The sequence below is a fragment of the Chaetodon trifascialis genome, chromosome 4, assembly GCF_039877785.1.
Source record: "Chaetodon trifascialis isolate fChaTrf1 chromosome 4, fChaTrf1.hap1, whole genome shotgun sequence".
In the NCBI taxonomy this organism is placed as follows: Eukaryota; Metazoa; Chordata; class Actinopteri; order Chaetodontiformes; family Chaetodontidae; genus Chaetodon; species Chaetodon trifascialis.
Genome location: NC_092059.1, coordinates 30,540,694 through 30,612,782, shown reverse-complemented (window position 1 = coordinate 30,612,782; position 72,089 = coordinate 30,540,694). Strand labels below are relative to the sequence as shown.

Genomic DNA, 72,089 nt, shown 5'->3' with positions numbered 1-72,089 from the left:
ATAAGAGTGTTGTGCCCAGTATTCTCATGAATCTGACTGATTATGAGCTGGGTAACATGATGATTCTTAGGAAATATAGCAGGGTGTTTGACTTGTGCTGGCATAGCTGACCTGCTTAATCTGCCACCTACTCTCAACACACCATCCTGGAGAACTGGAGACAGTTTATGAAGGTGGCTGCTCCTCTTTACCATGGAACCCATTCTCAGTGCTACAGTCTCTTCTGGAAAGGATCTTCGTTGGCAAAACCTAATGATTTCCACCTCTGCTTGCATAAGGTCCTTTAAGGAGAGTGATCCTTTAGCCATCTCCCTTTTTTGGGTATTCATTTGGTCTTTCCAGACCTTCTCATTTTCCACGACCTTTCTGGCTTGCAGAGCCACACGTGCTTGTTTTAGTGCATCCTTGACCTTGAGAATGTGGCGAGAGTTTGATCCGGCATGTCTGGCACTGATGTGCTGTCCATCCATGACAGGCAACAAAAAACCAAGAGGGTCATAAACAGAACTCACCATCATAAGGATACCTCTTCTAGTGAGTGGTCTGTCTTGGATGACAATTTTGAACTGCAGTGAGTCTGATTCGATGCACCATTGGACTCCTAGGGCCCTTTCAACTGATAACATGTCCTGGTCGAAGTCAAGATCCTTTTTCTCCTTATCTCTCTTTTCTTCAGGAATTGAGGCAATAACGACTCGACTGTTGCTGATCCACTTGTTCAATATGAAGCGCCCTTTAGCACACAAGGCCGTGAGGTCTTGCACAAGTGTTAGGGCTTGATCCTCAGTAGCGACAGACTTTAAACAGTCATCCACGTAAAAAATTCTCAGCACTGTGTTTACGACGTCTGGGGTAAAACCCTGCTCATGATCGTTTGCTCATTACTAAAGAGGATAATTGGCACAGCTTGGGGAGGACGTGGCTCCGAAGATGTGTACCACCATTTTGAACTCTTCAAGCTCTCCATCCAGATTTCCATTCGGCCACCAATGCAACCTCATTAGATCAGAATCCTTGTCAGTGACTTTAACCTGGTAGAACATGGCCTCAATATCAGCTAAAAAGGCCACAGGTTCCTGATGAAATCTGGATAGAACACCAATGAGGCTTTTTGCCAAATCTGGGCCTCGTAAGAGTTGAGTGTTCAGTGAGGTCCCTTGGTATGAAGCACCACAATCAAATACCACCCTATGTTTGTGTTTTTTATGGTGGTAGACGCCATGGTGTGGAATATACCAAGTCCTTTTGCTGCTATTTGGTGAGCCCTTTTTAACCTTTACGGCGATCCTTTTTCCAAAATGTCAGCCATGAACTTGACATAATCCCTCCGGATTTGAGGAGACTTGCTGGGTTTCCTCTTCAGGCTGAGGCCCGCTGCTCTTCCACACAGCGATTATTGGGAAACTCTGCGTCCTCCTTCCTAAGAGGTAGTCCTATGGAGTAGTGCTCAGTTGACCAGTTTGGCCAGTGGCTGACTGTGTGACATAACCTATGAAGACGTGGTCCTCCCTGGACATTTCAAGCCACTCCTCATGCTGCCGTTCAGGGGAGTCATGCCTGATTTGTTGCTGCAGAAGCTCATCCAGCTGCACAACAGAGATCCTGTGGGCCATTACAGTAGACGGTCCACCTGGGGAGAGAGAACCTTTTTTTAAAGGTCCATTAATGGTCCAGCCCAAAGTTGTTTTAACAGCGTACAGACCGTCTCTCTGGCTGTTAATAACCATGCATGACTCCATGGCCTTAGGAACATTCGTACCGATAAACAAGACAGTGTTGGCATAAATGTGACGTAGGCATATTTGTTGTAAATATGGCCATTGGTCCACATATTACTGGGTACAGATATTCTCCTTAGTCACAGGGATCATTTTCTGAGTGAAGACAGCAGGAAGACCCACCACCAAGCCATCATCCACGCCACAAACCTCCATACCAAAGACCACACAGGTAGTAACAACATCTTCTTTGTTCATGGTTTTAAGAAGGATTTCTGTTCTTTTTCCTGAAACAGTGAGCAGTGCTTCTGTACAGAATGTGCCAGTACTTCCTGCATCTAGAAAGGCATACGTCTGTATCATGCGATTGCTTTTTTTGATTTTCACACTGATTGGTACTATAGACAGAATGCAGTCAGGGTCCCCTGCCCCTGTAGGGGTCTCAACCAAGGCACTGGTAACAGTCCGTATGTCACTTTCATTTTCTTTACAGGTACCAGGTTTTTATGAATGTGGAGAATGGTAGGATGTTTTAGTGAACACACTCGACATGTAATTTTCTGTGTGCATCACTTACTCATGTGTCCAGGTGACAGACAGCCAAAGCAAACTCCTTTGCTCTTCAATAAAATCCATCTTCTCTGAATGTAGTTTCTTGTTCAGTTCATTACAGGAGTATAATTATTTCTCTCCTTGACAGAACAGACACTTGCAGGCTGAACCTTAGGGTTTTTCAGTCACGTTTTGAACAGGTGAGACACTGGTAGTGAAGTCACTCTTCCTGTCCCTCAGGATATTTGGAGGGCAGAGAACTGGTCCTGGTGTTCTCCTACCTGAAGGTGTGGAGGAGGTCGCCTTTAAATTCCCAAACAAAGGATGTGAGATAATTCTAGCTTGGTGATCAATGAAATCAACTAAATCTGTAAATCTAGCTCTCCATCCATTTTTCTCCTGTAGATCATATGCCAAGCCTCTCAGTTTCTCCTTGAGTTTGTATGGCAGTTTAGAGAGGATGGCCCTCATTGTAGTTGGATTATCCATCTCCTCCATGTACTCAATGCTGTCCATTGTTTTACAGTATCCAGTTAGAAACACAGAATAAGCTTGCAGAGCTTCAACATCCTCAGGTTTGACTGACTTTGGACTTGGACTTTATCAATATGAGCTGTGGCAATCTTGTAGTCATCACCATAGTCTTTCTTTAGGAGCCTTTTGGCCTCCTTGTACCCTCTAGACGGTGCCATGTGTTGGCAGCTCCGTACCAATTCTTGGGGTTGCCCCATGGTAAAGTGCTCCAATCTCCATCTGTCTTTGCAGTTTTCTGTCTTATCCTCAATACCATGTTCAAATGCACATACAAAGAACTTGTACTCCAATGGATCACCTTTGAACATTGGTATGCTGAGAGGTGGTAATGACAATAATCGTTGCTGCTTTACCAATACTTCAGTTCTGATGTTTTGATGTCGCATGATATCAACGATACCTCCCATGTCATCTGTTGCACCATAACTTTGCCTCATGACAGCACCATTCTGTCTGATGGCTCCATCTTTATCCTGGCTGGCAGCAATTTGAATCTGTTGTGATGACTCCTTCCTTCTGACAACAGGCCCCTCCTTTATGCTGCTTGGCCTTGGAGTGATGGGGTGGTATACGGTTTGACCACTTTGCATTAACAGGCTGCTTTGTTCTTGAGACTGTGTGATCTGAGCTGGAGGAGTAAGCAGCTGGTCTTCCAAAATGTGCACAATTGGTTTTGTGACAGGTAATGTAATAATATCAGTGGAGGTGGGCACCATTTCCACAGCCCCCTCTGAAGCTTCCTGAAAACCTCCCATTTCATTGAAATACTCATTCATTCCATCGCTTGGTCTGGTATCCATCCCACTATTGTTCTCAAACTCTGTGAAAACATCCAGTTTAGCACTAGTGGCTTATATTTCAGTTAGCATTTCCAATTGCTCCTTTTTGGCCTTAGGTTTGGCCTTCTCCTCTTCCAGTGCTTCTCTCTTTTTTAGGGCTTCCGTTTTGACCATTAAAGCAGCCTTTTCAGCTTGCGGTTTAAGCCTTGTTGAAGATGCAGAGGAACGTCCTGTGTGGGTTGAGGATCTGCCTGAATGCCTGGTGGTCTTTGATGACCTGTGGGTATGCCTTGACGTTAAAGACACTGTCTTTTGGGTGAATCTCATCCTCATCCACATGAGATTCAGGCTGTTGCTGTGTTGTTTCCTTTGAGTGGCTCTTGTCTTCATCTACTTGAGATTTAAGCTGTTGCTGTGCTGCTTTGGCCTACTTTTCTATCTGGGCTTCAAATTCCTCCAGTGATGGAGCTTTAAGTTTATGCCACTAGGTTTGATCCTGCTCCACTTCCGTTTCAGATACTGTATTGATATTGTATTAATATTGTATTAGGTGGCACGGTGGAACAGGTGGTAACACTGTCGCCTCACAGCTAGAGGGTCCCGGTTTGAATCCTGCTGTGGACGCTGGTGGCGTGTCCTCCACCATGCCTTCAGTGCCTGCTGCTCATGGAAAGGGGCCTTTCTGTGTGGAGTGTTAATGTTCTCCCCGTGTTCACCTGGGGTATCCTCCATAAAAATACCCCCACTAAAAACATGCAAGAAGATCACCACCTGACCAATAGTGACAACAAAGGAACTGGTCCCCAGGCACCGGTCAGCTGGCAGCCCACCGCTCCTGGTCTGCCATGGAGGAAGGACGACCAGGATGGGTTAAAAGCTGAGAAAGAATTTCACAAATGCATGGCGTGTGCATGTTGTGTATGTAATTGTGACTAATAAAGGGATTTCTTCTTCTTCGTATTGAGCATTCCTTTCACATCTTCATTGAGTTCATTTAATTCACCACACAACTTTGAGAAATCATTAACCATTTTTGCTTGAACCAATTTCCAGCTTCCATAATTTCCCATAAGTTGTGCAATTTCATTTCATTTCTTAGTAAGTGCACCCAATTTAGCACTTCTGGATCCCTTCAGTTTCTGCAAAAGATCCTTACAGAAACCACTTTCCTCTATTATGTGGACAGATATTCAGAACATCTCAAATCAACAGCATCGCATGAACACAGCAGAACAGCGCATTTTGTGAATGAAGCTTGTGACGTCATCCCCTTTCATACACACACAGCGCTAAGGCTGTCACTCCTTCCACATCACCCCAACCGGGCTAAACTCAAATAATAAAGCCTCCTGGGCCTTAACTGTCCATCCGATCCAAAAATCAACTTCACTGCTCAACCAACAGCCAATCCAGGGTGAATCGATAGAAACAAAGGAAGATCCAGCAGAAACATTCACTCCTTCACTTACCTCTGCTCCACGGCTCTGTACGCGATCTCCATATCAGTTTTCGGTCAGAGATTTTGACAATATAAAGGTTATAAAGGTTATCCCAATCTCACTGCCTTCTGGCTTCAGGTATGCCGCTTGCAGACAGACACACTTTACTTTAACCAAAAAATATAAAATAAGAAAGAGGGAAGGATCCGACGAGAAATTAAAAATAAATGTATTTATTTTGAACAAACAGAAGATAACACTACAACAGCCCCAGTTGACTATGAACGAAAAACTAAACAAAAAGTGACTGATTAATATGTTTGCAGAACTAAAGAGGGCGTGTATATTCAAGCAGGCAGGTTACCAATTATCATATTAACGATGACAGAATAAACCTAGGGAAAAATAATTAATGGGGCAAAAGAGACACAATTTTAAGTCAGACAAAATAGATTCATTTGGCTCCTACACACTATAACAGTGCTGTCATTTTTTACTCCCAAGTATGCCCTGTTATCATAACAATATACTTTTGTTACAGCTGCCCAGGCTACAGTGTCCTGCAAGGACTAATGTTGTAATGCACTGCACTACAACAAGAATGCTGACAGGACAAACCACCGGCCACCACATGATCAGGGGATCCTCTTTTCAAAGTGAGTTTTCCAAAATCCAGGAGGGAAGAATGCAGAGCCAAACCAGTGAAGACTGAGGCCACGTTCCCTAAGTGTTAACTTTTTTTTCGCTCAAAAAACAAACATTTATATTGTACATGACACAAAGTACTGCAACTTGGTACCTTCAACATAATAAATAAACCCCCCCAAAAAATACACACTTACTTGAGAAAATACGAAATTCAAAGTGCAAAATGTCACTATATTAACTACAGTAGTACACATGATGGGATGACTACACAAATCTTCTGCCCAAGGAAGCAGAAAAAAATATGATCTGAATTTGTGGCATTGGCTGACTACATTTAGTTTATTATGGCGTATGAACAGTGAAGTTAAGTAGGTTATTATAGATGAAACTCACTGCTCTGCTTGTAAATATTGTATGCGTTCTGTAGCAAGAACACATTCAGGCAAACAGGTTCTAAACCTGGATGGTCGATCATGCATGGAGGCCTTTCATCTAGCTACTGCAGCCGTCTTGTAATCCATTATGCATAACATAAGGTGAGTATCTGCAGTGGCATGTTATCTGCAATTAGGGCTGGGCGATATGGCTGAAAACTCTATTGCGATATAAATGTTTTATATTGGGGCTGCATGGTGGCACAGCAGGTAGTGCGCGTGCCTCACAGCAAGTAGGTTGCTGGTTCAATCCCCGGGTCAGGCAGGGCCTCTCTGTGTGAAGTATGCATGTTCTTCCCGTGCATGCGTGGGTTCTCTCCGGGTACTCAGGCTTCCTCCCACAGACCAAAAACATGCTCATTAGGTTAATTGATGACTCTAAAATTGTCCGTAGGTGTGAGTGTGAGTCTGAATGTTTGTTTGTCCTTGCATGTGGCCCTGCAATCGGCTGGCGACCGGTTCAGGGTGTACCCCGCCTCTTGCCCATTGTAGCTGGGATAGGCTCCAGCCCTCCGCAACCCCGAAAGGGATAGGCGGTATAGATAATGGATGGATGGATGTTTTATATTGGTCGATATCGATAATTATTGATATTTTTTATGAGCCATTTAAAATAAGGACCAGGAGAAAAATACATTCAATTTAAACATTTTTATTTTAAATTTAACCTTCCTCTGATTATAATCCCCTCAGCTATCAAGGCAGAAAGGAAAGGAAATGTCAACACAACCATGGAAAACACTCAAATAATAAATGTAAAAAAAAATGTAAACAGAGAGAAACCTGAGAACTTTTTTTCTGCAGATTTAGTGCAGGAAGTTCACAAGCTGATTCACCTTCTGCTGAATAAAATGTTTTCAAATATGTGCAGTGTTTTGGAAACATAGCAGAAACTGAGGTAGACTTGACATCTGTAACATACAAACAAACAAACATGATAGACAGTACAGTAACACTGACTGAACTATAAAACCAGCCTAGACATATGAACAACTTTAGTCACTCTTCTTACTCTAAACATACATGAACTATTCAATTATATTTTTATTGCAAGTGTGTTAAAAAAAAAAAAGGATGTGTAAGAGATGTTTGTAACCTGGCCTCTACACAGTGCTCAGTGAAGCATGTCTTTAGCTATATGATATGCCGCTGCCTCCGTTATGTCTTCGTGCCTTTTAGATGATTTGTCATCAGGCACTGAAGCAGATACCTCTGCATGGTGGTCTGCTGCTTGTGCGGTGGTGCTGCGGTTGGCGGACGTTGGCGAATACGGCTGCGCTCCAAAGAGTGAGTGCGGCTAAGGTGGTTAAACAAGTTTGTGGTGTTACCGGTCTTGGTGGGGACGAAAGTCTTGCATAAGTTACAGACCACATTGGTCTGACTACGGTCCGACTTATAAAATCCAAAAAACTCGCGTAACCAAACTGATAATGTTACATGATTGGCGTGTTAGCGTGTCTCTCTCACTGATTAGCGATTACTCCCTACGTTGCTCAGTTACCTGAGAGCGAGCGCCTTTGTTCATGCAACCAACCTTGCTTCGCAACTTCAGGTTTCTTTCGACGAAGAAAAAAAACATTATCGAATGCTTTATTGAACGCATTTTATATTGATATTGATGATGAGTCCATCGCGAGACATATCGCTATCGTTCTATTGGCCCAGCCCTATCTGCAATCATACACTGCAATCATAAGTGGAGGTAAAGATAATGTGACCTGTGGCACCTCCTGGCAGCATATGTTCTCAGTGATTGCTAGAAAACCCCTAATCTTTATGCAAACAACCAGGACCTTCGGACTCTGCTTTCATATGATATCAGGTTTGTGTGGTTTGCGTGACATGGTGAAATCAGCAGACGCACTAAAATGGACATACACTATTTCCGTGTTTTCGTTACATGTGCATATAATTTCTTGGGGTATGAATTATGTTTCGTTTGGGTGGCAATGCTTGGTAGAGGCGTTTAGCTGAGTTTCTCTCCATCATTCTGGTATGCTATAAGTTAGGATTGGTGCATGCTAGCGTGAGCATTGACCGTCTGAACTGCAGCCATCTCACGCTGCCCCCTCTACAGGCGGTGCTCCTATTGAAGAGAAAAAAAATAGAAAGACGTTTTGACTAACCTTTCAGAAGCGTCCTGCTGAATTCTCTGAGCCTGCCTTCCTTCAGGATCTGATTGAGGTTCGAACATGTACGGTTGAACTACTGAAGAATTCAGTCTGTTCACTGCCGCCATGTCCGCTACTTTCACACAGGTAGTGCTATGTGAGTCTATGCTCTCACCGTTACCACGGTAACATGGGTGGGACAGCAGCAGCTCATTTGCATTTAAAGCTACAGACACCACAAACAGCACATTCTGAAAGGGACTGAAACAGAGGGAGATGGGGGCGAGAAACTTTTCCTAGAAACTATTTCCAGCTTACAGATGTTTTATGGAAATCATAGACCTATGACCTATAATTTATTGAAAAAGTTTCATAATATGTCACCTTAAAAACTGTTATCTTATGCAGATGATTTGGTCGTTGTGGTGGACAGTTAGCACGATGTTGATGTCAACCAGTTTGGCTCAATATCATTTGCCAAAGTTAACTGGGGTAAAAGTGAAGCACTCAGTGTTGGAGGTGTTGTGAAAAAGAAGCTCAGTTTGCCTGGGGGTTGATCTGGAAAATTGGAGGGCTAAAATATTGTGTATTGAATTTTTTAAGGTGATCAAACTTTTGTCCTTAAAACTGGGAAAACATCCTCGAAAAGGTCAAATGTTGTTTGGCAAGGTGGAGGTGGATTTTCACCAGTATGTCCTACAGAGACGTACTGGTGTCATACCGGCGCAACTACTCCTCCCTCTCATCTCAGTCCCACCCAGCGGCGCAACTCTGAAAAAGGGAGGGGAGAAGGCGTGGAGTGGGTTTGACACAGCCAAGTCAAATTTTCACCAATCACAGCAGCTCCTCGCCTCACCTTTAAGAACGCCGCTGGCCAGGCGCGTGGCAAGTTTCGAGGATGACTGAGACCCCACAGGAAAGAGTCCAATGCCCAAACTTCTTCCTGACATCACTCATGTCTCATGACATCTGTTTGTATTACTTTGCACACCCATTTGTATATACTGTTTATTTTTTCTCAATATGTGTGTGTGTGTGTGTGTGTGTGTGTGTGTGTGTGTGTGTGTGTGTGTGTGTGTGTGTTGTTTTATATTCTGTTCTATATTTTTTTGTGGTATATTTTGTTTATATATATATATATATTCTCAATATAAATATTTTGTTTTTATATTTGCTTTTTATATATATAGTTCTCTCTCTTTTCTTTCTTTTCAAATTTTATTCTAATTCTATTCTTGAAAGGAACACTGCAACAAAAAAAATTTCCTCTCGGGGCTAAATAAAGGATTTGTGATTCTGATTCTGATTCTGATGTCTAAATATGAGGTCCTTAGATGGTAAATCCTCGGCCTCCTCCTCATCCTCCTCAAATCAATGATGTACTCCATCTTTGCAGATAGCGTTAAGCATTACTATGATTACATTTGTATTTGTAATGAAATGACGTGGGTAATAGCGGACAACGATCATCACTTACATTTTTTCCATGTGTCTGTCTCTCTCTGTCTATTTAGTGCTCTGAGATAGATGCAAGTATATATGCTCTGTAGGATGCCACGGCTGTTTCTGGTTGGCATAGCGACGTTAATCGATTAGTTTGCATCCCTGTTTCACCTGTTGTCAGATGAGATGCTGATCAAAATATAGATCTGACTGTAAGCGCTGATTCAGATAGTTGCATTGAATCGTGGCTCTTGCTAAATATTGATTGCAGTGTGCGTTCGATGACTGACCGAGCACTGCTGAAAACACCGTTAAAACCACGCTGCCGTCTTGTTGACGGTGTGATATATGGCGCCATCAACCACATTTTCAGTGGATAGCTGTTATCACCTAGCAGCCACCCATCCAGAGGGGTGTCCCCCTGAAAGACGGTAGGGACGCTAGAAGTACCGACCCGGGGAAAGTGGCATTTTGAGTCACAGATCACCAGACACTCCTGTTTCACCTGTGTACATTCGGTCAGGTTGAGTGACCATTACGTGTGCCGAACACGCTTTCGATGTGGTCAGATGAAATACGGATCAAAATATGTAAATTTAGGTCTAACTGTATGTGCTGACTCAGAAAGTTGCATTGAATTGCGGCTGTTGCTAATAATTGATCGCAGTGAAATGCCAGACACTGTGGAAACTTGACTGTGAGGTGTAGGTGACGTGAGCGCATGACTCCGCCGGTTTACGAATATCCACTTGCGCCGCTGGCACACAGAGTTGACCAGGTCTGAGGTGGCGAGCTTTCAGCGCACTTTTATGCCGCCGGCGCAGACCGAAATGGTCGAAAATTCCAATGCGGCTCATTATGCCGACACCTCCCCCCTACTGTGCCGCAACGCCCATCCTGGCGCACCTCTGTACACCTCGGTTTACCAAAATACCAAGTGCGCCGTGCGCCTGCCTGTGCCGGTTGAAAATACTACTGCAACGGTGGCACAGCCTGCGCCGTGCCAGTGGCAGAGTCGAAAATATAGCCCGTCGTGTTGAACCCACAACAGACCTGCTGTTGAAGATCCAGACTCTTCTTGTGGACTTCTTCTGAGCCAGACTGCATTGGGTGCCTCAGAGTGAGCTGTATCTGCCAAGGGATGATGGAGGACGGGGCATTACCCACCTGGGCACCAGAGAGACCACCTTCTGCTTCCAGTTCCTGCAATGGTTTCTGTGTGGTCCTCCTGATTTAATGTGGAGGCTGCTGGCTTGCACCATCTTGAGTCAGCGAGGAGGACTGGAACTGGGCAGCTCAGAGGCACAATGTCAGCGAGAAAGCCTGCCAGGTCCCCTAGAAAGGAGACCCCTAGGACTCAGGGGTGGACTCAGGCAGGAAGCAGCCACCTCAGGAACAGGACAAGGCCAGAGGCAAGGAGGCCATTGGCTGGCCAACTCAGGGGCTTGAGTTGGCAGAAGGCTAGCAAGCTAAAGGTGAGCTGACTCAACTGGCCAGAATGCCAGCTGGGAGTAAAGTTGCAGAGGGCTAGTAGACTGAAGACTAGTTGTTTGGATTTTAGCAGGTTGCTGGGAGCTTGCAGGCTTGAGCTGGTAACTGAGAACCTGGGTTGAGGAAAGGGCTGGTAGTTGGAAACCTGGGGCTGACAAGAGGCTAACAGGCTTCATGCTTAACCCAGCATGGGAGCCACTGGAGGAATCAAGTTTAGCTGACATGGTCCTCTTAAAATTACCAATGCCATTGAACAATTTACCCACGCCTCTAGCTTCCAAAAACCTGGACTTTGATAGCATGCATGATAGCAGACTGAGGGAAAAATAGTCTTAAATACACAGGGGAGGGAAGACCAATGAGGGAACAGGTAAGTCTTGATACCAAGATGGCGGTGCATGCATAATGCCAGGCTCACCATCTCACTGGACTTTGCGATATAGTTATTATTTTCCTACTGATTTTGAGTCTGTTCACTCAGTACAGCTTTGCAAACACTTTCTATAACAGAAAACAACTTTCGGATTTAAGATGCACAAGCGGTGTATTCAACGAACTTCAGCTCCCCCAAGAGATCACCAGGACAACGAAGCCGACCAACCCAGCTACACCGACCAGAGGCAACCGTCAGCGGCGCCGAGATTGTAAACAAAGGAGCAGGAAGCATGGAGGTCTATGTACTAAGCTCCAGCTAATCCCGCAACAGTTATCAGCAACAGTTATCGCTACCTAGTATCTTTCTCGCCAATGTTCGGTCCTTGGCAAACAAAATGGATGAGCTATGACCTCCCAGAGAATGCTTATGGACTGCAATGTCATTATTTTCACTGAACCATGGCTTAACAGCAGCATCCAAGACAATTTGATCTGCAGGGATGCCACATTTTTCACGAGCACACAGAACAGCAGAGCACTCCAGTAAGACCAGGGGTGTGTATCTACATCAGCAAAACTTGGTGTACAGACTTATCACCGGGAGTGACTGTTTGGCTAATCTGCAAAATCTGATGACCAAGTGCAGGCCTTTTTATCTGCCTAGAGATTTTACATCCTCTGTGACAACTGCAGTTTATATCCCCCATATGCTAATGCTGAACTACCAATGCAAGAACTGTATTCTGCTATCCAGAAACCTGTATTATTGCTGGAGACTCCAACCACCCCAACCTGAGGACTATTCTCCCCAAATTTCACCAGAATGTCTCCTGCCCCACTAGAGGAGACAAAACCCTGGACCATGTTTATACAAACATTCCCAAGGCTTACAAAGCCACCCCACTTCCCCTCCTGGGACAGTCTTATCACTTCTCACTGTTTCTCAGACATGTGAAGCCGTCTGTGAGGACTGCTAAAGTATGGCCAGAGGGAGCAGACTCTGCACTCCAACTCCAGACTAGAGTATGTTTGCCACCCAGGCCATGCTGGACTCAGGATCCATAGACATTGACTCATATGCCTCCTCCATTCTGGATTACATCAACACATGTGTTGACCATGTCACCACCCACAAACAGATTAGAGCTTTCCCCAACCAGCAATGCCTCCCTCTCTGATGAGCTCAGCCACTTCCGTGCTTGCTTTGACCGGGACAACAAACAACCAGCCATCAAAACTGCTCCCCACCCAGATGAACAGCTCCTCACACTTTCCTTGTCCGTAAGGCCCAAGCCCTCTTCTCTACTCCTTTTTCACCCAAGACTGCGTGCCTGTGCATGGCTCCAACTCCATCATCAAGTTTGCAGATGACACCAGGGGGTAGGCCTGATTAACAATGACGAGTCAGCCTACAGGGGTGAGGTTCAGCAGCTGGCGATGTAGTGTGCCAACAGCAACCTGACCCTTAACACCAAGAAGTCCAAGGAGCTCATCGTGAAATACAGGAAAACTAAAAGCTGCAGTCACACCCCCAATCACATTGATGGGCTGAGATTGAACGTGTCTCCAGCTTCAAATTCCTGGGCGTCTACATCTCCAAGGACCTTCCCTGGACCCTCAACTCCTCCGCCCTGATAAAGAAGGCTCAACAGTGCAACATGAGGAGACTGAAGAAAGTTGACCTGGTTCTCCAAACCCTAGTTAACTTCTACTGCTGCACCATCGAGAGCATCCTGACCAACTGCACCTCAGTATGGTGCGGCAGTTGCACAGCCTTTGAGCGAAAAGCCCTGCAATGGATGGTGAAATCTGCCCAATACATTACCGCCGACCAACTACATGCCCCCCCGCCTCCGCATGGATGAGTTGTTGTTGTACCCCAATTCTTTAGCAGCTTGGACTAAAAGAAAAGACAGTGAAAAATATAGTACATTGCACAACAAACATGAAACACGTAATAATGTCACTGAAGGTGTACTTATTTTATTGGGAGAGATCAGATCAAAATGTTTCTACTTGGGGAAAACTTTCCCTTTCTCACACTCCATCAAAATAAGCAGCAGTATAACAAAATGCACCTCTATGTCACACACAAACCCAACAAATCCCCAACACTAACCCGTGAAGTGTGAGCGGGTCCAATGCAATATATGCTCATAAACTGCACCGATAGTTGAACCAATTCCTGAACCAGTGAGGTTTCGAACGTCATCAGTGACGTCATTCACCCTAAATGACACAAGCGTCGATATTCTCTAAACACTTCTCAGGATTTCTCGACACATGCTCCGAAGCGTCAGTAAGGTATGACCCATCACTATGTTTCTGCATTATCAAACGTCTGAAATGCAGAGAAGGGTACAATTCAACACATTTTGAAGTCAAGGTTGTTTTTGTACACCGGCAAGTTCTTCACATACATAAAACATTGTCAAAAACTAGCCAATAAATAAATAATAATAAATAAGAATCTAGATAGGGCTGCACGGTGGACCAGCAGGTAGTGCGCGTGCCTCACAGCAAGTAGGTTGCCGGTTCAATCCCCGGGTCAGGCGGGGCCTCTCTGTGTGAAGTTTGCATGTTCTTCCCGTGCATGCGTGGGTTCTCTCCGGGTACTCCGGCTTCCTCCCACAGACCAAAAACATGCTCATTAGGTTAATTGATGACTAAAATTGTCCTTAGGTGTGAGTGTGAGCGTGAATGGTTGTTTGTCCTTGCATGTGGCCCTGCAATCGGCTGGCAACCGGTTCAGGGTGTACCCCGCCTCTCGCCCATTGTAGCTGGGATAGGCTCCAGCCCCCCGCAACCCCGAAAGGGATAGGCGGTATAGATAATGGATGGATGGAAGAATCTAGATAAATCTTGGTGGTGGTAACGAGCATTTGGCTCCAATCTGCTAATGAAATACAAAAGAAGAAGACCAGCAAAGTCAGTCAGTCATAATTATTTTTGGAAGAATCAGGAGACCAGCATTTTGTGAAAGTGTATTAAAGTAGTCAAGCCTAGATGAGAGTTGTATTTCAGCATCAGCCATGGAAAGAATGGGGTGAATCTTGGCAATGTTTTACATGTGATAGCATGAAGTCTTGTATACTGCAGTAATGTTGTTGATATGTTCTGCAAAGGAGAGATTAGGAACAAACAGGATGCTGACATTTCTAATAGAAGGGCTCTGTGAAACTGTGGAACCATCTATGTTCAGAGTGAGATCACAGAATTTATTCGTAATCTGATTTGGATCAAGAATTAGCTTTTCAGTTTTCTCAGCATTTAAAGGAAGGAAATTAGGTGACATGCATCATTTGATTTTGTACATGTATTCTTCCAGTTTCACCTGGGGCCCGTTGCACAAAAGTAGGATTAAGACATCCAGGATAAGTGACTGAGCTGAGTTCAACCAATCCAAAACATGTGTGTCCAGGCTTAATCGGTTGCATAAAGACCAAGCCAGGATGAGCAGACATGGATTCATCAAACCAGGTGAAACCTATCCTGGATAAGTATGTGTACCTGGCTTCCTCAAATAGACCCCGCCATCGATCACAGATTCACCGATTCACTATGGCAACTAGAGTGCCGTACTTTTCCCCGTCTGAGGCAGAAATCCTCATGGAGGCTTACGAGGAGGTGAAGGACTACCTGAATGCGCAAGTAGCGCATACCTATACCCACTCACTGCTCCGCTGAAACCATCACAATTCAATTACAATCCAAATAGTTAATTAACATCTCCGAAAACGGAGTTGTACTCTGATTATGAATCAGTTAAAATTGTAAGTGAAATTGTGTAAATGTAACTCCATCAGACTGTATAACTTCTTGAGAGAGAGAGAGAGAGAGAGAGAGAGAGAGAGAGAGAGAGAGAGAGAGAGAGAGAATCACACATGGACTGGGACAATCCTGCCATCTTCCCTGATGACGACAGTGGTCGGCTGGTCAGGGACCAATGTGTTTTAAATTATTTTTGCTAACATGCATGCTTTACATTGGAGTTAAATATGTCCTGCATTGGCAGAGACGCATGCTGTGAATTTCAGTTAAATATGGCCTGCATTGGCAGAGGAATTTGTTTTTGTTTTTTTTCCAATTCAGATTGATTTGGCCTCTTATGTTTGTGCTGTATACTGTGTGTATACAAGCTTGCAGGGAGGCTCCTGCACCCATTCATTTGTCTGTTCATTTGTTGTGTACGGATTTGTCCTGCATTTATTTCAGTGTGCGGACATGTGGGGTGTATTATAGACAGACCTTTGAATGTGTATTTATTCTTGTGTTGTATAATATGCTTTGATTCTGTGCTTTCTATCTTGTAGAGTCACTGGGTGACTTCAGTTTTGAAAGGAACTGATGCTTTGATTTATCCTTAGTCAGTAAAGGAACATCATGTTACTCTTTGATGCATATTTTCTATTTATATTGGATGTGTATTTTACATATAGTCTATGGGAAACTGTCTATCTAATGATTGCAACATCATCTAAAATCATTTATCTACAATGATTGAAATTAATGATATTAATTAAAATTGAAATCAATGATGCCTATGTTTTGTGTTAATGTTTAAATAATGACAGTGGATCTGGTTGAATGTGATAACAATGTGTAGTGGGCAGTGGAAGATCTATTGGTTTCCGTTTGTGATGACTGCTGACTGAGATAAGGGATGAGATTAAATAGATCCTGGAACTTAGCCTGGTCTGGAGCAGGCTAGCTCCACAGAATAAATCTCCATGGTAACTTATCCCATAACATATCCCACTTTCAACTATCCTGCTATTGTGCAACCGGATCACGGATAAATTGAGCCAGGATAACCAACATATCCCGGCTTAATCCCTTGTCCTAGTTTTGTGCAGCAGGCCCCAGTTGATGACAGGCCTCAGGCTTAATGGAAAGTAGAGTTTCCTCTGCATACAAATGTAAACCAAGTTTGTAACTATTGATTTATGTACTAAGGTGCAACATGTAAAGTGATAAAAGAATAAGCTCTAGCACAGATTCCTGTGGCACACCATATTGCCACTGCCTCATCTTTACACTACTGCCTTATACAGATATTGAATTATATTTATCTGAATTTGCAATAACAAACCATGTTGCTGAGTAAACTGATTTATTTGTCCATTGACTTACAAATGAACACTTTAAAATGTGTGTTTTCTCAATCATCATCTTCCTCCTCTTCGTCTGTGTCTTCCTCCTCCTCTCTCTCCTCTTGGGCAGCTTGCTGCTCCTCTTTTAGCGCCTGCTCCTCCTCCACTGATGGGTCCAGAGCCTCAGTGATTTCAGGTCCACTGGGATATTCTTTCTGCGGTGGTGGAGGGACCGGTGGGCTGTAGCCTTTGCCTTCATACTTAAGACCCCATCCAACATATATGTTCTCAAACTTCCTAAATTAATTGACAGCACATGGTTGTTTGCAAATTCCAACATTGCCTTAATAAGAGAAATCAAACAGTCAGAATATTGTGATATTGTGATCTTTTCACTTACTTTCCACAAGCATATGCATATGCCCCAGGCCAAAGGTTAGAACGCAGCACAGCCACTGCATGCTGAGAGGTGAGAGTCGAGGATATCTTTGAGGTCCATGGAGGGGTGTTGCAAATTTCTGAGAGACACATATATGAAGTCATGGGATCATCAACCAAAAACAAAAAAACTTTATTCATATATATTTACAGTATAACAATAGAGTACACCGATCAGGCATAACATTATTACATTAACATTATCACTGACAGGTGAAATGAATAACACTGATTATCTCTTCATCATGGCACCTGTTAGTGGGTGGGATATATTAGGCATCAAGTGAACAGTTTGTCCTCAGAGTTGATGTGTTAGAAGCAGGAAAATGGGCAAGAGTAAGGATTTGAGCAAGTTTGACAAGGGCCAAATTGTGATGGCTAGACGACTGGGTCAGAGCATCTTCAAAAATGCAGCTCTTGTGGGGTGTTCTCGGTCTGAGGTGGTCAACATCTATTGAATATGGTCCAAGTAAGGAACCGTGGTGGACTGGCAACAGGGTCATGGGTGGCCAAGGCTCATTAATGCACATGGGGAGTGAAGGCTGGCCCGTGTAGTCCGATCCAACAGATGAGCTACTGTTGCTCGAATTGCCAAAAAAAAAAGTTAATACTGGTTCTGATAGAAAGGTGTCAGACTACACAGTGCGTTGCAGTTTGTTGCGTATGGGCTGCATAGCTGCAGACCAGTCAGGGTGCCCATGCTGACCGCTGCCCACTGCCGAAAATGCCAACAATGGGCATGTGAACATCAGAACTGGACCACGGAGCAATGGAAGAAGGTGGTCTGATGAATCACGTTTTCTTTTACATCACATGGTTGGCGGGGTGCATTGGTGTCGCTTAGCTGGGAAACACATGGCACCAGGATGCACTATAGGAAGAAGGCAAGTCGGCGGAGGCAGTGTAATGCTTTGGGCAATGTTCTGCTGGGAAACCTTGGGTCCTGCCATCCATATGGATGTTACTTTGACACATACCACCTACCTAAGCACTGTTGCAGACCATGTACACCCTTTCATGGAAACACTACAGTTATAAGTAAACTATATTTTGCTTCTTGTTCACAAAACGTGAATAAATCTCTTGCAAGGGGCGACTGTAGCACGGGAGGTAGAGCAGTCATCTGCGAAAGAGGTGGTTGGTGGTTCAATCCCTGGCCAAGATAATGAACCCCAAAACTGCCCCCGATCGGTGTGTGAATTCATATGTACATTGCTTTGGATAAAAGTGTCTGCCAAATGACTAATCGTAATTGTAATTGCAAGTTTCTAGGTACCAAATTGTCAATCAGATGTGTTTCACGTTGTAAACTTGAGAAAGCATAGCAGTACTGGCCATTCACCTCAGCCTGAGAAAAAGTAGCTAACTAGAGCATACACATTCAAATCTAAAACGTGGGTGCTATTATTGGTTGCAAATACTGGTTGCAAATAAGGTTTCTTATTTCTTTAGCTTTATACATGCATGAATCGTCAATTTTTTTTATTTGTTTGTATAGGTACACATGTGGAAATTGTGCAACAATGCATACACTTTTGAGGAGGTGGTGGAGAGGACGACAATGGACAAACTGTTATCCATCATGGATAACCCTGAACATCCTCTTCACCACCTCGTGGACAAACAGCGTAGCTCCTTCTCCAGTAGACTGCTCCAGCTCCGCTGTCACAAGGACCGCTTAGGGAAATCATTCCTGGCATGAGCCATCACACTGTACAAGAGTAACTTAAACAGTTAATCCACCAACCTCACAAACTCTTGTGTTTTACATAATACTTTTACATATTATCTGCACTACTGCAATATTGCACATACGGTCTACGGTTTACACTTATCTATCATCTGAAACCGCACAAATTTTTTGCTGTTGCTGTAAATACTATTTATATCGTTAGTTGGTTTAGTTATAATGTATTTTTTATTATATTATTATATAATATGTATTATACATTATAATAATATTATATAACTATATATTTAGTTTTAAATAGCTATATTTTTTATTTTTATTCCTGTTTATATTTTTGTTACTTTTTTAATTCTAATTGTGTATACAGTCTATGTTTGCCTGTATGTATAATTGCTACTGCAACAAAATAATTTCCCAAACTGGGATCAATAAAGAAGCAGTTTAAAGTCTAAAAGTCTAAAGTCAGAGCCTGAGAACATATGCTACCAGGAGGTGACACAGGTAACATTATCTTTACTTACACTTATGATCACAGTGTATGATTGAAGATAACATGCCACTGCAGATAGTCACTATGTTATGCATAATCGGTTACAAGATGGCTGCAGCAGCTGGATGAAAGGCCTTCATACATGATCGACCATCTAGGTTTAGAACCTGGCCTAAATGCCTAAATGTGTTCTCACTGCACAATGCAGGCAACATTTACAGGGCTGACTACAGTCCTTTACAGCTACGGTGGATAGAGCAGTGAGATTTATCTATAATAACCTACTTAACTTCATTGTTCATACACCATAATAAACTAAATATTGTCAGCCAATGCCACAAATTCAGATCATATATTTTCTTGAACATATTGCCAAGTTTTTCCAAAGCAAATACTGTATATTACACACGAAACATTTTACAGACATACAATAAAAATGTATTGACCACAGTCATGAATATTCCATCCATCCATCCATTTTCTCCCGCTGGGACACCCAGACTTCCCTCCCCCTAGACACTTCCCCCAGCTCTTCCGGGGGGATCCCGAGGCGTTCCCAGGCCAGCCGGTCACGACCCAAAGTTCATGACCATAGTTGAGGGTAGGAACGTAGATTGACCGGTAAATCAAGACTTTCGCCTTTCAGCTCAGCTCCTTCTTCACCACGACAGACTGGTACAGCGACCGCATTACTGCAGCCGCTGCGCCAATCCGCCTGTCAATCTCACGCTCCATCTTTCCCTCACTCGTGAACAGGATCCCAAGATACTTAAACTCCTCCACTTGAGGCAGGAACTCTCCCCCAATCTGAAGGGAGCAAACCACCTTTTTCCGGTTGAGAACCATGGCTTCGGACTTGGAGGTGCTGACTCTCATCCCAGCTGCTTCACACTCGGCTGCGAAACGCCCCAGTGCATGTTGAAGGTCCTTTTATCGTTTTTTTTTATCCTTTTATCGGACCATCATTTAATAACTTTTGAATTCATATTACCAGACTACTTGCCAGTAGGCAAATATTCCTACACGAAACTCCTGTCTGATAGTGCTGTAGCTAAAATTAAGGATATGATCCCATCAGCATTTAATTTAATGCCATGTCTCAATACGACAGAGGACCAGAGTCCCTCCCAAATTGACTAGCCGGTTGATAGTGCTACAGGTTCATTGTGTATGACACTTGACTCTGCTGAGGTTAGCTCCATGGTATACCCCTCAAACCCGCAAATTAAAGCAAACTTCATGGAAAATAGAAAGGAAACGGCATTCTACCAAATTGGAAGAATTGCTGTTCACCTGGCAAGACAATATTAAAATATACAGGAAAGCCCTCCACAGTGCTAAAGCAGACTATTACTCTGCACTAATAGAGGAAAATAAGAACAATCCCAGGTTTCTCTTCAGCACTGTAGCCAGGCTGACAGAGAGCCATAATTCTGTTGAACCATGTATTCCTGTGACTTGACTTCATGTGCTTCTTTAATGACTTGTCGCAGTTTTAGACAGTTAGACGCAGTTTTTCACCTGTCGAACTGTGCATGGACCAATTCTATTCACCTTGTATATGCTTCATTTAGGGAAGATTATCAGGAAGCACTCAATAAATTTTCATTGCTATGCAGATGATACCCAGCTATATTTATCAATGAAGCCAGAAGAAACCAATCAGTTAACTAGACTACAAGCGCGTCTTCAGGATTTAAAGACCTGGATGACCTGCAATTTTCTGATGCTAAAGTCAGACAAAACTGAAATTATAGTACTGGGCCCTAAACATCTTAGAAACTCACTTTCTGATGACATAGCAGTTATGGATGGCATTGCGCTGGCCTCCAGCACCATTGTAAAGACTTTGGTAGTTCTTTGATCAGGACACTCCTTTCACTCCCATGTAAAACAAATTTTAAGGACTGCCTTTTTTCACCTAGGTAACATTGCAAAAATCAGGCACATCCTGTCTCAAAATGAAGCAGAAAAACTAGTCCATGGATTCGTAACTTGGCCTTGTCTGACATCCAGTGCTACTACTATTATTACATCCACTGTCACTGCTACTGTGATTGCATTTCTGTCTGTCTGTCTGTCTGTCTCTATCTGTCTCGCTCTCTCTCTCTTGCTCTCTTTCTCTCTCTGTCTGTCTTACTCCCTCTCTCTCTTGCTCTCTCTCTCACCCAACTGGTTGAGGCAGATGGCAGCCCACCCAGAGCCTGGTTCTGCCTGAGGTTTCTGCCTGTTAAAAGGAAGTTTTTCCTCGCCACTGTCCCCAAGTGCTTACTCATAAGGGAATTGTCAGGTCTCTGTAGATAAAAGAGCTTGGTCTGTACCAGCTCTATATGGAAAGTGTCCTAAGTGGCGCTATACAAATAAAATTAAATTGATTTGAATTTTGAGAGGGCAGCAGCAAGTCACACCGTTGATGTCAATGGACAGAAGATAGAGCAGTGATTGCATGCTGCCTGAAAGTACCATACTTTATAATTATCTTTGATTGCTGCTCAATTTTTAAAATCTTGACATGTCATCCTTTTTATCTGATGATTATCTCCTGATTTATCTGGATTTTGGCCGCTGCACAGTCAAAGGACATATTAGTAAATCAAAATAAAACTATAAATATGTGGAATTTTGGATAATAAAGGATTTTTTAAAGGTTGAGGGCAACAATTACCCCTATACCCAGTGGAGATTACATCCTTGGTTACCTTCTGAAGCCAATATTGGTTCGGCAGAAAAAGTCAAAGACTGACCTGCATCTTGGGAGAGGGGAGTCAGCAGAGAGGGTCCAACTTCTGGCTCAGGCTCATCAGGGTCCTCTTCCTTCTCCTCAGCATCTCCTTCCTCATTAGGGTCTTCTCCTGGTTTCACAGCCAGGTTCATCCAAGTACAGCGGCCCTACAACAGTCCATATATGCACATTAAGTAAGCACATGTAAGCATCAGCTGAGAAAATGGCTAAAGCACATATTTCGACTGGACCTGTACCTGCTGGAGGATGTGCTGAACATGATGCACCCAGGTCGACAAAGATTCAGCCATCTCAGCAACTGGAACACCCTTAAAGTCAGGATTCACTTCATAGCTGTCCCTGGGGGCCTCGTCTTCCTCATCACCTTCCTCCTCCCCAGCCTGCCAGAAGCCCTGGGGGCTGACTTGTGTGCCAGCAGAGATGCGAGCAATCTGTGCTCTCAAATAGTTGGCTTCATTCCCGCAGAAAGGTGGATGGCTCAGAACTGGGGCATCCAGCCTCCCTGTGAAGAATTTACGGATTTGGCGAGCAAGAGTGATTTGTGCAGGACTGACTGAAGGGAGCTTTACCCACGGAAGACCAGGCTCCTTGCACACATAGTAAACAAACTTGTTAGCACCTGTTCCTATGGCCTCCTTTGGCACTATTGGTAGGGGTTTATAGGTCGACTGAGGAAGTGGATCCATCTATAAACAAAGGCACCACAAGACCAGAATAACTATTCATAGACAATTAATTTAATTTACTGAACTTGAAAAGACTAAAGGACAATCAGTAAGAAGATTTGTTTTTACATTTCCAGAAGACTTAATTCATCAAAACAAATTTCCCCTTCAAAACAATTGCAAAGAGTTAGACATTGAAAAATGGAAGGTGCAAACAAAAAATAAATAAATAATATTGAGTAAATAAATAATAAAATATAGTTACTTTAAGTTCCAAGTCTATAATTATCATGATTTCGTTAACAGAAAGTCTAACTGTCAGGTTTGGCAGTATCCTCCTGCCTGTTTCCTTGTGTTTCTTGTGTGTTCTCTCTCTCCCTGTCAGTGTGTCTCTGTCTGTGTCTGAGCTGAACTGGGTGTGCTTCACCTGCTGTCCTCCTGCTGCCAGGCACCTGTTCACCTGAAGTTCATAAAATAATCAACGCTTACAGTATATAAATCCCACTGCTCCCAATGAACATTTATTTCACAATAATGTATTATTCACTTGCACACAAAATATATTTGAAAATAAAAAATGTGCTTCGCTCTGATGTGTCTGTAGACATTTTATTAAAATTTGATCGGGGGTTCTCTCTGTAGTTGAAACAATTAAGACCCCTGCCAAAATTTTAAATTTTATGATGATTATTTGGTAAATTTTTTCCACTTCTCACCTTATTCTCATTCTCCTGAGTCTCTGTCTCTTTTTCCTCAGCTGCCTTCTCAGTGGTCTGCTCTTCCTCTTCCTCCCCCTCTCTGTATTCAGCTTCAGCAACAATATAGCTGCCCCCTGTTCCAAGAATCTTCCCCCACAGTCGGCAATGCAGCAGCGCCTCTGACTCAACAAGCTGTTTGAGTGCAAGGAAGACCCTCTGCATCTCCTCTCTGCCAAGACCCACTCCAGCCTGCTCCAGGTAGAAGCCAATCTCACTCACGTTAGGAAGAGCTGCTTCCACCTGATTAACACCAAAAAAGTGTTACAATATGTAAATTCTGTTCCATATGGTTCTGCATATGAGTAATACTTAAGCTTTGTTGTCATATTTTCAGGGGAGAAGGCTTGTAAGCAATATTTTAAGAGTTAGCAGGTTTTATTAGTTCTGCTGAACACTACATCAGTGTACCAGGAAGAACCCTGTGAAATCATCTTTCTATGAATACCAGACGAAAACCTATCACAGCACTGACTGGGATGAAGTCAAAGGTCATCCACCAGGAGCCAGCGGATAACTGGGGAAAGATCAAGGAGGACATTCCCATGTGGACAAGTGGGTCCCAAAAGCAGTTTTTTCTTCAATTAAAGGAACCCAGTGGGACCCACTGCTTAGTGGAATGTCTATACTGTGTCTATACTCATAGAATCTGGAGTCAAAATATGTACTGTAACTAACATTCTATTTCATATAGGTTTAGCAAAGGAGAATGTGGTCCATGTGTAACTGGGTCCGTCTGGTACCCACAAGCATAACCACACACCCTCTGCATGAGAATGCAATAATCAATAATCAGCACATACTCAATGTGTCACAGTGCAATGGTGCACCACAGTATATTAAATGCGCACAGTTGGCACAGATACACTACAATACCTGACATTCACCATGAGGGAATTAAACTGTAAAAGAATATAAAGCCTACTGCTGGGAGAATCAGAAATGCATGTTATGCAGTGTAACAGTCCAGTCCAAGAGTAGGAGAAAAACAGAGCCCCACATAGCAAAAGACTTGAGGGTGAGCGCACAGTTATAAGTAATCCAAATAATAATCACTCTGACAAAACACTCAGTACAGACTGAGTCATAGAAAAATGAGAGACATCCTGCAGACAGATAAAAGATAATTATAATTATCATTAGAATAAGCTGTCTTTCAAATCAAATATCTGAAGATATGAGTGCAAATCATTGTTCCTGTAACTGCACTGATACTGCACTATATAACTGCATTTTCTTACTCAATGGTATCTTAATTGTACTGTATAAGGATACTTCAGAACAGATATTACTGGGGCCATTATAGAACATTTTACATGAACATTTAACACCCAGGAATACACATTACAGACACTACAATTGACCATTCATTTAACAACGTGGCCACAATATAGCACATAGTCTTTTTTTTTCCCCCACATAATACAACTGGAAGGTGCACATTTAGGCAACAGTATACCTCCATTAAAATTAGTCAAGTAATCTCAATATTTTTGACAGCTGAGTAGTTCCACTTTAAGAAAACATGCTCTGGTGGTATTATGTGCTGTATATAGGCTGAATAAAAATATGAACACAACACTTCTGTTTTTGGTCCCATTTTTCATGAGCTGAACTCAAAGATCTAAAACATTTTCTATATACACAAAAGATCCATTTCTCTCAAATATTGTTCACAAATCTGTCGAAATCTGTGTTAGTGAGCACTTCTCCTCTGCTGAGATAATCCACCCCACCTCACAGGTGTGGCATATCAAGATGCTGATTAGACAGCATGAATATTGCACAGGTGTGCCTTGGGCTGGCAAAAAAAAAAAAACCAAACAAACAAACAATGGGAGCAAAAACAAAAGTGTAGCATTTATATTTTTGTTCAGTGGAGAGCTGTGGATGTCTGTTATTACACATGAAGTGGGCATTGTATGTGTATGTTTCCAAGAAGCCTTGTGTGATGATCTGTCCTTACAGGCTGGCTGCCTTTTTGGCAAGAACTTGCCCCAAAAAATTACAGTCTGAAAATGTAAATTTTGATTTTGAACCTGTTTCCAAAATAGTTGAGGCACTGTGTAAAACATAAACAAAAATAGAATGTGATCATTTGCAAAACACTGAAACCCCATATTTGATTGAAAATAGCACAAAGACAGCTTATCAAAATGCTGAAACTGAGAAATTTCATTGCTTTTGAAAATTGTAAAATTTGGATCCACATTTGATGGCATCAACACATTTCAAATAAGTTGAGACAATGGCAACAAAATACTGGAAAAGTTGTGAAATGCTAAGAGAAACAAGAACATTTCACAATTAATTAGGTTAACTGGCAACAGGTTAGCTACATGATTGGCTATAAAAAGAGCATCCCAGAGAGGCTGAGTCTTTCTGAAGTAAAGATGGGGAGGGGTTCACCACACTGTGACGGACTGCGCTAGCAAACAGTTCAGCAATTTAAGAATAATGTTTTGCAACATAAAATTGAAGAAAATTTGGGGATTTCATTGTCTGCAGTATAAAATGTTATTAAAGAATCAGAGAAGGGACAGAGAAGATTCCCTTCTCTGAATCTTTTAATGACATTAAGTCACATCCAATATTTCCATTTGAGCATATGTTGTTGGATCTTAAGCTGGTAAGAGACATTTATATTATTATAGCTTACTGACATACATTCTTCTCACTCCCCTCTAGAAAGAATTTCATTGAATGTCCTTTACATTAAAAATAACCTTTTTTAAGCTTTTAAATTCTTTGAAATTCTTTTTGGAAATCATGGACGCCGCGTCCTCGGAACTATAGAGGAGAGGGACCATTATGCTTGTTATCAGTGCACGTTTCAAAAGCCAACATTCTGGGTGCATTAGTGCACACAGCATGGGTAACCTGCACATTTCTGAAGGCACCATTAATGCAGAATGATAAATGCAGGTTTTAGAGCAACATATGCTGCCAAGTAGACAACATCTTTTTCAAGGAAGGCCTTGCTTATTTCTGCAAGACGATGTCAAACCACATTCTGCACGTATTACAAAGGTATGGTTCTGTAGTAAAAGAGTGCAGGTGCTGAACTGGCCCACCCACTGTCCTAACTTGTCACCCATTGAAAATGTTTGGCACATTGCAAAAAAGTAAAATACGGCAAAGACAACCTGAACTGTTGAGCAGCTGAAATTGTACAGCTTTCAAAATTATAGCAACTGGTCTCTTCAGTTCCCAAAAGCTTACAGAGTGTTGTTATTATTATTATGAATATCATCATCTCTATTAACATCTATTATAGTTCTTGACACATTTTTCATAGGGGGCGACACACATGGGGGGAAGAAATCCATAGACAACTATGAATACCTCCTCAATACTGAGGAAGAATTGTAATTAATTGTCAACTCGCACATATTCATGTAAATACTTGTTCACATTTATACAACCCCTATAAGGAAAGAAGTAAAGTATTTGGAACAACAAATGTACCCCATTGAAAGGAAGGTTGAATATCATGGAAACAATTTGATTCTGCTCGCAAAATATTATATAGGCTACCCAAATCTACTTTTTTAAAATCTCCTCCTGTTTTTGAACCATTTTAAAATGAATCATCTGGCTTGTAAAAGGCTTTTTCATGGACCATGACTCCCCACAAACTCACTTAGGCACATTGACTTGCCTTTTACTTCAGCTAAACAATTATCTTTTGGCCCTGCGATCAGCTGGCGACCGGTCCAGGGTGTACCCCGCCTCTCGCTCGTTGACAGCCGAGATAGGCTCCGGCCCCCCCGTGACCCCGAAAGGGATAAGCGGCATAGAAAATGGATGGATGAATTATCTTTTGTTCATTTTTCTTGGAAAGTGTGACACTCTGCATCAACTTACATTTTGTTGGCAGGCGCCATAATGCATTGATGTGATATCAACTGCTCTGTGTGTGGTGCGTTCAGGGACAACTTGGCAGGAATGGTCTCCCCTCCGGTTTATGGAATTTCATAAACCGGCGGTAAAGTCATGCGCCCACGTCACCAATACCTCACAGGCAGGTTTCCATATTGTCTGGCATTTCACTGCGATCAATAATTAGCAACAACCACGATTCAATGCAACTGTCTGAGTCAGCACACAGTCAGACCTAAATTTATATATTTTGATCAGTATCTCATCTGACCACATCGCAAGCGCGTTCAGCACGCGAAATGGTCACTCAACCTGACCGAATGTACACAGGTGAAACAGGGAGCATTCTTCGTGGCATGTTGCGTTTTACACAACATGGCTGTATGACATGGATGTCACTATGAACTCACGTAGGACACATTAAGGGACTTAAGATGGAGAGAGGCCGAACTGCATGTGCCATGTCAACTGGGAGAGCAGCAGAGCGCACGGGAGAGGAGGCAGTGCCTCACCGCCCAGCTTTGTCATTAAGTGAGTATTTGCCTTTACATTAGTTCAAAAAACATCTGACGATCAATAACTTTCCACACTAAACAGATAGACAGTATTGAAATAAATTTCGTGAGGCCGTAGTTACAGCCACTGCGAGCCTGGACCTCCTGGGAGAAGTTTGGGCATCAGACAGTTTCTTGCATGGGCTCAGTCATCCTCGAAACTTGCCATACGCCTCGCCAGCGGTGTTTTAACGGTGAGGCAAGGAGCTGGTGTGATTGGTGAAGATTGGACTCAGCTGTGTCAAACCCACTCCACGCCTTCTCCCCTCTCTCCTTCTGAGTTGTGCCGCTGGGTGGGACTGAGATGAGAAGGGGAAGTAGTTGCGCCGGCAGTGCAGTGCACGAAAATACCAAAGTCTGCGCCGCCACGCCCCATTGGCGAAGGAGACCTGACTTTGCACCGCGCTGGTGGCGGAATCGAAAATAGAGCCCCTAGTCTTGGTTCTTGTCATTTAACCACACACAGTACCCACATCATTTGTTGTGGCAAGATGTCAGAGTGATCGGGCTGCCACACAGCGCCCCAAGCAGTTCAGGGTTTGGTGGTTTGCTCAAGGGCTCTCTGGCAGTGTCTAGGAGGTACAGTGATACCTTCTGAGCTACCAGTCCACACTATGTACCAAATGGTCCATGTTGGACTTGAATCGGCAACCCACTGGTTCCCAAGCCAAGTTCCCAAGGCCACCCAAAACAATAAACAATAAAATGCTGTTCAGATAACACTGGCATATAAACTGGCCTCATTAGACATCTAAAAAAAAACCATTCACTTTTGAACAAATATAGGCAAGTCAAAATGCTTACACACCCTTTCCCCTACAAATCAAAACAAATGTGCAGTGTAGGTGTATGTAGTCAATACCAGTTCTTCCTCCTGGTCAACCTCTTCTGGCCGAGAAAACAGCAGGCACTGCAGCTCAGCCAGCAGCTCAGCAGCTGTCATCTGAGGAAGGTCTCGCAGGTTGTTCTGCTTGTCTTCAAATAAACCCCTCTTCACATCACGGCTCATATCCTCAATTAGATCCACCACTTCCCGTGGCTGTTCATCCCTGACCTTTATCAGCAACCAAGTGAGGTGGTCATAGCTGGAACATTAACGAACATCAGTGAATGTCGACCCGGAAATGGCTATTCACACATATAATGGCTTATGTATAAATTTACGATGGTACACAGACCATTTTCTGTAGAGAGTGGCGACATGGCTTCGCCTGGTTTTGTATTATCATTATTATTATTGCAGATTTTTGTATTATGATTGCATATTGATTTCTGTTAATATTGCTGAAAAACCGAATAAACAAAGGTGTGGAAAAAAAAAAAGAAAGTTGTTGCAGGGGTTGCCAACCTGTATAGGACATGTTTTTCTTCACACCTGTAGCCCCTCTATAATGAAATTATTTAGAAGTAATAGCCTATACAATAACTGATTGTCAGAGTGGAAATGCATAGTTTGTCACCAAAAAACAACATAATTTCTGTTTCCAGGTTAGTGAAACGGATGTCATTGTCAAAAATCATTGGATCAGCTGAATTACTACAGACTCATGGAAAATTTTGTTCAACCATATAACTTAACTTTTACAAAGAAGTTAAAGTTATCCCATTTTTGTGTATATCTCAGCAGCAGGTGTTTTGATTTATCAGGAGTTTGCTTGGGAAAATGCTGGGACAGGTATTAAGTGTAATGATAGTGTTGAAATGATTAGTCAATTAATTGATCAGACAATCAACAGACACACACAGAATCAGAAAAAATAGTAAGATAAATGTTTGTCATTTAACCAAACAATGTCCAACATTTGCTGTTGTTTCTCAAACGTGATCATTGCTGTTTTCAATGTTAACTTCAGCTTCATGTTTGAGGTGGCTCAGGTTTTAAGCTAATCAAGTCAGCTAAATTATTTGGATACCTCTTCTTAGAACAGGCTGTTTGCTGTATTTATATTACTGATAACGTTAAACTAAACATCTGTACTATTAACAGCTTCTAACCTCTGTTTTGCTATAAACACATGGGCCACGACGCAGTTGGAGCAGCCCAGTAAGCCTGCGTACACCAACCTGCAACCATGAACTAACATAATAGCTCTCCACGCAGTTACTTACAGGTTTACGTTGTTTCCCGTGTTGTTTTTCATCAAGAACGCTTTGAATGAGGCAGCTGCCTGAAGTATCTGGTGACTTCTGTCTTGGTTTCTAATTGTACTGCCCATCGTTCTTCACCTCCGTATTAACTGTGTATTTCTACTGCTACCTTTTAGATAAAGACGGACTATGGGTAACTACAAGACACAGGCGGACAAAACGTCCATCTATCTAGCATTCAAAATGTATTTACGGTGTCGTCGGGAAACAGCGGCAGTGTGTACAAAACTTCTCCTGTTGCTGTGGTTACTGTAACAGGTCGGTTGCTAGGCCCTATGCAGTAAACAACTGCAGGAAAAAAATACAATGGAGGTTGATATCTAGGTACATTATAATAATACGAATAATGACAACAACAATAATAATAATGATAACAGTGATGATGACCATAATCATTATAGTAATAATCATCATCATCATCATAATGATGAGAAGAAGAAGAAAGTTGGGCAGGTTTAGAGGGAAAGTGGCCTGTGCCATGCAGTGCGAAAGGGTAATGTTTAAAAAAAAAAAAAAAAAAAAAAAAAAAAAGAAGTGTGGTGGACTTGGATTCACACAGCTACCAGATTCCAAGGCTTTCACGGAGATAGAAAGACATGAAGGCACAACAGCAGCATAATCCACCTCTCTACTTTGCATCATTCTGCAGTTCTGTATTTCGTAAATCAATGGTGGTAGAATTTTACTTCAGTAACAGTATGACAGTCTGTTACAAGTAAGTCATTCATTCAAAATCTTACTCAAGTACAAATATACCATCAACAAAATGCAGAATGGCCTGTTTCAGAATAATGTATATTATTGAATTATGATTATTTATGCCTTACCACATTTGTCTAAGTCCATAATACAGACTCGGGCTTCCATGTTCCTATTCTTCCAAAAGATATTTCATCTGGTGTTTTGATGATAATGATGATGATGATGGTGATGACGATGGTGGTGGTGGCGGAGCACTCTCACCTGTGGCTCCAAAATCTGAGTGTTGAATTTCGTTGAGATGGTGACTGTGAAGGCCATAGTCTCTAGCTAGACTCTTTTCTTCTGTGGTTCCCCGGTGGTGGAACAAATGACCAAACTCCATTTGTTCTGCAGAGTCCCTCTCGATCTTTAGAAAAAGACTAAAGACCAAGCTCTTTATTGAACACCTTGTTTCATTGAAAAAAAAAAAAATAAATAAATAAAATCCTCTTTGCTGACTCCATGCCCTTTTTGCATTACTTCGTAGCACTGTCTTGTAGAAACTATGTCCAGTTAGACCAGAAAGTTGCACTAGGGCACTTTCTCTTGTTGTTCTCTCCCATCTAGAACGTTGCTTGTGATGTATGAAAATCTCATATGTATGTCGCTTTGGATAAAAGCGTCTGCTAAAAGACAAATTGTAATTGCAATATCATTTCCATAATATTCATTCTCATCAGACAATTCAGTGAGCCCTCATGTCCTGTGTAGTGTCTGTATTGTGTTGTTTCTCGACCCTCTATACAGGATTGTCTTTTAATGTGTCACCTGTCTCTCAGTATATGTATAAAACATTAACTGTGACAGTTGTCCCCAGTATAAAAAGTATGATTTACAAATGTGCAAATAAAAATCTATAGCACTTTGCTTCTCAGAGGACTTGCGCTGTAGGACTGAGGGGATAACAAGGCTTATGAGATCAGACGACACAAATGTATACAGGAATTTAATTTTACATACAGTACACACCTGACTGTATATTTTTTAAGATAGATGAAAATTACAATGTGTGTTTTACATGAATCTAGTAACAAAGCAACCAGAGGAGCACTGTTACTACAATTTTACAATGCTAATCTCTGCAGCAGATTGTGGTGTGGAAAGAACTTTCCTGCCAATGAGGGCTGTGTACTTCCCAAAATACTGTAAATGCACAAAAGAGAAGTCACAAGATATTTGGCTTGTCTTAAGTTATAGCAGCCTGGATCCAATGCTTAAATTTAGAAACAGCCCATATAATGAACAAAGAGATAGACCTGCAGAGCAAAAATCCTTAGAATGAAATCATCACATAAGTCCATCAAGCCTTCAACTTTCAATCCAAAGCTGGCCATAGAATGTGGGCCAATTGAAGAAGCTGAACTCCAAAGCAGAATAGTTTAAAAAAAAAAAAAAAAAGGTTATGAGAGTTATGAAATCAGTCCTGAACTGTTACAGTACACACTCCGCAAATACAGATACATTATGCTATGTGTAGGGCAGTGGCTCTGCCTCCTGCCCCCCTATACAGTAACCCACACAGCCAAAAGTTAAGAGCTCACTCCTGCAGTTCACAAACTTTGTTTGGGCTTTTAAAGTTTCAGTTTTGAATTTATGTGCTGAGTATATACTGTAAAGTTTCACGCCACAGTGTTATTAGCACTGATTTGCCCTGCTTTGTCTGCTGTAAAACATAATATACAGAACCAAGTAAATATGGTAAAAAAGAGATTTGGGTGAAACGCCCTTCGGATGTCACATTGACCTTTAACCCTGTAACCTGACCAGTCCATCTGCATACTGGAACTGGTCATTGTTTTCATACGCCAACATATCCAGAGCAACCTCACAGCTCTCCTTGACGACTCGTTCTCTGTCTCCACGGTAATGCTGCAGCACAGCCAGGCACTCCTCTTTGCCAATGGACCCAAGAGCCTCTGCCGCCTCGTGTCTTACCATGGGGTTCTCCCCAGAATGCTCCAGAGCTGCACGCAAGGCTGGGACTGCTGCCGGGTGCTGTATCTGACCCAGGACATAGCCAATTTCATGACGGAAGAGAGCACTGGAGCACTGCAGGCCTGGAGACATATATGGTAAATGAAAGGTTTATGCAGGGACAAAAACTGCTCTTACCATTATAGGGCTGCTTCACTGAGAAGTGTGCTGCGTGTATTACATGTAGGATTTCTAACTACTATCATCATTCTAGTGCACTCAAAGCTCAGCTGCCTAAGACATTTCAGAGTTCTCTCTGGTCAGTTCTGAAGCATAGGCAAACCCAGCAATTACCAGGTTATTTGTTGGAATACAAACGTCATTTCCCATAAATGATAGACTATGATAAGACTCATAACTTGGACAGCCTACTAATATGCATGTAAACAGATTCACTAATAGAGCACATGCTGCTGATGACACACCACAGACTACAAGCTGTGCGATGCTAAAAGACACTATAATTAAGTAACATTATTTAACTGTAGAAAGATCAAACACACCATTCACAGCATGTTTTTGATCTGTGGGAGGAAGCCGAAGTGCCCGGAGAGAACCCACGCATGCACGGGAAGAACATGCAAACTTCACACAGAAAGGCCCGACCCGGGAATCGAACCTGCGACCTTCTTGCTGTGAGACATGCGCACTACCTGCTGCGCCACCGTGCAGCCTGTGCCTAAAACTCAATCACAGCCAAACCCATAACTTGATATGAATTCTGTTAGAATTTAGTTTTTCTTTAGATTTTTTTCAAACTCGTGACAACGACAAATATTGAGAAAAATTTTTTTAGTTTAGAAATCATTTTGTGATTGCTCTCCAGTGGACAAACTATGTGATGGTGGTAGTGCTTCTAGCTACCAATATATCTGCAATAACCTAATATCGAGTGGTATATTGGTCTGGCTGATTTATCTGTCTAACTTGAAAGCCAATTCATTATTTAGTGGTCTAGTTCCTGCTAAATTGTAGAGACACACCCATAAATTTGTTTTAATGTCAATCTAACATTATCCAAAACCACCAAGTCATCACTTATCAAATCAAACTTAATTTATATAGCACTTTTCATACATAATAAAATGCAACACAAAGTGCTTCAGTTAAAAAAACAATACCTGTCGACAATACCTCCCGCCCTCCATATGTACAAACACCCACCCTCAACTACATGTGCGCACACACACACGCACGCACGCACGCACGCACGCACGCACGCACGCACGCACGCACTCTTACTGCAGACAATAGCAGGGCTAACGAGACATGGCAGGGCACTAATGGGGTCATGACATCAAGGACATTAATACAACTGCTCTGGTACATTGTAAAAACTGCCTCCTCAACACTGACTCTTCATCCATGCCCAATGATCTTGTCCTTCATTATAATACTGGTCTTCACAATATCCTAGATACCCTTGCTCCTCTAAAAAAACCCGGTCAGTCTCCTTCTCCCATTGTGCCCCTTGGTTCACTCCTGCTTTACTTACCAACTCAAAGCCAAAGGTGGCCACCTTGAATGCCTTCAAAATAAATCTGGACTTGTTGTGCACAAAGAAATGTATAGAAATCATATTCTTCAATATAAGGACACTTCTCTACAGCTAAATCTTCATACTACTCTACTTTAATAACCTCAAGTGAAGGAAACACAAGGTCACGTTTCTCACTAGTTAAACTCCTACGTCCACCCAATCATCTGGCCCCTTACATGTACTCCACTACCTTCTGTAACTCCTTAATAACCTTCATTACTGCCAAGGTTGACAAGATCCATCAGCAACTGTCTCCAAACATTTTCAACAGCCCTTGCTCCCTGCTTCTTCTTACCCCTCTTTCTCATGTTCTATCAAGTTTTGCTCTCCCCTCTGTATCAGAAATATCAGACCTCATTCGCAAAACAAAGCCATCTACCTGCCAACTAGACCAGGCATGGGCAAACTACGGCCCGGGGGCCACATGTTAAACGTTTTAATCCAGCCCGCCGAACTCTGTCACAAGACCCCGAAACAGCTCCAGAGGAGCTGCAGCTCGAAATGATCGACCTTCAGTCCGACCCTGTCTTAAAAGAGAAGTTCAACTCTCTGAAACTAAATGACTTCTATGCTTCACTCAATGAAGCCGCGTTTCCAAATCTCCGGCGGACAGCGCAGAAGATGCTGGCATTGTTCGGCTTGACCTACGTGTGTGAACAGACCTTCAGCGTCATGAGCATCAACAAAGCCAGCCACACCTCAGATCCATTCTGAGAATCGCCACAACAAAACTAACTCCAGACTTTGATGCGCTGGCTAAAAAAGGAGACCAACAACATTGTTCCCATTAAAATTAAAATTGTCTCTGTGATGCGCAAGTGAGTGCAAATTCTCCAAATAAATAGTGCGCGCAGATCAAATATAACGCGCTCCACAGACTGACTTGCTGCCGCTGTTTCGACAGTCAGGAGGAGAGTGATGGTGATATCCTGAAGGATAACAGAACTTTCAGTGCTTTAAAATAGAAATGGTTAGTAATAAAAAAAAGTTGCATTTTATTCATTTGATTTTCAGTGTTTTAAGACTCATTTTAAAGTCAGATATTTTGTTGTAATACTTCTTCATTTTCATTTGAAATTAAAGCACGTTTTCTCCATATACCAAGATGTGTATTTTTTTCTCCAATGAGGTGGGGTTACCAAAGCACTCCATCCATCTGCTCCTAGTCCGGCCCCTTTGTCAAATGTTAGAACCCATTGTGGCCCACGAATCAAAAAGTTTGCCCACCCCTGATCTAGACCCTCTCCCCACCATCCTTGTTAAAGCCTGCCTTCCCTCTGTAGCTCCTCTGATCACTTCCATCATCCATTCCTCACTTTCAACTGGTGTTGTTCCCTCATCTTTCAAATCAGCTTCCATAACCCCTATTCTCAAGAAACCTGGTTCAGATCCCAATGATTTCAATAACCTTTGTCCGATCTATAACCTTCCTTTTCTTTCCAAAATCCTTGAAAAAACAGTTGCATCTCAGCTTCATGCCAACCTTTCTGACAATAACCTGTATGAACAACACCAGTCTGGTTTCCACCCTCTACATAGTACTGAAACAGCATTAGTAAAAATCACCAATGATCTCCTCATGGCAGCAGATTCTGAACTTCAAACCATTCTCATCCTTCTTGATCTGAGTGCGCCTTTTGACAGCATCTCCCACAATATTCTCATCGACAGGTTGACCTGTATTGGAATCTCTAATATACCCTTTCAATGGATTAAATCATATCTAACTGCCCGCACTCAGTTCATTCAGCTCCAATCTTTCAAATCCCACCCCCTTCCAGTCACTTCCGGTGTTCCCCAGGGTTCTGTCTTAGGGCCCCTTCTTTTCATTATCTACCGACTTCCTCTTGGCCATATCTTCCATAAATTTAACATAAATTTTCATTGTTATGCGGATGACACCCAGCTCTACCTCTCGACTACACCTAACTCCACCCTTCCACCCACCTCCCTCTGCAATTGCCTACAGGAAATTAAATCTTGGTTCTCCAACAACTTTCTTAAACTTATCAGTGATAAAACTGAAATTTTACTTATTGACACTAAATCCGCCCTGTCCAAATCTCGCTATTTTAACTGTTGATCATGCCTCTGTTTCCCTCTCCCCTCAGGTTAAGAGTCTGAGTGCCATCCTCAACTCCAATTTGTCCTTCCAAGCTCACATCAATAATGTCACCCAGTCTGCTTACTACCATCTCCGCAACATTAATCGCCTCCGTCCATCCCTCACACCACACACCACCGTTATTCTTATTCACTCCCTGATTACCTCCCATCTTGCCTATTGTAACTCCCTCCTCTTTGGTCTCCCTCACAAAACACTCCATAAACTTCAACTAGTCCAGAATTCTGCTGCTTGCATCATCTCCAGAACCCCGTCCACTAACCACATCACTCCTGTTCTTCCACTGGCTTCCACTCCACTATCGCATCAATTTTAAGATTCTGTTTCTCACATTTAAAGCCATCCACAACCCTGCTCCTACATATCAACACACTTTCTCACACACTCAGATCTTCTACCTCTATTCACCTCACTGTTCCCTCTGACCATCTGTCTACCTTTGGACTCAGAGCCTTCAGCTGCTCTGGCCCCTGCCTTTGGAACTCCCTCCCATCAGACATCTGTAATACAGACTGCCTTCTGACTTTTAAATCTTGTCTTAAAACCCATCTTTTGGCATATTCTGTTTAACTGTTTTACTGTTTAGTTTAATTTATTTCTATTTTTTTCTTTGGTATCTTGATGTTCCATTTGTTGCTTTTAATTCTTTGCTATACAGTGACCTTGAGTGCTTTCAAAAGCCAGAATAAAATGTATTAGTTTTATTATTATTAATTTTCAGAAGTGAAAACTTCAATATAAAATTAATAATGACATTTTTTTCCTAAATGTTCACTCCACTTTTGAATCTTAGGATGAACACATGCTTGTTTACAAAGCAGCAGGCATGATGGATGGAAAACCAATGTCAGGCATATGCAAAGTTCAAAGTACCATCATTTTGAAAAGAAAATTCCCTTCCAATGCCAGAAGGCCTATAAGGCCAACTACTGTTATATTACTTAATACTGCTGAAATATAACACTCCAGTCATTGAACAACAAAGAACTCTTGCATCATATTCATTTTTACATGGTTTGAAATATTGAAATATTATTTGTTAGTATGCATCTGCTTGGCATATTTTTTTTTCCAAATTCACAAGGCTTCAAGAAGTTTGCCTACTATGCGATGAGTTCTTATCCTCCATTCTTTTCATAACGAATTTTATGAGCAGCTCAGTAACTGAAATGTTTGAGTTCTTTTGGGTGGTGGCCCAGGACTGTTATGCATAGTATGATGGGATTAATTGTCTCTGTTGAGTGAAAAACCCCAAATCTCTCCAAAATGCAGAACAAAATTCTTAACAAAAACAACCAGCTGTGTTTTTTTCAATTTCACACTGAAATCATTTCACAGGCTGATGACTGTACAAATGTTTTGATTTACAAAGAACAAAGATTATAACAGAGGTCAAAATATGAAAAAGACTAAAATTTATCTGATCATATGTAACAGTTGTGTGGTTTCAATTGTGCAGTGATACAAGGATAAAATAGTAAGCTATAGTGCTGTATCCTACCGTCTCCGAGTGCCAGTACAGCCTCCTCATTGCCAAGGTTACGGAGGGCAAACATGGCACGATAGCGTTCAAAGAGTGGCAGACTCTCATTCAACAGGATAGAGCGTAGTTCTGATACACTCTTCGTCACTGCTGGAGGGGCAGGGTCTACAGAGCAGTAGGGGTTATCTGTACTTCCATCATCTAACAGTTTCTCTCCTCCACTCTGCAGCCACTCCAACCGATGAACAGCCAACTGACACGTCTCTGCAACCTGTAGGGAAGCAGGGGAGCATGACAGAGGTGGAAGAGATAGAAACAATGTGTGTGATGACATGCATCTGACGATATCATTGGTACAGCAATATCTGTTTTTATATCAATATCATTGTGATTTAAGATGTCAGTTTCACAGGGCTTGAAACCCTAATTAGAATCACAGCTTGCATTGTGAAAACTACCTCTCAAAATACACAGTCTGGATAATAATAAACTTTATTTGTATTGCACCTTTCATACAGGAGTTGCAGCTCAAAGTGCTTTACAAGAAAGAAACATGCACCAAGTGGATGCTTTACATAAACAAGAAAGGATGGACATAAAAACAGATAAAAATGAATGTAAATTAAGACTGAAATAGCATGAAATAAAAAAAGAATGCAAAAAACCACAATAAAATATCAAAATATAGGTAGAAATAGAGTAGAATAAAGATAACAGGATGGACATAAAAACAGATAAAAAGTGAATGTAAAATAATTAAGCAATATCCCACGAGAGGGAGTGCTGTTGTGCTGAATATCAGCACTGGTGTGATTCAGTCGTAGGCATGAGGCTGCAGGCAAAGTGTCGCAGATAATCTATTGGTTTGCTTTTATACAAAAGATCTACAAGTGCATTTTATTAGTTTACAGTAATAAGCAACAAGAAATTTTGATTTGTTTGTTTATTTAATCATTTATTTGGCTACGCCAACACAAATAGTTCTGCAACTGGAAGGGAGACAAGGCTGTTGCCAGGCAACACATAAACACTTCCTACACACAAGCTTGCTACTCTGTGTCTGCATATTACCGCTACTTTGTATCATTTACATTTATCTGAATGTTTCCATTTATTGTGCAACCACTGAAATAAGAGTCTGTTGACAGATGCTTTGGTGGCATGATGTGTGTTTCTGATGAGTTAACAGCTCGATCAGACCGCATGTTGCTCCATTGTTTCCAGCTCTCTAGTAACTTTTTTGCGAGCTTTCAGACCTGTGAAACAAGTTTTTGCTTCGATATGTATTTTACGTTCTGCACCATATTATCTCTGAATCAAAACTGACATCGTAGTTTGCGTCTGTTTATATAAAGCATTTCACCTATGCCCACTCACTGCCATAATCTCCCTCGCCTCGAGTCCGGCATCAAACACTTTCTGTATGGCAGTGGCTCTCAGGCTGTGGTTGGTGTGAGACATTTGTGTCCCTGCCTCCTTGCACATCTTGGGTAACATCTGTGACCGCTGGTTTACTCCCAGGGAAATGGCAGTATACCATACACTGTCGCCACTGTTGCCCTCCTCGGCTACAGATACAGGGCCTCAGATGGAATTTTCTTTAGGTGTTTTTTGAGTGACGCTACCAGGCAGAGCTCATTTCCTCGCTCCTCATACATAGTGTCCCACCGGTTTTCATATCATTTTTGCTCTTCTCTAATTTGTTGAGGTCAGCTGTCATATCGGCACACCTGGTTTGCGCTGATGTATCCAGGGCTCTATCCTTCCCTTCATCCTCCTCTGAGTCTGATGACCATTCATAATTTAGATCAAATGTTATTTGTGGAAATATGTCCATCTTTGCCCTGCAAAGTTTGCCACAATCTAAGATAGCTAACAACTGACGTAACATTAATTAACGGTTATTAGAACGCCTGTACAGCCAAGTGATAATGTCAGTAAAAAGTCCCAGTGCTGTTGTACTCTGTATCAGCACTCATGTAATGTCTCTTGCCCAATCAAATTACTTTGTCAGAACTAACTGTTGTATAAGAAGGAATAAAGACAATGAATAAAACCAAAGAACATTTTAAAAGAAATGCAGCAGTGCATAAGCTCGAGGCAAAGAACAACAGTTTCAGACATGTATCAGGAAGTCATAGCTAGTGAAAGGCTAAAGAGAAGAGAGAAGTTTTTAGCTTTCTTTAGAAAAAAATTCAGTGAGCTGCTTCCCTGATATCTGTAGGTAGTTTGCTCCAGAGCTTTGGAGTGTAATGTACAAAGGCTGCATCCCCAATTTTCTTTCTATTGTTCTTGGAAAACTCCAACAAACCGGCAGCAGATGATCACAGTGTTCATGAAGGCAAATAATAAATGAAGGAGTTAGTGATGTAACTTGGTTCTAGTCCATTAAGGGCTTTGTAAACGCGGGGGAGGACCTCATAATCAATCCTGAATGTTACAGGAAGTCAGTGCAGAGCAGCTAAAACTGGACGAATGTCCTCTCTCCCCTTGGTTCTGGCTCACAGACAAGCTTCAAATCCCACATCAACAAGGTGACTAAAACTGTATTTCTTATCACCTTATAAACATACCCACTATCCTTATATCCACTGTAACTTACTGTGATTGCATTTCTGTCTGTTTCTCTCTCTCTGTCTGTCTCTCTAATTGCATCACTCTTGCTGTCTCTCACCCAACTGGTCGAGGCAGATGGCTGCCCACCCAGAGCCTGGTTCTGCCTGAGGTTTCTGCCTGTTAAAAGGAAGCTTTTCCACGCCACTGTCGCCAAGTGCTTGGTCATGAGGGAATTGTTGGGACTCCGTAGATAAAAGTAAGCTCGAACTGTACCAGCTCTATATGGAAAGTGTCCTGAGACAAGTTCTGTTGCGATTTAGTGCTATGCAAATAAAATTGAATTGAACTGAACAAAAAAAAATGCTGAAAACTTATTCATGCCTTTATTTAAAGGCGACTTGATTACTGCAATGCATTATTTACTGGCCTTCTGAAAAAAAACACTGAGAAGTCTTTCAGCGTCTGTTTTTTTTTTTTTCCCAATTCAATTCAAAAACAAGACAGATGTCATGTTTCATGATCTCCAAGACTGATGAAAAACTTTCTCCCTTTCATGTTTGTTCTAAACCAGTTTAACACACACACACACACACACACACAGAAAACCCAACCTACAGATCAAGACGCTTGAGAGATCTTGATATCGTGGTCAATTGTATCAACTGCTACACTTAGCTCTAAAGGGACTAGAGTTGGGCGGTATCCAAATTTTGATACCCTCAAACTTTCCCCACATTTTCCCGGGGTATTCAGTATTACCGTGACTAATTAAAAATCACTTTGCAGGGCAGCGTGACATGCGCGCAGTTCAGTCAATGCTCACATGAAGAAGCACCAGTCCTAACTTTAACTTCCTAACCTAATTATATGTGCATGTAACGACAGCACGAAAATAGCGCACGTCAAAGGCACTGCATCTGCTGATTTCACCACTTCACGCAAACCACCAAAGCCTGGTATCATATGAAAGCAAAGAATCTGATGATCACGAAGATGTCTGCCTCCACACTGTGCGACGAAAACTTGGCGAGCTAGCAGCCAAAGAGTAGCAGAAAAAATCTTTGCTAAATCATAAAGTATGTTTTACCTTTGCTGTTTTGTGGTCAAAAGTTATATTCCAGCCCGAAAAAACGTTGCTAATGTCTCCTCCTATGACTCTGTGTTAGTTTGAGATCAATCACGAAGGTCCTGGTTGTTTACATAAAAAGGAGGGGGTTTCTAGAGTGGAGGGAGAGCTCTTGCATGCAATAACCTATCTCTGGGTTGACTTCCTTCTGGATCGTCATTGGTGTTTTTATATGGTGAATGTGGGCGGGTCGCTGAGCTATTGACCGGCGTAACCAAGCAGTTAGTTTCACCGCTCCATCTCATGAAGGAGCAGAGTGCTCACAGAGGACTCTGCTGAGCAGCCCGAAGTCTTATTTTACTGTTTTATTTGCATTTCGTCCTTTTATGAAAGCTAAGAACAACAGCAAGCAGAAAAAAGGCTGAAAAAGCGTTTTCTACGTTCTCTACGAGATAACGGTCCTCTGCCCAGACGCGCCTAAATGAGCATGGACATACCTGTGTTAAAACACCTGTAAAACTGCTCAGGTTCTTTTTGTAGCATGTACTTTTGCACAGTCACCTTTTTCTCGAGTAAAAATTCAACCAGATACATTGAACGGAGCAGACTTCATTTTTGTTATGACTATGCTACAGTTATGTTAGACCCCTATAGACCTATATGTGCAGCATTTTTTTAATGATGGTAATGAAACTGATACCGTTGCTATTTTTAGATACCGCGGGATACCTTATTACCGAATTACCGCCCAATCCTAAAAGGGACAAGAACTGAAACCTTATTTTCATCTGAATTTCATCTGAATCTGAGGTTGCTAATGATTTTAGTAAGTGCAGCTTCAGTGCTGTGGTGTGTTCTAAAGTCTGACTGAAATTCCTCTAGAATATTATTTTCCTTAAGATAAGTTAATTTGCACTGAAACTATCTTTTCAGTGTCTTACTGATGAATGGGAGGTTGGATATCGGCCTAGAGTTAGTGAGTGCATTAGTATCTAGGTTGGGTTTCTTAAGTGATGGTTTTACAGCAGCTGTTTTAAATGCATAGATGAAGATGCCCATGCAGAGATGTATTTATAATCTTCAGGGCATGATTTGACACGCCGTCAAACACCTGTTTTAAAAATGCTGTTTGATGCAGAGAACTGTGGGTGGGTGGGGGCAATGCTGAGCAGCTGGATATCTGAGGACATATAGAACAGTACATCTGGTTCATAATGTGAATTGAAAATGCTCAATGTAAAAATGCACTAGTCAGAGTTTTCCCTGGATACCGCATATGGAGTTAATAAATCTAGAATATATTTTGGTCCTAGACCATTTAATGCTTTGTAGACCAACAGTAAGATTTTAAATTCTATTCTTTGACTCACAGGAAGCCAGTGTAGTGATCTGAGGACTGGTGTGATATGGTCCATTTTTCTGGTGTTTGTAAGGACTCGTGCGGCAGCATTTTGGATCAGCTGCAGTTGCCTAATTGATTTTTTGTTTAGGCCAGTAAAGACTCCATTGCAATAGTCCAACCCACTGAAAATGAATGCATGAACCAGTTTTTCCATGTCTTCTTTGGACAGACATCCCTTGATTCTGGTTATTTTTTCAAGTGGTAGTAGGCTGATTTGGTAATGAGCTTTAAATGATTGATAAAATTCAGGTCAGAATTAATAATTACACCAAGATTTCTGGCTTTATCTGTTCTTGTCAGTGACATGGAGTTAAGTTGAGCACTGATCTTTGACCTATCATTTTTAGCGCCAAACAATCACTTCTGTTTTATCTGCATTAAGCTGAAGAAAATTCTGGCAAATCCACTCATTCAGTGAAAGTAAGGGACTGTGGTCATGTGATGACACAGAAATATAAAGTTGTGTATCATCGGCGTAAGTATGATATGAAATATTATGATGCTCCATAATCTGAGCTAGGGGCAACATGTAAATATTGAAAAGAAGTGGTCTGAGAATGGACCCTTGTGACACCCCACACATCATCTTTTTTCTTTCAGACACATGCTCACCAATTGACACAAAGTAGTTTCTATCTTGTAAATAGGATTTGAACCAGTGTAGTACAGTGCCAGTTAGTCCCACCCACTTTTCCAGTCTGTCAAGAAGTATGTCATGATCAACTGTATCAAAGGCAGCACTGAGATCTAATAATGCTAAGACTGAGGTTTTGGAAGCATCATTATTCAGATGTATGTCATTTAAAACTTTGATAAGTACAGTCTCAGTGCTGTGGTGTGGACGAAATCCAGACTGAAATGCATTAAAAAGATTGTTCTGCATCATGAAAGCATGCATTTGTTGAAAAACAACCCTTTCAATAATTTTTCCTAGAAAGGGAAGATTTAATATTGGCCTGTAGTTACTAATTACTGAGGCATCCAGATTAGTCTTTTTTAGGAGAGGTTTTATTACTGCAGTTTTCAAGGCCTGGGGAAACTGACCGGACTGAAGAGAATTATTTATTATCTGCAACACATCTGGAGCTATGCAATTAAAAACATTTTTAAAAAACTTTGTTGGCAGAGTATCAAGGCAGCATGTTGTGGATTTTAACTGTGATACAGTTTCTGTCAGCCTTGTATGGTCTAGAAGGTTAAAATTTGCTAGATTAACTGGAGAACAAGAAGGCACAGATGGACTTATCATTTTGCCTGAGTTAGAGCTGCGCACTGTTTGTCTTATCCTTAAGATTTTATCTGTAAAAAGGCTGCAAAATCATTGCATGATTTATTGGATAGCAGCTCAGGAGGGACTGATGCTGTGGGGTTTGTCAGTCTGTCCACAACAGAAAACAAAGTGCGGGCATTATTACAGTTTCTGTTGATAATCTCTGAGAAGAATGCTTGCCTTGCCTTCTTTAGTTCATGGTTATAGGTGTGGAGACTGTTTTTGTAAATCTCATAATGAACCTGGAGTTTGTTTTTTTGCCACCTGCGCTCTGCCTGTCTGCAGACTCTTTTCTGGACTTTGACCAGTATGGTGTTTCTCCAAGGTGCCTTTTTCCTTCCTGACAGAACTTTGGTCTTAATTGGGGCGATGGAGTCAATAATAGTCATAACTTTGGAACTGAAATTGTTTACAAGGTCATCAGTTGAAGCTGAGGGAAGTGTTGGTGATGGTATAAAAGACTGAGTGAAGACTGCACAGGTATTATCATTAATATAATACTTTTTGATTACCTCTGTTCCACTTTTGTTAAGAATAGCAGGTGTGACCATTTTAAATGACACACAGTAGTGATCAGAAAGAGCAACATCCGTCACCACAACCTCAGAGATATTAAGCCCTTTGGAGATAACCAAATCTAATATATGCCCTTTGTTATGTGTTGAATGTGTTACGTGCTGAGATAGGCCAAAATGATCCAGGATGTTTAAAAGTTCTTTAGCACATCCATCTTTGAGATTATCAACATGAATGTTGAAGTCACCCACTAACACAACACAGTCAAAATCAATACAAAAAACAGACAGTAGATTTGGCAAACTCATCAGAAAACTTTGCATTGTACCTAGGAGGCTTGTAGATGGTTACGAAGACTGATCGACAGGGAAACTTTGATTGAATGGCAACATATTCAAAAGATTCAAACTGACTGTAAGAGACTCTCTTGCATTGAATGCTATCATTAAACAAAATGGCGACTCCGTCTCCTCTCTTATGCATTCTTACTTCACTTATGAAACTGAAATTCGGAGGGGCTGACTCATTGACAACTACTGTGCTGTTAACTTGTCCTAACCAAGTTTCAGTTAAAAACATAAAATCAAGCTTGTGCTTGATGATAAAGTCATTGATTAAGAATAATTTGCCTGCCAAAGACCTAACATTTAAAAGAGCTAAGTTAAATGTGCTAAAAAGTCTAACATCCCCATGTTTTAGAACATACTATGGACATGGAATACATGTTAATTCGATGATGTGATGTTTCTGGAGAGATGGACCGATCTTCTCCTCCTACCTATTGAGACATGAATCAATGAAGCTTCTGGCACAATGGGCCAGAAAAAAAGTTCTCAGGTTTCTCTCTGTTTACATTTTTACAGTTTTTATTATTTGAGTGTTTTCCCATGGTTGTGTTGACATTTCCTTTCTGCCTTGATAGCTGAGGGGATTATAATCAGAGGAAGGTTAAATTTAAAATAAAAATGTTTAAATTGAATGTTTTTTTCTCGTGGTCCTTATTTTAAATAGGTCATGAAAAATATCAATAATTATCAATATCGACCAATATAAAACTCCTGACTTGTTTAGGGAAAGTCCGTCTCCTTTGAAAAAATGTCTGCGGTCCCAGAAAAAGTTGAAATTGTCAATAAAATGCACTGAGTGGACATCACATGCAGTTGAAAGCCATCTGTTTACTGCCAAAAATCTGCTGAATCTCTCTCCTCCTCCTCTGACTGGTGGTAAAGGCCCACTGAAGAAGACTTCAGCATTCAGAGAGCTCACTGTATTTAGCAGTTTACATAAATCTCGTTTGAGCACCAGATTGTCGTTTCGCAATATCATTTGCCCCTGTGTGCAGTACAAGGTATTTCAGAGTTGGAATTTCTGCAACAATACTGAGGATTTTGTCGGTCATGTTGGAGACTGTATCATCAGGAAAGGACAACACTTTTGTGTTTCTGCTGTACATTCTTCCCACATCTTTAATAGCAGAATCACCAACAATCAGAGTCTCAGGTTCAGTCAGTAGCTTTCCTTGTAGCTTTCTAGCTTCTGACTTCCTGTCAGGCCTTACCCTTCTCTGTGAGTCCGAGAAGTTATCCAGGTTTTCAGTTGGAGATCCGGGGCCCTGCAGTAGTGGAGCAAACCAATTTTGTACCTGCACACTAGCTGGTTTGGGAGCTTTGTTGCTCAACTTCCCTTTAGCTTTTATCCACGGCTGTGTCTTACTCTGCACAGGTGTTGAGTAGGATGTTAACGCAGGCCAGCCTGTCGCATCACAGATCTCTGGGCGCTGGGTTCTACCTGTTGGACGTCTCCCCGTATCAGCTGATTTACTCTTGGGCTTTGCCCCAAGAGCATTCCAGGGAGGACTAATACTGGCAGATTTATTACCCGGTACACAGCCCTTTAGTTTCGAGGGAGCTGTATCAGAGCTAATTAGCTGGATGTTGGCATTCTCCAGTCCGCTGTTTTGAGTCAGCGGCAAGGTGCTGTAATTTCCACAAAGTCCGTTCACTTCTGCGTTTATTTCCAGACACTGGACTTTAGTTTCCAACACTGCAACCTGCTGCAGAAGTTTGTAGAGGTCATCTGTGGAGAAAAGAGGCATCTTGGTGCTAATTAGCTTTAGCTGTCAGCAGGCTTTTTCTGTTGGTAGGCCAAAGCAGGCTTTTTCTGTCAGTAGGCCAGTGCAGAGTGTATCCGTGAAATATCAGAGGTTGCAAGGGTCATCCACAACTTGTGAAACACAGAGGTGGATCGCTGATGTTTTGGGGATGTGTGAGCTACGAAAGCACGGGAAACTCGGTCAAAATTAGTGGCAAGATGAACGCAGCATGTTATCAAAAATACTGGAGGAAAATTTGCACTTATCAGCCCAGAAGCTGCATATGGGACGTAACTGGACATTCAAACAAAACACAAGGACAAGTCGACTTGTCATTGGCTACAGCAGAATAAATTGAAGGTTCTGGAATGGCCATCTCAGTCTCCTGACCTCAAAATCATTGAGCCACTCTGGGGAGATCTCAAACATGTAGTTCATGCTAGACAGCCCCAGGAACTGGAACAGGAACTGGGTGGCACGGTGGAACAAGTGGTAGCACTGTCGCCTCACAGCTAGAAGGTCTCCCCCCGTGTTTACCCAGGGTTTCCTCCTTAATAAAAGAAGATCACCACCTGACCAATGGTGACGAAAAGGATGATTAATAAAGTACAGTTTCTTCTTCTTTCTTCTTCTTCTTCTTCTTTTTGCCAAGAAGAATGGGCAGCTTTACCATCTGAGAAAATAAAGAGCCTCATCCACTACTACCACAACAGATTTCAAACTGTCATTGATGTTAAATGGGGCAATACAAGGTATTAAGAACTGGGGTATGTAACTTTTGATCAGGGTCAATTGGGTAGTTTCTGTTGACATTATGATTTAAAAAGAGTAAACACAGTTGTTTCACAAGAAATGGCTCCACCCAACCACTAACCATGAGGGAAAGAAAAGTTTTTGTGTTATTGATATTCTCTGAAAAATGGCCAAGAAATTATAAATTCTGCCAGGGTATATATAAACTTATGAGCACTGTATAACTGTATAATTCCAGTGAATAATTTGCAGTGATAAACATGCAGTTTTCACTTAAGAGACTATTTTTACAGAAGAGTACAGATGACTGATAGAGAGCTTCACCACATGGTGCAACAACGATCACCTGAAGCTCAACAGAAAACCAATAAGCTTGTGGTGGACTACAATGCTTAAAAATGCTTGATCCCATCAACATTTCATTCAATGCCATGTCTCAATACAACAGAGGACTCCGATGTTAACTTTAGTCCCTCCCAAATTGACTAGCTGGTTGATAGTGCTACAGGTTCATTGCGTATGACACTTGACTATGACTATGCCCCCCTAAAAGAAAAAAAGAAGACCCCTCAAACCTGCAAATTCAAGCAAATTTCATGAAAAATAGAAAGGAAATGGCACTCTACCAATTTGGAAGAATTTCGGTTCACCTGGCAATACAGTCTTAAAATTTCTCTTCAGCACTGTACCCAGGCAGAGCCATAATTCTGTTGAACCATGCTTTCCTTTAGCTCTGAACAGTCATGACAACAATGGTTCATTTGAGGATTTCCAGTCAGGATTTAGAGTGCATCATAAGTGCATCAAAGTTACAAATGACCTTCTACTTGCATCAGATAAAGGACTTGTCTCTGTACTAGCCTTATTAGACCTTAGTGCTGCATTCGACACCACTGACCATGGTATCCTATTGTAGTGATGTTTTTTGTTTGTTTGTTTCTTTGTTGTTAAACCAGGAACATCTGTCCAAGCTGATATATTTAAATCGCACCAGTCAATGTCAGGTGAAAATAGTTCCCAAAGAAGATGCAAAAATATTCTGATATTCTGGCTCTACATGCCTTGTTGCTGCTTCTCTGATTTCCGGCCCCTCTCACTCCTCTCCCAATTAGGTGAATTAAGAGATTATTTTAACCAATCCAAAGTGTAAGAATTAGAGATCGACCGATATGGATTTTTCAGGGCCAATACCGATTATTAATAATCAAGCGAAACCGATAGCCGATATTTAGAACCGATATTCGCTTGCAGCAAAAATTAAAATTTTGGTGTCAAAATTTAGAGTAACACACCTGGGATTAGAATGAATACAGTATACTGTTTGTTTGTTTGTTTTGTGTACACTAAAAAAAGACCTTAACTTTTTGTAAAATAACACAAACACAAAATCTTCATTGAAATGCCTTTAAGTTTAATTATTAATAAAAAGTGCAGGGGCCTTCCAGCAACATTTCTTAAAACTCACTCAAATGAATAAATAAATAAATAGCTCCCTGAATTTATGAAACATCAACAAAATAAACTGAACTGAACTGTTCTGAAATTTGGGTCTGAGTAAGTGCTCCCAATTCAGTAGCAGGAGACATGCCAGCGCCACAGTTTTCATATCTTCGAGCTTGGAAAAGCGTTTCATTTCACACGTGAGTTGTAGACGCGACGGTAAATTTATTGATTGAAAATAAAACACACTAAGAATAATCACCTCGACGTGTGCAAAAAGACGATCATTTAACACCAGTAGTTACGTTGCTGCACCATAGTGTAGTGAGAGTGCAAGCGCTGAGGGAGAGGCGACTGTAAACAAACAAGGACACGTTAGCGTGTAGTACTGTTAAACTTATAGGCTATAATCACCTCCGGCGTTGTTTATTGATAAACCAGGAGCCGCCCCACAGGCTAAGACACGTTAGGAGATTTATTATTCCCCCAAAGTAACGGTAATCGAAAGGGCCTATATTATCACTGTGCGTCTGGCCACAGCTATGAAGCGGTTCGGCAGGTATAACGAGGTGTCCATTATCAGAAATGAATGGACGATGCTGAGGCGTGAACTGTCCGACGCGAAGCGCTGGCTCAACCAGCGTTTGAGGCAGCGCAATAATTTAGAACAATCAGGCTATTTGACCGGAACTTTTTTTATAGGTGTCCACAACACTTTTTAATGGACACCCTGCAGCCATTCAGAATCAAGTATTCACCCAGACCATGGTATAAGCCTTGTTGAAGTTGTGAACAGTTTCATCTCCAGAGCCGAACAGCGGAATTCAGCAGGTTTTCCTCCCTTATACTTGCTATAGTCTGCCTACCGGTATGTCGTCATGTCCTTTTTTTTATTAAGTAAGGAACTTCACGTCATGTTCACTTGGTTACGTTTTTCGTCGTATGCTTGATGTGATTAGACAAGTAGGTCTGTGAAATGTCAACTCTGGGCTTGCATGTTATCACTAAAATTGATCATAAGGCTGTAGTATTTTTAAAACTTCATCATAGAGGGTTTTTATTGCAACTTCGACTGACTCTGTTGCCTTATCTCTGTGGCGCTGCATGTAGAGGCTTCAGTGTCGATTGGCTGCCATGTAGCCAATCAGTAAGGGCTGTGGGTGGGACATTGTTACACAGCCAAGAACGGTGACTTCAAGCGGAGAGACGGCTGCATTGGAGCCCACGGAGCATGTTTTAAAATACATTAATTTATTTTATTGGTTATCGGTCGAAAAAACGGCCGATGCCGATGATCGAAAAAATGCCAAATATCGGCTGATATTATCGACCTGGCCGATAATTGGTCGATCCCTAGTAAGAATGACCAAAGAAGGTTTTGGTGAGTTTTATTTTGCTTTTGTTGTGTTTGAATGAAGTGTGTTGTACGATGACAACATTTCTGTGAATGGAGGCCTGTGGCTTTGGCGAGAGCAACATCACAGCGCTTTCCGGTTATACAAAATCGATCTTACTCTTTAACAAGAAGGTATCGTTGTTGGGATCCTTTCCATAATGTTGTCAGGCACTTAGAGTAGCAATCTAGGCCTGTCACTGGCAAAAACAAACACTTTTAGTGGACGTATATTGATGGTATGCAAATGCCCAGAGGGATGACACCACAGCTTCACGGCTGGCAGAAAAAAAAACAAAAACAAGGGACAATAGGGTCCGTAAACAGATGATACGCAACTGACATTTCTCCCGTTTTTCTTACACATTGAAATCTTCCAGGACATGTGGACTGACACTGACTGGAAACTCATTGACTGACTTACTTTGTAATATGTAAGTATGTACATCTTTTAAAAGACATGTTTATTTTGAATTAATGTACACGTAGTATGTCTCTTGTATATCAATGATTAGATACTATGTGTGCACAGGGACTGCTGATAAAAATTATTACTATATTTAACTTATCTAGCTAACTTTGTGACAGTCAATAAACATCTCTCTTCACATTCACACTCACACTCTCTCAGACAGACACACACACACACACACACACACACACACACACACACACACACACACACACACACACACACACACACACACACTTATTAGCCTGACAAGACTGCCTTGATCGTTATAAGCACAGTATTATGTTCCTACCTCTATGACGGGATCCTCACTGTATTCTTTCAGTAGATCCAGAACCACAGGATCACCAATTGCCCCCAGAGCCTCACCTGAAGACAGACACACAGTCAAGGGGACAAACAGGTCAAGTATTTGTATTCTGTACATTACTGACCGCAAATTCATGTGTGTTATGTGAACATGTGCCGTTATACCAACACACATTTTCTACATACTGTACTCATCTAAACATCTTCTGCTGCCAAAAAAGGCCGTCTGGCTTGCGTAAAGGAATCTAATTTGTTTCAAATATGTTTATTGTGAAACATTTAAATCACCAAGAAGTTTTGTTTGGCAATTACATGTTTCTTTTAGAATACAAGAATCTCCAACAAACAAACAAACAAGCAGAAACAAAACCAGTGACAGACCTGACAAAAAGTATATCCCCCCCCCCCAAGACAAAAACAAAATGCAAAACCAACAAGCATACACATAGGAGAATCCCCTCCAACCCACCTCCAGTTCCATTAATACTTCAGATATTCCCAGGATTATTAATAATTGGTCTGGTTCTAACCGGGTCTCCATGATCATAGAAATAAACTGGAATATGTTACACCAGTACTCTTGTAATTTAGGGCACAGAGCATAGCTATGTACTAAGGGGGCATCCATAGAGTCACACCTCTTGCATAGGGGTGAGACCTAAGGGAGTATTTTATGCAATTTTGACTTGGAATAATGCAATCTGTGTAGAATTTTGAATTGTATTAAACACTGCCGGGCATTGATGGAACAGTCATAGAAACTCTAAACTCTCCTCCCAAACACTTGGAAGTATCGAAATACCAAGCTCCCTTTCCCAATGTTCCTTGATTTTGTCTGTATTTGAAAGACACAGGTTTTGCAATATTTCATACAACTGAGAGACCATGTAACGTGAATTGGCAAAGAATTTGATGCCAGTCTCTAACTTGTCAGGCTCTGTCTTCTCAAAGTTAGGAAGGTGTGTTTTAACATAATTTCTAATCTGAGGATATTTGAAGAAATGGTTCTTTGGCAAGTTGTATTTCTCCAGGAGTTGTTGTAAAGATGTAGATGTGCCTCCCGCATATAGGTCACCAATATTGCATTGTTTCCAGACGTTAAAGGCCCCATCCAAAGTGGAGGGGGTGAAATTGGGGTTTGCTGCAATAGGTAATAGAAAAGACATCGCATTGAGTTTGAGATGTTTTTTTCAGTTGTTTCCATATCCTTATTGTGTCATAAATGATGGGGTCATGTTTGAAGCAAGTTCTATTAACTAGCACAGGTGATAGAAGAACCGCCCTAATGGAATATGCAAGACAATCCTCACTTTCCATCTCTAGCCCATCATGAGGCGATTGGGAGTCATCAAGCCAGTGCGTAGCACGGTGGCCCAATAATACAGTTTAAAGTTAGGTAGTGCAAGCCCTCCATTGATTTAATGCTTGCAAAGATGTTCTTTTCTTATTCTGTGCGATTTATAATTCCACACAAAGGGAAGAATGATAGAATCTAGATTTATAAAGAAAGATTTAGTTCGGTATATAGGCAAGTTTTGGAAAAGATAGAGAAGTTGAGGAAGAAAGACCATCTTTATAGCATTGATTCTACCCAATAGGGAGATAGGGAGTGTCTTCAAAAACTGGATGTTATGTTGTTGTTTAATAAAGTAGGGAGCTTTGTAAAGGGTGCTATATTTCTTGGTGACGTTTATTCCCAGGTACATCAAGTTGTCTGAAGTGATTCTGAGAGAAAGCTGTTTAAGCCATTCCTGGTCACTTTTGGTCCAGTTTATCGTGTACCCAGAAAATAGAATTATATTAAGTAGTATTGGAATTGTTATTTTTGGCAGGGTAACGTATAACAAAACATCATCTGCATACAAAGATATCTTGTTCGTGGTATATTTTGTATTATAGCCATGGATCTCAGTGTGCGATCTAATAGTTGCGCCAAGCAGCTCTACAGCTAAAGCAAATAATAGTGGGCTGATAGGGCATCTCTGCCTTGTGCCCCTGCCAAGCTTAAATTGAGTAGAAAGAGTCTGGTTAGTAAGTATCCTTGCACAGGGATTGCTGTACAATAACTTGGTCCAGGATGCAAACCTATCACTAAATTTGAACTTATGTAAGACTGCAAATAAGTATGGCCATTCAACCCAGTCGAATGCCTTTTCAGCGTCCAAGCTGAGGATGGCGAGATCTTTTTTAGGAAGCCTGGGAAACTACAAAATGTTAAAAAGTCGTCTGAAATTGTGGAAAGAGTTTCTCTTAGGAACAAACCCTGTTTGATCAGGATGCACTAGTTTCCCCATAAAAGCATTAAGTCTTCTGGCCAATGTCTTTGCCAAAATCTTTTGGTCTGTGTTTATTAATGAAATTGGCCTATATGAGCCCACTTCTTCCAAATCTTTGCCTTCCTTTGGAAGTAAGGTAATAGTGGCCTCTGCTAGTGTCCGGGGGAGCACACCATGCTCGTATGACTGAGCATATAGTTTACATAAGTAGGGTGCCAGCAATCCCCCAAACTTATATCTGATTGCTCAACTTGTCAGAGCCTGGACTCTTGCCGTTTTTTAGTGATTTAATAGCAGTTCCTCACACGTGATGTCTGCATCTAAGGTATCACAATCTGCTTGACTTAGTGTTGGAAGCTCACATTTGTCTAAGAATGATTTCATTGTTGGGGGGGGGGGGGGGGGGGGGGGGGCATTAAGTTGAGGCGTATAAGTATATAATGTCTTGTAGAACTGCCTAAATCTCTCATTAATGACTTTAGAAGACGTAAGTATAGTTCCTGATTCTGATTTGATCTTATGAATGGTCCTGTCATTTTCCATTTTTCGTAATTGCCTTGCTAATAATTTATGTGGTTTGTCTCCGAATTCAAAGTATTTCTGTTTTTTTGTTTTGTTTGTTGTTTTGTTTTGTTTAGTTTTATTGAGTTTTTTGAGAGAAGACTGGTAGGAAATAATGCATCCTCTTAACCCTTGTTTTGTAATTGTTGCAATATTACAGCGTTGGGTGAATGTGGTGGTCAAAACAACCCTGTTTTGAGAGGAATGTCTTGAGAGGAACAATTTAAATTTTCCCAATATTAATTAAACTATACATGATTTACACATTCTAGCCTTATATTCGCTTATATGTTATTGTATTAGAAACTAATGTGCAAAGATATATTGCCATATCTAATCATTTTCATTTACTTATAATGATTTATAACCACCTTCAACACTCAGCATTTTCCCCTTATCACAGAAAGCAGGACTTTCTAACAAAGAAATTCTATTTGGGGGGGCTTCCGGTGACGTCATGAGGAGAACAACAGGTTAGAGATGAAGCTCCGTCAGAAAAACTTAGAAAACTGTGACAACTATAGATACTTAAGGTCTTCAGATTGGAAACCAACCTTTGAACAAGATGGCTGCCTACTTGAGGAACAAAGAAGCCGGAAAACAGGGGACTTTGAAAGAAACAAGCAAAAAAACATTGAACTCGGACAGTGCTAGCTTAAAGATTACTAGCCACAAGGTGTGTGAGACTGCATCTCTGATCGTAGAGGAAATAAGAAAACTGCCGGAAAGAAAATACTCAGGGGCATAAACAAACTACACAGATCCTTGAGCGCCTGGAAAAAGCTATGACAGATATTAAAGAGCAGCTTGGTGACCACCAGCAGAGGATTTGCAAGCTGGAAGGAAGAGTGAGCGGAGTGAAAGATGCGGGGGCAAGGCAGCGTCACATGCTACGGTACCTGCTTCAACACAATAAACAACTCAGGGACCAATGCGACGATCTACAAAACAGGCTGAGAAGAAATACATTTGAATATTCCAAATACCAGAGACCAGAGTGAGAGAGGTGATGTTGAGTTTGTGAAAGGCTTGCTACCCAAAGTGTTGAGGCTGCCACCTGACCTGGATATTAAAATTGAAAGAGCAAACCGCCCACTCCAAGTTAGGCCGACGGGCCCGTCGGCACCCCCCAGATCAATCATCGTGAGATTCCTAGACGCTGCAGTAAAGGACATTGTTTTGCAACAAGCATGGAGCCAAGGACAGTTGATGTTTCAAGATAAGAGGATATTCTTCGATCAAGATTACTCTCCAGAGCTACAAAGGAAGCGAGCTAAAGTCTATGCAGTCATCAAGCAGTTAAAGCAAAAAGGCATACAGGCAAAGTGCCTATATCCAGCGCGACTGAAGCTCAAGATGGACTTGGGAGAAAAAATGTTCCCCACCCTGACGAGTGCCGTTGACACTCTTAGGGCGTTGGGAATCCAGGTGCACTGTGGAGAGAAGGAGCGCATTGAGGAGAGGCTGATTGAGGTATGGAACATCAATGCAAAGAGGAAGAGAAACAGCATGTTGGCATCTTCTGATCTGAAGGCCATGATGGAGGAAGAGGAGGAGGTTGAATAGTTTGTAGCTCGAGGTTAGTAAAGCTACATAATTGAATACATATGGACAATGACTGAAGGCTATTAAAACATGATAGAAAACCTCATGTTGCCACAAAAGTGTGGTGAAATAAAACAAAAAGATATGTTCTGACGGAGGACTCTTTATGTTTACATGAGTGACTCACACTCACTAAGACCTTTTCTACATGTCAATGTAATATTGGTTATTAGTGCTCATTGTTTGCTATTTACCACAGAGGGGTTGGGTCACCACTCTCTGTCCCACTATCATCGGGGGTCAGACATAGTTACAGATTACTTTCTATGTCTGGCTGGAAATGTGGAAGTTCTGTTTTATGTTCTTCATGTTTTTGTTTTGTTTTGCCCGAGACAAGTGGTGAATTTCAGTTTGTTTAGTTTTTACATGTTTGGAGCTAATAATAATGAAGAAGGGAAAGAGAGAGGAAGAGGAGGGAAAGGGTAAGAAGAAGGGAAAGGCAAGAAGGAAAAAGGGTTGTGGACAGGGTTGCGTTACATGAAACAATTAATGTACAACGATGACATTACTTGATTTAATTACCTATAATGTGAAGGGAATAAACAGCCCAATTAAAAGAAAAAAGATATTGGGACAGTTGAAGAAAATGCACTGTTCCGTAGCTTTACTTCAAGAGACACACCTTACAGAAATAGAGCACCAAAAACTAAAAAGGGAATGGGTGGATAAAGTTTACAGCAGCTGTTATGGGAAACGCAAAAAAGAGGGGTAGCTATATTACTTAGTAGACACGTATGCTTTCATTATGAAAAGGTCTGTCAAGACATAGAGGGCCGCTATGTTATGGTTATAGGAACAATTGCTGGAATTAAAATAACGTTTAAAATAAGACTGCCCTTATTTTTTCAAAAAACTCACATCTGGTAGCAGACAATATGGAAGGTATTTTTATTATGGGTGGGGACTTGGATTGTGTACTGAATAATAGATTAGATAAATTACCAATATCCTCAACACCTCAAACCAGAATGTCTAAAAGTTTAACAAACATGTTGAAAGAGTTAGGGTTAGTAGATGTGTGGCGCCATCTTCACACAAACGAGAGAGATTTTACCTTTATGTCACAAGTCCATGGGAGTTATTCTTGGTTAGACTACTTTTTTGTTTCAAAAAAGACATAGACCAGATTAAGAATTGTGTGATTGAATCAATGACCATTTCAGACAACAGCCCAGTTGTAATGGCACTTGATTTGGGATAGGTTTGGGATTTGGGATTGCTCTGAATGACAGCGATTGCGGGTTGGATCAACGGAGACGAGGAGACAAAGTGGACTCAGATAGAACAAGGTGAAGTTAAGGGTGCACCATTATCCGTCTTACCCTTTTTGGATTTGAAACATGCCAAAAAAATGAAGATTGGAAACGAATGGATAAAACATACTATAAAGGTTTGGGCAGAAGCTAAAAAGATGTTTGAAGATAGTGGATCTATTTCCCGAGCTATGCCCATAGTGGGCAATATTGATTTTCCACCTTCGGTTTCAGATCGTGGTTTTAGGAGATGGGCAGCTAAAGGTCTCATTATCTTCAATCAGTTATTTGAAGAAACACAATTAAAATCCTTTACCCAGCTTCAGGAGCAATTTGACCTTCCCTCCAATGATTTTTACAGATATTTGAAAATTAGACATTATATTGCAAATCATGAAAACAGGGAGCGAACTGGCAAAATCCCAAATACTATAGAACAATATTTTACTGAAATCTTGGAAAAACGTCTCCCATTACGCAAACATGTCTCCTATCTCTACAAAAGACTTTCATCGGGCTTATGTGAGAATACCTATAATATTAAGGAAAAATGGGAATTGGAATCTAATATTATAATAGAAAATGAACTTTGGGATAAACTCTTTAACAGCAGTCATACAGGTATCAACAGTCAGCAGTGGAAGGAATTCGACTGGAAACTAAAAATCAGATTTTTTCATACCCCCTTGGTTGTTTCAAATTTTGTTAAAATCCCCTCAGCTGCTCTATGCTGGAGACAATGCGGTAAAATAGGTGATTATACGCACATATTCTGGGACTGTCCAGTTATTCTTGAATATTGAAAAATATTAAAGACGAAATCGAGAAGATTATGAAAAGAGAAATCCCCTCTAACGGGCTATTATACTTGCTTGGTGCTATTCCGGTCGACCTTTTCCGTGCTGACCAAAGATATATTCTGCATATTTTATTATTGGTTGCCAAGATGAATGTAACAGTAAACTGGAAGAATGTTAAATCACCGACTGTGGCTGAATGGAAGCAGAGGTTGAGACAGGTGTATCTCATGGAAAGAATGACCGCATCATTACAGTTGAAAATAGACCACTTTGATCAAAGGTGGAGCATGGTCGGAAAATACCTAACAATGTGAACTATTTGGGTTGCTGAGGCTGCTCTTTGAGTATTAGAAATGGACCCAGAAATGGACCCTGATGCAATGTGAGTTTGCACCTTTTTTCCTCCTTTTTTTAAAAAAAAATTCTTTTTAGTCACTCATTTATTTACTATCTTTGTCTGTTTATTTGTCCATCCTGTTTGTTTTTCCCTTATTATTACACTGTGTAATGTTCAATGTTTAAGGGAAAAAAAAGAAAAATCTAAATAAAAAGTTCTAAAAAAAAAAAAAAGAAAGAAAGAAATTCTGTTTGTGCATGTCTGCCCTTTGTCTTGGCTATTGATAAGAAAATGTTCCCATCAAATCATAGTCAAAGCAGTTGTGGGGGATGCTTGGGGGAAGGCATTTTTTCCATTGTTCTGGAACAGGTGTTGATGTTCAGGAATGTAAGGTGTTGTTGGAGGCTACCTGCATACCTATTAGTATGATAATCAGTTTACAATTGGTCAGCCATACACTATTGTGTGACCAGTTAAATGTGTGAATAGGTTACTTCAGTGCAATGTGTTAACACTTCATACTGAAATAGGATTTTATCAGTCCTAATACTGATTTTTCAGGTCCAGCTGTCACAGACGATGCAATTTTCCTCCACAATTTTCCTGCAATACTTCAAAAAGCTCTGGCAACCAATACAAATGTGTACAGCGTTCAAAATGATGGAAGATCTGTGAACACTAATACAAAGGAAATACAGAAAATATTGGGCATGTACCTGAGGATGGGCTTGGTTTATTATTATATTATATTATATTATATTATATTATATTATATTATATTATATTATATTATATTTATGATTATTTTTCAACATTTCTGTAAAGACTTAGAAAAACATATAAAAAAAAACAAAAAAAAAAAACACCTCATTTACAGCCTCAAAGGCCTCCCACAACAACATCTTAATGATTGAAAATTTTTGTGTTTTTCTATATTTGGGTTTTACAGGGTTAAATACGCCTTGAAGGCTTCCCACAAAAGCGTGGGAGGGATGTCTTTTGTGTCATTGGCTTCAAAAAACAATTTAATCTGAGATTCTAGATAATCACAAAACTTCTTGTTTGTGATAAGTTGAGAATTAAATCTCGAGTTTCTCTGAGTTGAATCATTTCCACAAAGCTTCAATGAGAATGAAACAGGACTGTGATCAGAGGTAATAATGTTGTCATATTTAGCATTAAAGGAGAAGTTTGCCGTTGACAAAAAAATAGTCATTTCTAGAGTAGACATGTTAGTGTTTCCTCTACATTCATTTAGGAGTGGCGGGCCGCCATTGGGTTGGGCAGTAATCCGGTAATAAGGTATCCCGCGGTATCTAAAAATAGCAACGGTATCAGTTTCATTACCGTCATTAAAAGAATGCTGCGCATATAGGTCTATAGGGGCCTGCCATAATTGTAGCATTGTCATAACAAAAATGAAGTTCACTCCGTTCAATGTATCTGGTTGAATTTCTACTCGAGGAAAAGGTGGCAAAAGTACATGCTAAGAATGAACCCGAGCAGTCGTACAGATGTAACACACATTTAGGCGCATCTCAGCAGAGTACCGTTATCTCGTCCAAGCATACGGAGAAACTCCTCTGTTGAAAACACTTTTCAGCCTTTTTCTGCTTGCTATTGTCCTTAGCTCTCATAAAAGGACGAAATGCAAATAAAACAGTAAAATAACACTTCCGGTAGCTCAGCAAAGTCCTCTGCTCATTCATGAGATGGAGCGGTGAAACTAACTGCGTAGTTACGCCAGTCAATGGTTCAGTGACCCACCCAAATTCACCATAGAAACACCAATGACGATCCAAAAGGAAGTAACCCCAGAGATCGATTATCACATTGAGAGCACTCTAGACACTCACTTCCCTTTATTTAAACAAGCAGGACCTTCATGATTGATGTCAAACTAACACAGAGTCATAGGAGGAGACATTAGCAGCGTTTTTTTCGGGCTGGAATATAACTTTTGACCACAAAACAGCAAAGGTAAAACATACTTATGATTTAACAAAGTTTTTTTTCTACTACTCTTTGTCTGCTAGCTCGCGGAATTTTCGTTGCTCAGTGAGGAGGCAGACATCTTCGTGATCATCAGACTCTCGGTTTGCGTTAAGTGGTGAAATCAGCAGATGTAGTACCTCTGAAGTGCGCTATTTATTTTAATTTCTTGGGGTATGAATTATGTTCCGTTTGGGTGGCAGTTTTTGGTAGAGGCTTTTAACTGGGTTTCTCCCCATCATTCTGGCATGCTACAAGTTAGGACTGGTGCTTCTTAGCGTGAGCAATGACCGTCTGAACTGCACGCATGTCAGGCTGCCCTGCAAAGTGATTTTTAATTAGTCACGGTAATACCGTATACCCCGGGAAAACGTGGGGAAAGTTTGATGGCATCAAAATTTGTATACCGCCCAACTCTAGCAGCTGCTCCTTCAAATTTTTTTTTTTTTTCCTTTTTTTTTTTTTTGTCGCAAATACACCATTGCCGCATGTCTCCACCTTCACAGCAGAGTCCCACGTTAATTACTCGCGAGAGCGCGGCCTTGAAAGCGACATCACGTCAAGCACACAGGCACCAGGTCAGAGAGTCAGAGGAGTGTCATCTTGTAAAACAGGGCAGCAACTTACCGGAGAAAAGGTAGACTTATTAGCTTAAGATAACTCACAACAGATTTTACAAGTTACACATTCGCAAAATACTGATGGCCAGCTAACGTTACGTAACATATCGGTATCTTAAGTTAATTGGACCAGGTGCCAACTCAGTGTCGCTAATGTGTGTAAACTAATTGATAGCATTAAGCTAATCTCTGCACACCATGATGTAACTGCTGACTGCATTTTCAGATGGGCTTGTTCAAATATTTCTCTAAGAAGAGAAAGACAGCTGATGAAGATGACGCTAGTCAGTAGTGATGTGTTGGTCGCAAACGAAACTGCTCTTAGAGCCGGCTCTTTGAAGTGAACGATCGGAGCCTTCTACTGGCTGGGAGCCGGAGCGAGAGCCGCTTTGGGATTTTTTTTGTTTTTTTTCTGGACTACACGATGTGTGGTGGCTTCAGTGTTTACGCACTGAGTAGGAGGGGGAGGAGCGGGGGTTACAGACACACACACACACACATATTCAGCCTTTAAAAAGCAATTTTCAACTGGCCATTCAATAAATAGGTTGTAAAAATAAAATCTGCAGTTTACGCTGCCACAGCTCCCTGGAGAGCCTGCCCCCGCTGCTGAAAAAAATCCTAGAGGAAACACTGCGTGTGAAAGGAATACTCTCTGCCAGATCTGTTAGACATCAGCCATACATCAAATACGCTCATATTTCCCATATATGCTTTTAGAAGATTACATGCTTTGGAGGATTCCACCCTCACTGGAGAGGATCTGCCCAAATAAGTATCTAGCACTAGGTTAAAGTCACAACCTATGACTAAGTTAGTAGTGGAGATATCCGGGATTAAATTCAGAACCTGAAAAATTCAGGATTGTCATTGTTTGGTCCACATATGTTCAACAGGGTTATTGGTGTCGAATGGATTTCCCCCACAACTATGACATATCTCCTGTCCCTGTCCACTATTGTGGATAAATGCTTAAATGGAACTCCCCTGCGGATCAGGATGGCTGTCCCTCTAGCCTTAACTGGGAAGTTGGAGTGGTATATCTGTTGTATCCATCTGCACCTGAGTCTAGTGTGTGAGTCATTCCTCAGGTGTGTTTCTTGCAGGAAAATAATGTCAGCTTGTTAGGATATAAGATGGTCAAGTATTTTGCCTTTTTTGACAGGTTCATCAATACCATTTACATTCCAGGAGCAGAAAGTGAGGTCCCCCCTTACTGTTTTCTGTGTCTCGCTGGACATTATGTAGGATGATTACAAATCACTGTTCTTGGCCTCCTTAGGTATACATTGTTAAGAGTTGAATGCCACTCCAGCAACCCCCCTCCCCCTTCCAACCCCCCTCCCATGTCCACTACACAGACACGTAAACAAAGACAAAACACTGTCAATTAACGAATACACGTAATGTAACCTCTCTAAGAAGAGAATAAACTCCAACTCTAGCAACTAACTGTGGCTGAACTCTTGATCCCTAATTGAATACAACTAGTAGCTCTACAGTTATAATACCTTTAACAAAACCTATATGGCTTTAAAAGATGGATTGTGCATCCACAATCCAAACTTTTCTGAACAGATATTGCAATGCAGTAGGCTAGCCTACAAGGAAAAGAAAAATGAGGCAAAATAATTTACCTATACTTTTATTAGGTGGCTGAAATTTGTCAACATCTCCCTTTGTTACCTTCAACCATCATGTTTGAAAGTGAATGTCTGTGTCCCACGACTGGGATTTGTTTGGGCTGAAGTGGCATTCCGCATATTGACGCACCTCCTCTGGGTCTGTGAATGTGGTCTCATTCCCATTGTGCGTCACTCTTAGCTTTGCTGGGTATAACAGTCCGAATTTCACTCCAGGCTTGTTTCGTAGCAAGTTTCTGGCTGGGGTGAAAGCAGCATGGTGCTTCACAACGGCAGGCGGAAAGTCTCTGAAAATTTGAATTCGCTGTCCTTGATATGAAAGGCCTTTAGACTTTGTGACCATCTGGAATATGTCCTCCAGTTCATGGCAGTAGTGTATCGTTAGGATCAGATGTGTGGGTAGTATGACGTCCCCGGGGCGCTCCCCTAGAGCTCTATGTGCTTGATCTATCATTGGCTTTCCATCCAGCGTTAGGACATCTATTAGCAATTGTGCCACAAAGTCTCTGTTTTTTTGTCCATTTTCTTTCCCCTCCTTAACGCCAGCAATTCTCAAATTCTGTCATTTAGACCGAACTGCCAGGTCCACGCACTTCTGAGAGCCGTTCAACTTGGCCATGCAGTTCCTTTACTTCAGCTTTGAGTTCCAACATGGTATCTGAGCTAGCATTAGCCGACTTTATTAAACTTTTTAGCAACTCACATTGGGAGTCTATTTGGGCGCTTATTGCAGAAAATGCAGAGTCACAGTCTGTTTTAAGAGCGGCTATTTCTCTTCTCAAAGTAGTACTCACGTCAGCAATCTTTTCATCAATTTTGTTGCAGATGTCTGACTTGACTTGCAACAACTCAGTTTGCAGTGATGCTATAGCAGCCAAAACCACCTGGTTTACGTTGCTCAGGCCACTCAACCTAGGGTGGTCCCTTCCAGTCTGGCTCACTGCTTCAGCTCGGCCTCCATCGACGTTTGACTGTCTTGGAATTAGTGTTTGGCTTCCCCATTTTTCTTTACTAAAGTGTTATAGATACAAAATCCCCTATACTTTGGGGTCTAAAGTGTACAGGTTTTGTTTAAATTGGAATTCTAACATGAAATCTGTAGGAGCTACAGTTAGGCGTGTCTTATCCTACCATCACTCAACAGCGCCCCCAGGATGGTAATTCAAGTGTGTGTGTGTGTGTGTGTGTGTGTGTGTGTGTGTGTGTGTGTGTGTGTGTGTGTGTACATATGGGGGGGTGAAGAGTTTGTCAGTCACTGTTATTCTGTATACCATCTCGAACAATGCCCCAGTTTTTTTTCCATGTGAACAGCTGCTTGTCCTTCTACTTTTTTCTGCTTTATTTCCTAAATCAGCTCAGTGTACATTTATGGACATTTATCCTCCATGTACATACTAGATCTTGATATCCTCGGGAAGTTTATCACACCAAATGAAATCAGTATGTGTTTCATGTTAGTGTGTTCAGATTTTGAGTTACGAATGCAAGAAGAATGATTTTGACTCTGACCACTTGCAGTAACTCTGTCTCATGTCTCTCCCTCCATGCCTCCCCTTCAAATCTCTGGCACTCGCCCACACAATTGCAATACTAAAATGTATTAATTTCATTTCTAAGTAATTTACAAAGGCAACTGGAGCTGACTTTTTCATGGAACAATTAAATGGTTTGTTAAATACCCCCTTTGTTCACCTGCAGGTGCTCTTTTCCAACCCTGGGGTGCATGCATGCAAGTTTACCTGCTTCATGCCTGACCATTGGCTCCTGCTGTGTATCTTTGAGTACAGCAGTCAAGGTGGGTATGGCCCGTCTGTCCTGCATCTGTCCCAGGCAGTAAGCCAGCTCATGCTTCAGTAGGGCAGACTCATCAGTGAAGGCCTTACTGATCCATACTATAGCTTCAGCACCTGACAAGCAGATTGCAATTTAAATCAGTACACACAGTACAAGACATTACAGAGATTTCCTGTTTGACATGTTGAAGACTTATTCTTTTGGTGGATAAACCCAACGTCAAAACAAGCAGTCATGCAGATATATTTTCCCAAAATAACCATGTGTTCAATTTCATAAACACTTATTTGCCTGTGAGAGTCAGTATCATGCAACAACAAATGCTGCCTATGTCTGTATTTCATGATTTAATGCATCTCAGCAGAACAACTCTTTCTGGCTGAACACTTTCATTCAGTTTAGTTAATAGTTCACCAAACTTGTAGGACACACATTCAGTTTTATGTAGTGTCTAATTTTTGTTCAGTAATTTTTAAACCCATGATCAAACCAAATTCCATGTTAAAATTTAAAATTATTCAATTTTGCCATGAATGGTGAATACATCATTTTAATCATATGGCCTCTCAGCAGAGGTCTTTCTCCGGGAACAGCTCCCTCTGACAGACTGAATGATCTGTAATGGGTTTTCATGAATCTGGCTAAACCTAAAAGTCGCTTTGCCAATATTGGGCATTTAACTTGCTGTAACATGATAGAGTCTATTTGTTGTTTATGCTGGTTTATTAGGGTTCAAGTCCCAAAGGGGCATAAACCTTTTGTGTTTGTGTTTTACTATAAAAGCCTCTTGAAACATAAAAGTTCACCATGATGGATTTTCTGCCATTTTGAATTTTTTGAGCTGTTTCCTTTGGTGGGTCAGCCTAAGGCACACCTGTGCAATAATCATGCTGTCTAATCAGGATCTTGATATGCCACACCTGTGAGGTGGGATGCATTATCTCGGCAAAGGAGAAGTGCTCACTAACACAGATTTAGACAAATTTGTGAACAATATTTGAGAGAAATGGATCTTTTGTGTATTTGATGTGTATTTTGTGTATTTTTGTTCAGTGTATGTGAAGGCCAGAAACTGGTCACAAGCTAATCAGGAGGACAGGCTGTCCTTATGCTCTACATATCTCAACAGCATGTGACGATCATGAGGTATCTCAATCAACATAGGAGGAATGGAGGATTGATTTGACATTTCATACTTGTGTTCTTAGATGAGATCAAAATGGTTAAGTGGCATGGCTCCCCCAGGCTGTCAGCTCATGAATAGTTTAAGTACCACTGTGACAAACCCCAAAGGCCTGTGTTGAAGCTTCCTTTGTCTGGAAAGTTATGCATCATTGCCCTGCTAACAAGATTAAATGCAGACTGACTCCAGCGTTTCTTCACCTGGGACAGAAACTGGTATCTCACCTTAAAATACCAAATAAATAAAGACTAAACTACAACAAAAGGGACAGACAGGTCTCTCTCCCTCTCCCTGTCTGTAGCCTACACACAATCACCTTTTCTACCTCTTCCTCTCACTCTGATGAAAACAGATAAGGATTCAGAGGTATACTCAACATGTAACATGCACTCTTGAGTTAAAGACACAGATCCCTCTTTTGTAACCAAGTCTGAATTAATATTATGAGCTGCTTGATCATTTGGTAAACCAACCAACATAATCCAGCACATTCCCTCTTTTTTCATTAATATGTCTGTGCTATGTAAAATACCTCCGCTGTAAAAGCAATTTTTACAATCGAACAACACTGCCTTATGACAACTCTGAAAGAGATCCCTGTTATGGATGTGTGTAAGATTGTTAGTATACTTGATCAACTTAATGTGTTTAACCTGCTATTTCTTTCCTTTTATGCAGAGACTGGAACACTTCATTAGCATCAAGGGAACTGCGCTAAGCTGGTTTAAATCCTACTTTTCAGATCGCTCTCAGTTTGTACACGTTAATGATGACTCCTCTGTGCTCGATACCAATTCAAGCCAGGAGCCAGAGCATTTAGCTATCAAGCTCCTTTCCTGTAGAACCATCCTCCAGTCTTTGTCTCTACATTTAAGAGTAGGCTTTAAACTTTCCTTTTTGATAAATCTTCTAGTTAGCCCTGGACCAGCCCGTAGTTATGCTGTTATAGCATTAGACTGTCAGGGGACCTCCAAAGATACACCGAGCTCATGGTTTCTGCCTGTTAAAAAGAAGTTTTTCCTCACCACTGTCGCCAAGTACTTGCTCATGAGGGAACTGTTGAATTGTTGGGTCTCTATAGGTAAAAGTACCAACTGTACTGTACTGTACCAACTCTACATGGAAAGTCCTCCAAAGATACACCAAGCTCCTCTGTCCTTCTCTCCCTCTCCATCTGCATGTTTTCATGTCCTACCACGGTGTGTTACTAACTTAGCTTCTTCCCCAGAGTCTCTGTGCTTTGTCATCTCACAGGTTCCCATGGAGAGCAGTTGAATCTGGATTGTGGATTACAGCTGCGTCTCCTGCCTGACATCCACTGCAACTACGGTCATCCTCTGCCTCAAAATGCACCCGTGATTGCAAAACCATCAGACTTGGCATGGTCTAAGGCTCTCTTTTGTTTTTACGCTCAGATTTTTTTTTTTGTCTTGTTCCTCTCCTGGTTTATTTCTTTTTCTCACTCTAAGCTTCGTCTTTTATATTATATTTTGTCTGTGGTAACTATTGCTTGCCAAGTGTTACTTAGTCTTAGTTTCTCTCGTTGTTTTTTTTTTTTGGGGGGGGGGGTTAAAGTAAGCTAAGCCATTTTCTTTTAATGTAGCTCTACATACTCTAGTAAACCTCAGTTTTATAAAAAACTTTCAAAGTTGCATCAACTGGCCAAATTGAAATAAATGTTAGTAGGTCTTGAACTACTATCTGACCTTGTCAAGATTCACTAGATTCAGTGCCTGTCTACCTGTTGCCAAGAGCAAAGACAGTGTTTGCCCACAACTTTCTGCACCTCCACGACTGTGGAAAGCTGAGGACTACCATAATAAAGCTTCCTGATCCACCCTGCCCGACCAACCCCATCTAGTTGCCAGCATCATCCTACTAGGAGACTGAAGCACTGGAGCCGAACTGACAGTTGGTTCCTTCTATAGACCTTCAACCTTTCATCTGATGCTGCTGTGATACGAGTTGTCAGATAGTAGGCCTACTCTAAATGCTTAATATGAGATCTTAGAAAGTTGCACTAGTAATTTAGCATTGATTGTTCCACAGTTAAATTTAGAATCATACTCTACACCATAGACAAACTGACAAATCATTATTGTATGCCACTTTAAGATTTATTTCATGCATTTATTTTACTTTAATGTCACTTCATATTAATCTAATTTATTCACATATTAATAATAATTCTAAATAAATTTCTTAATTTATTTAACACCAAGTCATGTGTGAATATTTCTTCAAACCAGAAACTAAGATCAATGTGTAATTAATTTTCTCACCAAAGCCACCAAACATTTAGAGAAAGAGTAATTTTATTACTGTTCCAACAATCACCACCAATACTGGTTTGGTCAATATAAACCATTAATTCATCAAATTGAAGTGAGAGAAAGTGAACATCAGAGAAATAGTGGGGAAACTGTATGCAGAGTTGAATATTTTTACAAGATTATTTTATACATAATTATTTTCACTGGACATTATGCCCAGAGAGATTCAAATATGTCAGACTTAAGCAGACCTTCCCAGTAAAGAAACTGGTAATTATTGGGTAACACTATAGACCGTCATGCAGTGCATTCAGTGCAGCCACTGCAGAAGTGATGCTTTTTTGCCCTAATTATTTTTCCCCAAAAAAGTATCCTAAATTAGCAAAATGCGCTGGTGGCATTAAATTCAACTTGTACTGCATTAGCAGTAAGCAATATGACAATATTACTGAATGTCTACTGTGATTTTTTTACCCACTTTTCAATGCTGAAAACAGTTATTGTTGTTGTCAGCATGGTTGTTAGCCATACATTGGCAATGATTCCTTGGGCTGAGTCTGTCGACCCATGGATGTGTTAATGTTTTGTCGATATGTTTTACCTCCAATGTTCTTCAGGGTGAATAAGGCTCTGAACCGTTGGGTCAGCTCAAGTTCTGGGTCCACCAGAACCTGTCCTACGGCCGCCACTTGCTTGACATTGGCCATACTGCTTCACAGAGAGACAGACAGCAGTATGTATTAGGTTTACTTAGTAATTTCCACAATGCAGAGAGCACGGATGGAATCGCAGAACCTCATCATAAAAACGGGATCAAATGTAAAAGGTCACATTTAGATTTATTTATCCTTCTACAGGAGCACTTTGGTTGGGGTTAGGAGGCCAATGATCTTGACAATGACATTACCCTGGGCTTTAGGAAACTGAAATGGTCATTTTTACCTGTTTTCTGATGTTATTTGGACAAAATGATTACATGAATAATCAGAGAAAAAAATCTGTAGATTAATCAATTATGAAAATAATCATTAGTTCCAGCCCTAAACAAAAAAGAAGAAAAAAGCACCTCTCTCTCTTTTGTCTGCATGACCACAGCCAGACAGTTTGACACAGCTTTGTTTAAGACTAAAGCCACCACTTACAGATCAAATAACTGCTCCCAATCAAGACCTTAATAATAGTAGAAAGAGTGATTTTCTTAAGGACCATCAAATGAAACATACTAAATCTCTTGAGAGAGAATATCTGCTGCTCTTCTCATCTTCATATCACTGTAAACTCATCATTTTGGGGCTTGTGGGCAAGTAATCAGAATTCTCCAATTTTAAGACATCGCTTTTTATTCAGTTATTTCGATGAACTAGACATTTTGCCTCTGACTGCAAATCAATAAACATGCAGCCATCGCATTAATAAGGATATTTTCCTATTTTGATGTAATCTCAATTCAATTCTCATGACAGACAGACAGACAGAAATGCAGTCAGAGAGAGAGAGAGACAGAGAGAAGCTGGCTAAGTTATTATACTCAATTATCATCAAGCCGAAATACATTTTCTAATTAATAATTTCGAGAGTTAATCCCTGAAATAAAATTCCACCATAGCTCGTAACCGTTTGGCCTCGTTCAGTGGGAGAGCAAATGGTTACGTCAATATCTCACAGATCCAGCTCTGATAACAGGGCTACAAGCCACGTTTCAGTGTACAGGGTATCGTCGTGTTGACAGGTGTCGTATTAAGCTAACTCCGCTGAAGCTAACTGTTAGCTTCCTGCCTTTCCAGGACATTCTTGACATTCCTCAAACTTAGACAGTACAGAATTCAATTTCACAGACACCAACACACAACGATAAAAAAAAAGCAAAACGTCGTCGTGACACGTACTAACCTTTGCTGTTTACAGACTCCAATCACACAGGTCTAGTCTGTGTCTCGATGACTGTTCCAGCTGCACGCGTATTTCTGCTCCTCTTCTTCGTCTCTGCGGTCTCTGCGTCTCTCTTCTTCTGTTGTTTTTCTGTTAGGTGCATTACCGCCACCTTCTGGACTGGAGTGTGGAGCAGGATACCTTGTTCCTCCACATCAGATCCTAATAATAACCCCCGTGCTCTGTAAAAACCTGAATATAGCCCTGCATCCAACATCTCCTGAATCCCTCCTTAATAGCTCTGTCATACTCACTGTTAGTTGATTCCTTTGGAGTGCTGCTTTGAGTGTTTGGCTCTGCTGACGGTACCTTGGACAATGTAAGAATACATGCTCCACTGTTTCCTGTAATCCACAGTACTCACAGTTCCCTGTAGCATGCTTCCTTATGACGTATAGTGTACTGCTCAGGCCAGTATGACCTAATCTCATCCTGGATATTATGTCTTCTTCTTTTCTGCTCCTATGACTTTCTCTCATTTCTCCAACTTTTCTTTGAATACTATAGAGGTGTCTACCCTTACTCCCTCTGTCCCATCGTTCCTGCCATTTCTTATTTATTCTTGATTTTACTATACATTTTATCTCAGACTTACTGTATTTTATAACCATATTTACTTCTCTCTTCCGTGTTGCACTCTTAGCATATTTATCTGCCAGTTAATTTCCTTCTAATCCAATATGTGCTGGAACCCAAATTAACTGAATTTCTACCCCTATCCCCCTGATTCTGTGTATCTTTTGGCCTATCTCAAGTAGCCTGGTATTTGAATGGTTATGTCTAATACTTTCTAATGCACTGCTCGAATCTGATCCTATTAAGACTTTCTGTGGTCTGACCTCCTCTATCCAATTCAGTGCAAGGAGAATAGCCAATCACTAATTCTTTTACTTGACATTGTATCTAAATCTGGTATTACAAAAGCTATTCCTACCTTATTATTCTGTGACTTGGACGCATCTGTGTACACTTTAACAAACTGTGAGTAATTTCTATTTATGTAATTCTTAACTTTGTTTGCACTTAAAAATGTTCCTTTTTGGTCCTTTAACAGGCTGCACGGTGGCGCAGCAGGTAATGTGTATGCCTCACAACAAGACAGTGGCCAGTTCAATTCCCGGGTCCCATGCATGCGTGGGTTCTCTCCGGGTGCTCCGGCTTCCTCCCACAGACCAAAAACATGCTCATTAGGTTCATTGGTGACTCTAAACTGCCCCTAGGTGTGAGTGTGAGTGCTTGTTTGTGTATATATGTTGCCCTGCGATTGGCTGGCGACCGGTCCAGGGTGTACCCCGGACCCGCCCGCTGACAGCTGAGACCCCCGCGACCCCGAAAGGGATAAGCGGCATAGAAAATGGATGGATCGATGGATGGATGGATTGTCCTTTAACAGTTTCGAATGGACTTTCACCTCTTCCATTGTCCATGGTGGCATGACAGAGAGAGGAACAGTTTGGCCTATAGTTTTATTTGCTATCTCGACTTCCTTAACCCGCTTCTCAATTGTCCATCCATAACTCATCGCCTGTCCTTTTCCTTTCTCTTGGCATGGTTTGATCATATTCTGACCCAGATGATTTTTCTCATGTCCTCTTAGGTTTGCCCAATAGTTTAATGAAATCTGTTCTCTTCTGAATTCTAATGGCATCTCACCCATCTCCACTTGAAGTGCTACTACTGGAGTTGTTTTCATTGCACCACAGCATAGTCTCAAAGCTCAATATTGGATGACATCCAGTTTTTTCAGCAACATATTTGATGCTGATTCATATACTATACATCCGTAATCAATAACTGACTAAATTAACCCCACATATAATGATTTCAAAGATGCTCTGTTTGCTCCCCATTCTTTGCCCTTCAAACACCTAACAATGTTTAATATCTTTTTACACTTTTCAACTATTTTCTCAATATGTTTTTTCCATGTATTCTTCTTGTCAAACCTAATCCCTACTATTTCTAGATCTTGTCCATATAGTTTAAGACTGATTTGGTTTTGTGTTTTCTTTTTAGAAAAGATAACTGCCTTTGTCTTTGTAACTGAGAACCTAAAGCCCAATTCCAAAGCCCAAGCTTCTACCTTCCTTATTTGTTCCTGCAATTTCCTAGCATTGAATGCCAAGATCCATCCCCTTTTCCACATAACCCCATCATCTGCAAATAATGAGGTCCCTATGAACCTGTCTATATTACTGAATATGTCATTTATCATCATTGAAAACAAAAGTGGACTTATAATACTGCCCTGAGGGGTTCCATTCTCTACTATGTATTTCCCACTGTAAGTTTTTCCCCGTTCCCTGTCTGTTAAAAAAAATTCTTAATCCACCTGTAAATTTTCCCCCTAATCCCCATATGGTACATATGATTAGTAGCCCCTCCCTCCACATCATGTCATAGGCTTTTTCCACATCGAAAACACAGCCACTACACTCTCTTTATTTACATGAGCTTTCCTAATTTCATGTTCTAAACACAGAGCATGATCTTCAGTACTCCTTCCTTTCCTGAATCCACTCTGATAGCATTTTATTTCTCCCCTCCTTTCTAAATAATAGACCAGCCTTTCATTTATCATTTTTTCCATAATTTTACCAACGTGACGTTAGGGCTATCGGTCTGTAACTCTCTGCCAAACTTGGATCCTTACCTGGTTTACATATAGAAACAATTATGGACTCTTTTCCATTACATGGCAATTTCCCA

General features: G+C 41.2%; 2 protein-coding genes across 4 annotated transcripts; both read right to left on the bottom strand.

Annotated features, from left to right (window-relative positions):
• Positions 1-14,501: 14,501 nt before the first annotated feature.
• On the bottom strand, positions 14,502-30,230 carry rsph4a (radial spoke head component 4A). The gene is made up of 7 exons (XM_070961439.1): positions 29,944-30,230; positions 28,697-28,919; positions 23,360-23,641; positions 22,215-22,664; positions 21,980-22,124; positions 17,018-17,135; positions 14,502-16,914 (listed from the first exon to the last, which is right to left on the bottom strand). Exons 1-7 carry the CDS (start codon positions 30,048-30,050, stop codon positions 16,686-16,688), a joined length of 1,554 nt encoding a protein of 517 aa, XP_070817540.1. The 5' UTR covers positions 30,051-30,230; the 3' UTR covers positions 14,502-16,685.
• A 1,422-nt stretch (positions 30,231-31,652) lies between these two features.
• dohh (deoxyhypusine hydroxylase/monooxygenase) lies at positions 31,653-69,438 on the bottom strand. 3 transcript variants are annotated; one of them, XM_070961440.1, is made up of 6 exons: positions 69,342-69,438; positions 68,053-68,159; positions 63,941-64,108; positions 51,098-51,174; positions 37,864-38,116; positions 31,653-32,780 (listed from the first exon to the last, which is right to left on the bottom strand). In XM_070961440.1, the coding sequence occupies exons 2-6, from the start codon at positions 68,156-68,158 to the stop codon at positions 32,470-32,472; spliced, it is 915 nt and encodes a 304-aa protein (XP_070817541.1). In that variant the 5' UTR covers position 68,159; positions 69,342-69,438; the 3' UTR covers positions 31,653-32,469. The 3 variants fall into 3 exon arrangements, with proteins under 3 accessions (XP_070817541.1, XP_070817543.1, XP_070817542.1); XM_070961442.1 differs by having other exon boundaries at positions 68,053-68,162; positions 69,342-69,436; XM_070961441.1 differs by lacking the exon at positions 69,342-69,438 and having other exon boundaries at positions 68,053-68,250.
• Positions 69,439-72,089: the final 2,651 nt, after the last annotated feature.

What these genes read in the sequence shown, in the direction of transcription:
- dohh (XM_070961440.1), bottom strand. Translation starts at nt 68,158, where the DNA reads ATGGCCAATGTCAAGCAAGTGGCGGCCGTAGGACAGGTTCTGGTGGAC. An exon ending in AATGGTCAGGCATGAAGCAG is followed by an intron (nt 51,175 to 63,940) that starts GTAAACTTGCAT and finishes GTCTGTCTTCAG; the next exon opens with GTGAGGCTCTGGGGGCAATT. An exon ending in TGTACTGGCACTCGGAGACG is followed by an intron (nt 32,781 to 37,863) that starts GTAGGATACAGC and finishes ATATGTCTCCAG; the next exon opens with GCCTGCAGTGCTCCAGTGCT.
- rsph4a (XM_070961439.1), bottom strand. Translation starts at nt 30,050, where the DNA reads ATGGGCAGTACAATTAGAAACCAAGACAGAAGTCACCAGATACTTCAG. An exon ending in ACGGGAAACAACGTAAACCT is followed by an intron (nt 28,920 to 29,943) that starts GTAAGTAACTGC and finishes TTAATGTTCCAG; the next exon opens with CTATGACCACCTCACTTGGT. An exon ending in TCCCCTCTCCCAAGATGCAG is followed by an intron (nt 17,136 to 21,979) that starts GTCAGTCTTTGA and finishes TGTGTCTCTCAG; the next exon opens with AAATTTGCAACACCCCTCCA.